This window comes from Echeneis naucrates, chromosome 16, assembly GCF_900963305.1.
Source record: "Echeneis naucrates chromosome 16, fEcheNa1.1, whole genome shotgun sequence".
Classification (NCBI taxonomy): Eukaryota; Metazoa; Chordata; class Actinopteri; order Carangiformes; family Echeneidae; genus Echeneis; species Echeneis naucrates.
Window position 1 is genome coordinate 12,045,140 of NC_042526.1, and position 72,089 is coordinate 12,117,228.

Genomic DNA, 72,089 nt, shown 5'->3' on the forward strand with positions numbered 1-72,089 from the left:
GAAAATAGAAACTATAACAGCCAAATATCAAATCAGCAACAAACTGACTTGGGCAGGTAACAGCACTGGGACTGTGTCATTAGCACAGTGATTGAAACTCACCCTGTGAGACTGGTAGGGCTAGTTTCACCCAGTTTGGCCTCTCCACCAATCACTGCTGTTCAAAGTTGCCTTCAAGCAGGTAAGGCCACTTACTGCCTTGTGCCGCTGCGCGACACTCCTTCTCTTCTATCAGAGTTAAAATGGCTGAGGTGCTTTTTGGGAAACGTACTGCTGTTCTCAGTAGAAACTGAAACACTGTGTGGATTTGACATTTAGCAGAGGCTGACTGAACAGGTATAGCTGAATGTTTTCTCGGGCTAAATTACACTAAAATAATCCAGGATGTCTTGTCATGAACGTTAACTTGGTTGTAAAAAGTTATTCAGAAATGTTTGTCAGATCAGTTTTTAGAACAACAAGACATAGCAGCAGCTTTTGGTTTTGTATGGTGCTGATGTAGTTATTGAAAAATATTATTTATGCTTTTATGAGTTAAGACAGGCAATTTGGATCAGTAGTGACAGTTTGGCGTGGCTCTTATTCCAGAACAATAAAAAAAATATCTTTCCTTTGTAAGTGGTGACAAATCCCAGGTATGTTACATCTTCACCTGCTGTACAGATTTCCCTTCTATGCAGTAATTCTGATGTAATAGATTAAAACTTGCTTGAACTTATTTTTAATATATTTTATATAGTTTTATATTGTTTTAATACAGGAAGATATATATTTCAACATTTTATACTCCTTGACTGAGTCAGAGCAGGATATAGCACACCATTCCTTACTTCTACATTTTCCTTCTCTTCTCAGGATGGAGGCCAAGAAGAAGACTTTCTGGGGGAATCTTCAGCTGAAGACAAAGTTATCCAACCTGAAGAAGCCAGGAAAAAAAGCTCTTGCCAAGCAGGGGAGAAATCTGGCGCATCGGCGCAGTATTTCTGTACCAGACCTGAGAGTGGTGCCAGGTGAAGCATTTTCTTCAGAGACTTCCTTATTGCCCACTGACTTTGATAGCATCTCCTTTGGTATGTCTCCCCGCATAAGTGATACTGATTCCACTGCAAGTGGCTCAGTCATCGACGGGTTGCCTTTCACAGAGAAAGAGAGTGATTTGGTCCCAAAGACTACATTCAAGGCTTCTAAGGATCATCCAGTAGCTTTTCCTCGAACCAGTCTACCATGCGAGTCCACGACCCTTTATGAGGAACCCAGTGATATGATTCATTCAGATTCAGAGAACAAGATGGACTGGACACCAGAAGTCTTGTATGCACAAGTGGATAAAAGAGCTAAGGGGAATGTCCAGAAATTTTCCTTTGACCCTGTTCCTGCACCACAAGTAAGAGACACGCAAGGTCCTTCACCAGGACTAGAGCTTGCAGATGGAGAGAGTCTCTCTGGTGAAGAGAAAGGGATTTCAGCTTCTCTTGCAGCAGCAATGGCCAGAGCAAGTTCACTGGGAGACCAAATGAAGCCACGCACCGAGAAGAAGGCCATCTCCTACGAGCAGCGAAAGCCATCATTTGAAAAGCTCACGCCATTATCAAGCAGAAGAAATGCTCTCCCTGGAACCCTTTTTCTGTCGCTTGATACTCCTGCAGAGAGTGCTGATGGGACCTCAGTGGACTCTGCCTGTGGCAGCCCCAGCGAGGAGCAAGTCAACCTGCCCTGGGCCGCAGATTCGGAAGAACTGGACCGCGAACTCTACCCTCCGTATGTGATCAGACAGTTCTCCGCAGAGGCGACTCTGTTTGAAGGAGCCCAGATGGGGGAGGCCCTGGAAGAACTAGAGGTCAGTTTTATTACAAGAGTTTAAACACAGAGGCTGCAATCGCTATTTGAAGCCTGCATGGGCTGTAGATTTATGTCATTAGAAATTTGTATTCCGATGTCATCCAGTAATTGCTATGACGGTGAAAAGGAGTCTGCACACTCACCAGAGACCTTATACATCTATAAACTGAGATGAAGCTATTAATCTCTTAGGCATTACATCAAAGTATGAGCTAATCTCTAGTGCCATAATAATTGGTCACAAGGAGGTTATATTCATTTTTATAATTTAGTATATTTTGATCAGATTCACTTGAATTTTTGCATGCTTTGATTTCACTTGCAAATAGTGTGGTATGGTTTTTCATATACTTGAGCTGTTGCAGTCTAATTCGCTGACTTATATGAAGTTGGCATTCCCTTTTTAAGTCTGAACATCAACTTTATGACAGTAACTATTTAGGAAACTGGTTGCAACCTTTGAAAATCATCCTTACAAAGTTGGTGTTAAATGTAAAGTGGGACATGACTTTCTTCGGGTCTTTGGTACAGTTAAAGCTCAGGCAGTTGCATTTTGTTTTGAGATGCCTCTTAGATATGGAAACCAATTGAAAACCAGTGTTACTAGTTGCACAAAAAGTGACACAAGGAACTGTATAAACATACAAAGAAGTTGACAACAACTCACTTTGTCAGACACTTGACACTAATTGCTCTTCAAAGTTGACTATTCAACGTTCAAAGTTGATTATTTGTTCATACAAAACTTTATCCATAGTTGTGAAATGGATTAACCCCCTTTTTTGCAATATAGCCATTGGTATCATGTGATGTGGAGCACAGTCTGCATACATAGATATCTCTAGATATGACTGTACCACGCAAAATGCACATAATCAGTTTGATAAAATATCATTTCAACCATTTTTTCTGCAGATGCCCAGTGAAGCGTGTGATTTCTTCGACGAAACTATGCAAGATCCTTTGGATGGCTTTGTGAGTGCTCGCTGGATGACTGTGCCCGTTGAGCTAAAACATGCATTTATCAAAAGAAAATGTATCAATGTGGTTTTTCCACTGCAGGGTATGCCAGGAGGGTCTGAGGTTCAAGTACCTGTCCCGTTCCAGAGATACCTCCTAAACATCACCTTGAAACAGGGGAAGAACCTGGTCATCAGAGACAAGCGCTCTGGTAGGTCAACAACCTGCAGGTCATGTATAAGTTTGAGGCCTTTCACAACCTGAAAGGCTAAGTACCTGCCTCTCTTAGCCCTATCAGCTGAGATCAGTGTTATCTTAACTGCAGGAGCCTTTGAATGAATCAGTACAGATCAAGAGATGCCAAGTTCTGTTACGTGCTAGAAATATGTAGTTCTTTGTATGTTGGCTTTTGGTAATGGTGAGCCCTTGATGAAGCACTGCATGTACACAGTGTGTATACATCTTGTTAATCTTCCTGTGTTTATGAACCAATCAAACAGCAGAATGTTGTGAATGGGAAATGTGCTATTGTGTATAAAGGCGAGATGAGATGTGTTCAGCTAATGCTTCTGTTTACTTGTGAGGATGATGTCCCTTGTCAAGTGGTGTATGTACAAAGAAAAAAATCAGAAGTATGCTGTCAGACCAGTATGACAAAAGACAGACTGGGACAAAGCAATCACTTCTCATTCCATGAAACCACTGGTGCTGTCACCTATTGAAACAGCTAATTATATAATGATAAGATTTAATTTTCTGCTAAATTTAATGGACAGAGCCTTTACCCTCACAGCTGATGAGTTTAAAAAAGCAAACAACAACAAAAAAACCAAAAACGAACCTGGTTTGGATTTATAAGAATAAAGTTTTTATCCATTAGCCCACTAATTCTCTTGTAAGTTAAGCATTTCAGGAAACAACCATTACTCTGTAAAATCATTTTTCTATTGCTTTTGACATGTATATTCTTCTTATTATTATCATTAGCTGACACATCCAGTTGTAAAATCAAGGATGAACTTGGAAAGATTGTTTCGATTTAAATTCATTTTAATGAGCTGATTTCCTTAACCGGAGCACATGTTGAGCAACAGATCAACAGTTGGTGCAAAATATAAATTTCTGTCCTCGTGACCCTTCCCGACACCCTGTGGAGATGACTTTGTGAAAGCAGCGACATCAAGTGGACATGAATTGAACTACACTATGCGACTAAATTATGTGTGGTCTCATTAAGTATGGTCATTTATTTATAAAATCTTTGGACAACAACAATTAGGTTTACTTAAAGTAAATGTTATTTCATTGCAAAAAGATCATTTCAAAGCCACATAAAAGACCTAGTTGAAAATGTAAACCCAAAGGCTGTTGTCGTTCCAAACACTGTTATACTAGCTGGAAAATCACTTCAAAGCAAATTTTTTTTTCTTTTACTAAAATGCTTAACAGTTGTTGTTTTTTTTACAGCATTGTAGTAGGACGCTCTCCAAACCTAGAGGCCTACTCCCTGCTAGTTGAGACCTTACTTTCACTGACAAGATGGCACCATGATGATGCAATCCCCACACGCCCCCTGTCTTTCCACTGTTTGCCCAACAATCAACTCTGTGCCAAAGGCTCACCAATGGCATACATTGTCATTACATATTCTGAAAGGACCCACACCACTGGCCCCCACTCCTTGGTTTTTGTTCTCCCCTTTTTTCCCCATTAATTTCCATCGTCACCGTTCTCAGTCATGCCAGAGCTTTTTTCCTTGCTAGCTGCCACATTCTCCTCCTGTCAAGTTGCCTGGAGGTTTCCCTGTCACAGGCTGGCAGGGTGGAGCTGCTGTGGGTCCTGCCTGCCTTTGCGAGATGTTCATTTGGAGTGGGGAGCTGACAGGCCTGACAGCCCATCCCCACAGGGCCTTTGTCATGTGATTCAAGCCTCCCTGCAGGCTCTCTCAAGCACCCCTTTATTCCCCTATACAAATGAAGGCATGGGACTGGCTTTCATTTTTTGGCCAATCTGCATGCAATTGCAGAAACAAAGAAGTCCCATACCCCCACCACACTCACAAACAGACTTTCTTAACAGGCTTGGGAGATTAACACTGGTTGCTTCTAGATTTTGGTTTCTGGTTGCCTCATGCTGGCGAGTGTTTCTACTCTTTCACAATTAAACAGCTACATCCCTCTGTTTTTGCCATGTGTGCGGTGTGCCGCCTCCTCACATATTTCAGTCTCTCACACAAGCAGCATGGGGGAAGGGTGTGTATGTGTGTGTGTTTATGTAAGTGTACATTTCAGAAGTGATAATATGTTCCACACAATGTAAATATTGTTTGCATCAAATGATAATTTTTAATGGACTGCAATGAAAGCCATGCTTTTACACTTCGATTATACTGTATGTTAACATTGTGTTTCTGATTTGTTCTTTTTTGTGTTGGACTTTAGGGACCAGTGATCCTTATGTGAAGTTCAAAGTTGATGGAAAAGTGTTCTATAAAAGCAAGGTGGTTTATAAAAACCTGAATCCAAAGTGGGCTGAGTCTTTCTCTCATCCTCTGCGAGATCGAGAGCACATTGTGGAAGTTCGAGTAAGAATTTTTTAAAATTGTGAATGCATTATTATCTGATGCAGAAACCCATCATTTCAGTTTACACTCTTTGTGATGTTCCTAATGTTGTTGCAGGTCTATGATAAAAATCGGACTGCTGATGACTTCATGGGTTCCAGTCTTATTCCTCTGAAAGATCTTGATCTGTACAAGTGAGAATATGTGTATATATATATTTTATACTTACAGTTAATCATAATGTTGTTCAGAAATGGCCATTTTGAATCTGTATTGCCTTTCTGCTGTTTAACAGAACCTATGAGCTGGAGTTGCATCTTCAAGATCCAAAAAGTAAAGAACAAGACATGGGAGTGATTAAGGTTGACGTCTGCTTGATGTTTAGAGATGCCACCATCAAACGAAGCCCTGTAAGAGTATTTGTGATATGACAAGTGTTTTTTGACGCAGGTATTTGCTTCGACGCTTTGAATTTTTTGTGCTGATTCTTGGAATCCTTTCCTTTTCCTAGAGATGGCCAGCAAAGAAGAATAAGGTATGGACTGTCCTATCGTTGCATTTACATTTTAATTTGACTTTCCAAATTGTATCCGGGGTGCCATGAGTATTCCTGCATTCGCCTTTGTCATTTACATGTTAGAGCTCATGGTTGCCCTGATGTAAAGCACTAGGGGGCAGTAGCTCACTGTGCAATGCTGCAACAAAGAATGAGGTGTACTCGGGCTTTTGTGTGTAACCTTGGTTTCAGCATAGCCTATTTCTTTTGTGGTTTTATGGTGAACCTTTTTTGCAATGCATATTATTTCCAGAGGTATCATTTGGTGTGAAAAAGTGTGGTACAATATAACATTCTGATCAAAACCAAAATAATAGTATTGACTGAATATGTTGTCATGAAAAAGCTCTTAGATGAGTATTATAGAGCAGTATTTGGTTTTGTAGTAAACAAAGTTCCATCTCTTTCTCAAGTGGCTTTCAATATATTGCAGCTGTAATTAGATTCAGAGTGAAATAGGAGGGTGGCTGTTTGGGACTCACACTGCAGTGAGTGGGTTTATATTCACACCTATGTAGTCACTACATCTGCCACTGTTCAGTCTCTTGATGGTCCAGTAGACAATCTCAATTTGAAATTAGATGACAAAGGAATGAAGCCATTTTCATACACATTGTAGGTTATCCACTACAGATGGTTAAAGATACTCAAAGGGAGACAAAAATGTGTGATGGGACTCTACACAATGTTCTGCTGCGTAAATCACAGTGCTAATTTAACAATGTAACAATGCCATTTTTTCCCATTTCATTTTTGACAAACATACAATATCTTATTGCATTTAACACCTATTCTGGAAGTGCTGAATACCAAGCTCTTGCGGCTCTACTCCCCCTCTTTCAGAACATCGTTTTTTCCCTCTGTGTTACCACCACAGAGACAGGGAATGGCAAGTGCTGAAGTAAAACTCTGCTGTGTGATAGTGTTTCAAACAGGAGGGGGGCGTATGGTAGAAGTGGGAGGGGAGGGGAGGGGGGCTCTGCTGTTCAAGGCATGTTGCCAGTGTGGGATGCCTAAGATCGGCAAGGCTGATAATTCCCAGGCATAGCGGGCAATAACCCAGATGTTAGGATGTAATATCACAGCTGTGGATGGACAGTGCTGAGGTACTAGCCAAATGGTCCTGGGTCTGAGCTCATCGTGCTTGTCCCCATGCTGTCCCACCATATGGAAGCAATCGCACAGCCCTTTTAGGACCAGGAATAGATTCTCTTTAGGGGCCACTTACAGTTAAGTGGAATTGTTTTATTGGCCGCTGAGATAGAAATGTGTCCAAGATAAACACTTGGGATGACTTGGCTGAGGCCTGTTTTATATCGCTCCTCCACTCCCTCTGTTCCTCTTCTTTTGAAGGGGCTGATATTTATAGGGCCGTGCCTGTGGTATTCCATGTTAATTCAGGTCCCTGAAATGTGCTTTGATCCCCTTCGGATTGGGTGGCAATGTGGGTTGTGACCCTTTAGTGAGGAGGAGGGGCCGGAGTGGCAGGGGAGTTGTAGTGGGGCTGTTTGAAGCAGCGTCGCTGGGGCAGCTGAAGGAGCTAGGCAATCAAAGAGGCTACAGCAGATTACGGTCCTGCTCTTTAATTACAGTCAGCCCTACACAACCTCTCTGCTGTTTGTTTTTACAGCCCTGGCCTATCACCGCATGGCCTCACGGGAACTCTTACATGGAAACATATCAAGGCCTCTCTTTCTCACTCCCTCTGTGACACGCGGCAGGAGCAGTGGATTATTTGCTGTGCTTGTCCTTGATTTCCGAAGTTCTTGAATGCACAACATCTTTTTGGTTTCATATCTTTCCATTAGTGCAAAAGATTTGTTATTTTTCTGGTCAAATAAAAATTGAGCAGTGTTTCCAGCATGCGGTAAACTCTGATGCTGGCCATACATACTGCATGTATGCATAATTTGCTGATGAGAGAGCTGTGGGGTTTGCATCATTACTCACTGCTGCCTGCTGTCTCTGGTGCAGTATGCCAAGTGTCCTGCCTCCCCACACTCAGTCTGGGAGCCAGTGATGAGTGGGACTGTCACAGCCAGGGACATCTGGCTGCTTGCTGACGTCCCTCTCTTCCTCTCTCTCCAGGAGCCTCCATGGTGTGGCTTGCCTGTCAGTAGAGATGTGCTAATGTGCTCCAACAGAGATGTGCTATATAGTGTAAACCTTTGTCCTAGTTTCATGCACTCTGTGAACATGATGAGGTGCCAGGCTAAGGCAGGAGCAGGTAAACAGAGGGGAACACACAGAGCCTCCACACACAGTGCTTTGGGGAAAAAAAAAAAACAATGACAAAAATACTGTCAATTGTTTGTATGTATTTTTACCCAGCAGCATAATCAACCTGCAACACCCACATCGCCGAAGAACCAGCTGAAGAACCAGATGTGGACTGGGTTGATCCGTATCACCTTGGTGGAGGGACAAGACCTGCCACAGTATGGCCAAGGCGACATTTATGTCCGCTTTCGCTTCGGTGATCAGAAGTACAAGAGCAAGGTTGGATTTGTTTTATAAAAGCCTTTTCTCTTCCCACTTCTCCTACACTTCCTTCTTCGTGCTGCTCTGTCTCTTTAAACTCTGCTTTTTATACTTCAAGTGTTTCTTCCCAGCCCCTATCTCTTACTTCCCTGCTTCTTTCTCTCAGCAGGTGCCTGTCAGTGACTCACCTCCACCTTGGCTCACCGGGCCATGGCGGAGGCAGCTCATTAGACTGGGCCAGGCTGCCACTCACTCCTCCCTGTGCTTCAGGAGCTGGGCTTCATTGCCTTCATTTGCATACCCAGCATGCCCTGTTCATCTACCTGTACTTGTTGGCCTCCCCCTGATGATTCTATGGTGCACTTGTCTTGTGTTGTCGTGTCATTTCTTTGTAAACCTCTCTGCTTTCCTCTCTGCTTGTTTGTTTGTTGAACAAAGCTGATTCTAATTGGAAGCTGTCAGTGTTTACAATCCCAGAGTGGCTACTGAGGTGTACACATACAAGCACACACAAATAGAGACACATCCACCCAACACACCTCTCTTTCTCCTCTCCTGCCTTGCTCTGGTTGGATTGAATTAAGATTTAATCCACCTGTCATGCAGGTGCGGCTCAGTCTGATCATGCATTAAAGCAGACATTGCATCAAAATGTGTGAGTGTGCGTGTTTCTGCGTTGCTGTATCAATTGAATCAGTGTCTTTACTGCCCTCAGAACCTTTGTATTCAGGCCAATCCCCAGTGGAGAGAGCAGTTTGACTTCAGTCAGTTTGAAGATACCCAGGAACCTCTGCAGGTGGAGGTGTGCTCAAAGAGAGGGAGAAAGGCTGAGGAGTCGTGGGGAATGTGAGTATTTCCTGATGGGCAGTGTTATTTTCGCTCACATTGGCTCCTTCACAGACCGAGTTGGCCTTATGTGATTGAATGGAACAATTTTCCTTTTTTGTCTCAGGTTTGAGATTGACCTATCAGGAATTTCCCCTAATGAGAAGCAGCTCTACACTCATGCGCTGGACCCAGGAAAGGGCAGGCTAGTGTTTCTGGTCACCCTGAGACCCTGCTGGGGAATCTCCATGTCTGACATAGGGGCAGCTCCCTTGGATAAGACTGTTGAGAAAGACACAATAATTGAGAAGTTTGTAAGTCTGTTTTTTGTTATATGGTGCGATCCTACTTCCACTTACGGTTTTAGAGTAAGAGCTACAAATATATGTTTTGTGAACTGCCTGTCAACACACAAATTAATACTATTAAAATCATTCTTTTATACGCCGTGTTTCTTAGCCATGCCGAAAAATTTGCTTTTAATCATATTAATTTTTGCAGAGCTTGAAAAACTCACACAAATGTGTCGGAGAGGTCGGTTTCCTTCAGGTCAAGGTCATAAAGGCAAATGATCTTCCTGCAACAGATCTCAATGGTAATCCTGAACAACAATCCATTACTTTGTTTCCCATTCTCATGATCGTGACCTTTTTTTTAAAATTTATTTTATTTTTTTTTCACTTGCAGGGAAAAGCAACCCGTTATGTGTCATTGAGCTTGGTAACAGCAAACTTCAAACACACACAATCTCCAAGACTGCCAATCCAGAGTGGAACAAAGCCGTTACATTGTAAGTAAGAGAATGAGAGAAAAATCACAACAGCTGTTTGTCCTGTATAGAGTTGTATTAATAATATTTGTATAACTCTTTTGTGGTAGGCCAATTAAAGACATCCATGATGTGCTAGAGCTGACTGTCCTTGATGAAAATGGAGACAAAACCCGAAATTTTTTGGGGAAAGTGGTCATTCCTTTACTGAGTGTAAGATTAGTTCACCTGTGAAGCTCCCACATACCTCTGATATACCAAAGATAAATTGAGTGTCAAGTATGATCGTGGCAATATTTTGTTTTTAAATTATTAAAGGTTCAGAATGGGCAGCAGATATGTCTGTTCTTGAAGAAAGAAAACTTGGGAAGCGCATCCAAAGGAACCATCACACTGGTGTTGGATGTTATCTACAATAAAGTAAGGCTCAAACTGACTGGGGTCAAGTTTATGCTGATAACATGGATCATATAGTATGAACTCAAATCCATTGTGAAATTGCAGTATTGTATTTTCTTTCTTTCGCTTTTCCAGGTCAGAGCTGGTGTCAGAACCTTCCAACCGAAGGAGGCCAAATTAATGGAGCAAAACCTGAAATTCTCCAAAAAGGTTGTCTTTATTGATGTTTTTCAACAGAATTTGGCAGTTAGAGCTAAAATGCTTGCTAGAATGTTCCCCTCACCTTACACTAATAAAGTGGCCACAACAAAGCTACACACGGTCACAGTTTGGATCACTCATAGTCAAGCTAATGAGTCTAATTGGTTTTAAACGTCTAACTTCACAAGTAGCAAATAATGGATTGTAAAGCTGATTCAACCTCATAGCGAAGTCATAAAAATTATGTCCAGTATCAATTGATACTAACCACTGTTTTGTTCCAATTATTTCCCATTAGGTTCTTGCCCGGAATATATATCGGGTTCGAAAAATCAGCACAGCAGTTCTGTACACGTTACAGTACATTAAAAGCTGTTTTCAATGGGAGAGCACGCAACGGAGTCTAATAGCCTTTCTGGTAAGTCATTGCCTCACGTTAATGAACTCTCTTTAAGCCTTGGGGCGAACAAGTTTTGTCCCATTTCACTGGAGCCCAGTTTTAACTCTTTCATTTTATGTGAGTTAGATGTTGAAGAGAATCTTCGGTTTAGCCATTTTCCCCCTCTGTTAGTCTTTTTCCCATGAAAAACAATGACTGCCTTCTGTTTTTATCCCATGTGTATGTGATGGATGTGTTTTATCCTTTAAATCAAACCCCACTTGGCTTTCCTTCAGTTCTGATGACATTAGAGTGTATTTGAAGGAATGGGGTTTAGGCGTTTGTACATCTGACTTCTTAGCAAAGCCTCCTAACCCGGGGGACGGTGTAAGGAGGATCACAGTCTCAGCTTCCTTGGGTGTAGGAGTGACAGTCTGCCTCCGAGAATTTGAACCTTGTTTAAATGTCTCTGTTTAGCTGTTTTTAATGAGGGTATGTGATCTAAGGTCCTAAGCTTAAATAATCTTAAATCACCCTGTGAATCCCCCTCAGTACAGCACATGTAATGTCATGATTAAGAGAGTACACTTGCTATGAAAGCCCTGCCAGCACCGTGTCAGGGTGAGGAAGCGGTCACAGACAGGGTGTGTGAACAACTCTCCTTTCACTGCCTTTCTTCTGTCTCCGCTGTCTCAGGATGACATGCAATTCATACCTGGTGTATTCTATAAGCCCTTCTCAGTGATCCTGAGGTGCAAATCCCCCCAGGCAATGGCCAGGCTCAATGTATCACAGCCTTTAGAACAGCACGGCACACAGACAGGCAGGCGGACACACAGACAGGAAGACAGAGAACAATGCAGGCGATTGTATAAGGATAGAGTGGGAGGCACGCCGCTATCTGGGAAAGAAAGTTGGAGCGCTGAAAGAGGAAGACAGTTGAGTAAGAGCGCAGTCTATGAAGGTAGATAGCAAGAGACTTGGAGGCAGGGATATGGGCAGGAGGACAGGCAGGCTGACAGGGGACAGGTCAGCGGGATGGGGCCATCTTCTTCTACCTATAATTAGATCCTCCGCAGGCGATGGTAGTGTGTGGTGGCACACTCTAATCTTTCATTTCCACTTCTACTCCACCTGCTGTTTAGGGGTGCAGCACACAAATAGAGATTGTAGAATGAAAGACTTGCACACTCACAGTTTTCATCATGATCATCATTGTTACTGTAGTGTAGTGCTTCTCAGTCTTATTTTTGTCAGTTGTGTGTCACCTGCACCCCGACAGTGAAAGGGAAATGCTTGTGACATTTGGCGTAGCCGCTTTGTCCTTTTATTTGAAACAACTGCTCTGTTTTCAGACACTAACACCAACATAGTGGTTGATATTTTTAAAGGCAGACTGTAGCAGAATAGTCAGAGTACGCCTTTGTCTGCAATGGGGTGTGCTTCAAATAGTCTAAGTGTCGAAGGTGCGCGGTGAGGATTGCCCAAACAAAGTGAATCTGCCACTGCGCATTCATCACCCACTCACCAGCAGACTACCGAGTTCAACGAGTGAAAAGTTGTTATTTATTTTTTTTTTTTTCAATGGTTTATTATATTCTCAACGAGCTAGAAGCACAGTGAAACATGCAAATCACATGTAAATATTGCATGTAATTGCTATTAACAGGAAAAACTCTGAACTTAAACTACTGTCTGACAGTCAGTGAGGGCAACAGCGTGGTCTCGACTGGCTGTCATTACAAGCCGAGTGCCATGCCACTTTCCACACTTGTGCCCCTGCCCACTCCAAGGCCAGGCCCTGTACAGTCCCACCTCCTCCTCCAAGTCATCATTTGCAATTAAGTTAGTGTTCGGAGCTGTCTAAAGCAGCATGCCACCATGTGCCTTAATGAAAGCAGCTCCCACTCCTATCTTTATATCTTTAGGCAGTGGTAATAAGGTAACTGATTCAGACATTGACAGATGGCCTCTGCTTGCCTCTCAGATGTGCATAATTATACCACTAGTGTCTGCTCTTTTCCACAGTGGCAGGCAGCGCAGGGCTTCTCAGGGTATGCCGGTAGGAAATGCTGCAGCGGTGGGTCTAGCTTTAATATACATTAAAATACATTATTTATCAAGCAGGCAGACCAGTCTTAGCCTTTTACACCATATACATCCTGTAATGCATTACCGCTGTTGTGGTTTCTACTGGGACTGCGGGATGCTCGTGTAGTGCTTTACCAGGAATGCTTAGCCATTATATCACTCAGTCCCGTAGGCCAATTTTTTGACCTCCACACAGCATGGATTCTACATTTCTATCCTGTTTATGTAGATTCATGTATGTATTATGAAGTGGTTGTTGGTGTGCGGTGTGTAAGGTATTCAAATTTTGCATGAGGGATCACCACTGTGGTTCGCATTAGTGAATGGCAATGTGGGAAAAAAAAAGAGGGTCTTTTTTTGTTGTTGTTGTTGCTGTTCTGAAGAAGCCTTCTTGTTTTGTTCATACTAAAATAACTTTTCCTCCACAAATGGCAATCAGAAAACTGCACGCACAGGAATATATAAATTGAGCATTTGCAGATTGATGGGTGATTTACTTTTTATACTACTGAGCCTTTTTGTGTGAGAGAAAACTGTGGGTAATGGAGAGTCTTGCAGTATTGTAACTTTGCAAGTGCAGGAGGTTGTTTGTTTTGCCTGCGCAACCTCATCAGCATTGTATATACTGTTTGAAGTTGCTTTCGATTTTCCCCCAAATGGTTGCAGTTTTAAAATAGTCTAAATAGGTAATGTAACATAAAAAACAAACAAACAAACAAACAAACAAAAAAGAACGGAAAAGAAAAAAAATTCTCCTGCATTTAAAAAAGTTCTGGCAAATCTTCAGAAACATTTTCATTAGTCAAAACAAATACAAACAAGAAATTTAGATTATTTTTTTTTCTCTTCTGCTTGTTTATGCTACAGTAATGAGTCTAGGATCTGTGCTTTTCAAGAGTTTAACAACAGCATGTTCCTGTCTGAGAGAGAGAAAATGTGACAGCTAAAATCTTCATAAAATAACGGCCTTTAGATGTGTTTTTCACTAAGACTGAGCGAGATGAATGTGCTATACATCAGCAGTGACTGCAAAGGGGGTCACCGAGAGTTCTTAGGTGTACACAAGAATACGACCTGTAGATGGAGCTACAGCACTGCTGGAAATATGAATGAAGGTGCTAAGGAGATCATTTACTTTTCCCAACAGGAGCCATTCGTGGGAACAACTTGGAGTGAAATCCTCAGTTCTGTGCATTAGAAGAGAAACAAGTTTTCTTCCATTAAAAAAAAAAAAAGAAGAGAAGCTAAATGAGCATGTATTATCCAGCCAAATTAATCTGTTTCAGAAGTTTAAAGTTGAGAACAATTTTGATTTAGATGAAATGGATGAAAAAAGAAAAGAAAAAAAGATCATTTACACTTGAAAGCTGATTTTGAGCTTTGCTGTCATTAGTCCGCTTTAAGTATTTAAGTAGAATTAATATTCTAACATATGAGGTACCTCATCTGTCAGGAGTTTAACTAGAAAGAAGCCTGTATACCTTATGTGAGTATTTCTTTTTGACACTGCCAGGCAGCAAACGCTTTAGACATCATTTGACAGCCTGTGAAATGCTGATTGCTCCACATCACACACTGTAAAGATGGCATTTGATGAATGTTTGATGCGGTGCAGCTGTAAACACACTTGGCAGCTGCAATGGGTGCTTTTTTTGGGGGCTGATAGAATCACCATCTCCCCAGATGAGGGCAGGACAGGGTCAGATCGGGCTCCAGAGGTCTCAGGAGACCACCTGTGTAGAGCCACACCAGTCGGGGCCATTAACCAGAACACCAGCCCAGCCGAGATCAAAGCTATAATCAGAGTTGTCATAATTGTTCTTGTTAACACTGTCCCTGAAAATGAGACGCTTTGTGAGTCTTGGATCTGCCCATTTCTGGTTTACTGCATTGCAGTGCGGCCGAGCTTTTGTGAGAACAGCGAGAGGACTGTGCGAGCCTGTGAATTGTCTCCTTGTTTCTGCTTTGCATCTGTTTTCTCTCTGTTTGAAAAAGTTGGAGGCCTTGAAGGAGTGGGTTTCTTCAGTCTCATGGGGGTTACACTCTCCATCGCCATGGCTGTGGGAGTTCTCACAGGCTGTACAGTGGGAAAGTGTCTGGTAGGGAAAAAATGATGGCACTGATGGCGATCTGCGGATTCACGGTTCTGAGTCTGAGATCTATTAATTATTAAATGATAGGCTATGACTACTTGCAAGCTGCTCAGCAGTGCCTCCTGATTTCACACAGTATTATTATTTAGCTGCCCTGAATGGATTTCTGTCAGTTGACAGCTCTTCAAGCTGGCTGAATGCAATGTGTAACCTTGAAACGTGCCTCCTTAATAAGCTTTCACTGTTAATATTCACTTCATTAGGACTGTGAAATTGTTCCCACTTTGATTTGTTTCAGGACATGGATTTGAGTTTTGAGTGCACATTTTATTCAATTTAAACTTAAAAAAAAAAAAATCCTCGTTATTCTTTATGATTATTAAACAGCATAAAGCAACCTTTAAAGTGAACAAGTGACAAGTGTGGTCAGATTAATATTTGCTGGCTGCACTAAATAAACATGTTGACACCTGAGGTGCCACGGCTTTATCTGTGCATCTGTTGTACTTTGTTGTTATATATTATGCGTGGTCCCAGCCTCGATGAAGTGTGCTCTGCGTTTAACCCCATTGTGTGTGCTGTATCATAATGACTGCCTTTAACATACTCACCACCTTCGTAGTCACAGAGGACACCACTCCCCAGGCAGCTGAGGCAGCGACCTGTCCGCCCCTGTGTGTGGCTGTTCCGGGGTCAGTCTCGGCCCCGTTGCTTTAACGTGTGTGTGAGCTGAGCTGACAGGCAGAGAGATACCATGCCACTCCCTCCCCACCTCCTCAGGGGAAAAGGCTCACATGGCAGATCTGTCACCCAGGAGGTCGCTCAGTGTTAACGCCCCCGACACGGATTAAACACTAGTGGCCAGTGCCGGAGTGCAGGGTCAGTGTAGCCACCACTGACAGCACCATAGGGCCCCTGCTGACTGCCCTGCTGACTGCCCTGCTTCAGCTTCGAACTGGTGCTGCTCTGGCCCTGGCATGTAGACAGGCGGGGAGACAACGGCCAGTGCTGGCCCTGCAAGCAAATGCTATTGCTTTGCATTGCACGACTGCTCTTCCTCTGCGCTTTGATAAAGATTTGTTATCACCAGTGCATTGTGTTGAGCAGGTGGACTTATCAGCTAAAGCATTTCCTTGTAAATCTGTGATGGCTACACTTTCATTTCATTTACATTATTTATAAGAAAAATGTGTGTACACTGCATTATTAACATTAACATTATTATTTTTGTGTTTTTTTGTTTTTTTAGTTTCCAATGTTCCAAATAATACACTTGTTTGGGGTTATATTTATGATTAGAGTTTGTCCTTTTACTACTTATTTTGTTTTTAATCATAAAGCAGAATAATAGCAATAATTTTTAGTAAATGGGTAAACTAACCTCTTAACTTGAGTTGCTGAAGTGCAGCAAATATCAAAGTTAGTATTTCTGTGTTTGATCTGAAAAACTGAATTGTGAATTGTGTCACACTCCAGAACTGTTGCAACTGATTTTGACCGGCTGAAAAGGGACATGAAATTCCCCATGTTTTTTGCTCTCTCTCGTTCTGCCCCTCTTCCTCTCTCACCCTCTCCAAAGTCGATAAGAGTTGAGCTGAGCGTATGTGAAATATTTATTCAGCATTAGCTCAGAGCACCATGGCTGCCCACACACTCTACCTGCCCTGAAGAGAAATCTTATCTGTGCTTCCTCTGCCTCCGAAACCCCCTGAAAGCCTGTCCCCACACTGGCCCAAGCTCAACACAAATTACATGTCTCATTGCTCTGCGTTTACAGCTACTTTAAAGCCTGCCGCTCCTGTCCCCTACATAAGCCCTCAGCCAGACTCCGTTTCAGTTTGGCTGAAAAAAAAAAAAAAAATTATAAAAAAGCATGAGCTGAGCTGCTACTTGTGTTTTTGATTCATTATTAATATCTTTTTTGTGTTTTAATTGAGGAAGTAATGCAGATTAATTTCACTGAACTTGATTTCACCCAGAAAAAGAACAGCTCCATCAGTGTAAAGACTAGCAAAGGTTTTGCAAAGGCACTCATCTATAGAAGAAAAAAAACATCATTGTGATTCATCATCTTAATATTTGTATAGCCCACGCTTGTGCACAGTCAAACGTATGAAACATGTTGGATTTCTGTGTTGTGCACAATGACATGAATTCATTTATTCATCTTCTCCCGCTTATCTTGTTTCTGGGTCGTGGGGATGCTGGAGCCAATCGCAGCTCACATTAGGTGAGGGCGGGCTCACCCTGGACAGGTCAGCAGTCCATTGCAGAGCCAACACACAGAGACAGGCAGAGACCAACAACCACTCACACTACGGACAATTTAGAGTCACCAGTTAACCTAAACATGATGTCTTTGGACAGTGGGAGGAAACCCACGCAGGCACGGGGAGAACATGAAAACTCCAACCAGAAAGGCCCCAGGCTCAGGAATCGAACCCACGACCTTCTTATTGTGGGGCAACAGCGCTAACCACAGTGCCGCCGTGCTGCCCCTGCACAAAGATAGTTGCATGGAAATGCACACACACACAAACCCTGCAGCCTAGAGTCAGTTAAATTCTTTCAGTATATGTTCACGTAATCTGGCATCCGTCCACAGCCCCCTTGACTGACCCTCTTAATGCTGGCTGGCGCTCTTCTCGCTTTGTTTAGCTTTCCAAGTGGAGTGCAACTGAAGAGAAGTAGTGAAGATACAGCCAAGATTAAATCTTTCGTGTTTTTGGATGCTACATAAAACTTAAAAATAAGGGTATTTTTGAAATGCACCAAGTAAAAAAAAAAAAAAGAAAAACAACAGTTGAAATGGTGTTTTCACTTTGCTGGGATTTTTTATTTTTTTTAACAGCAACAGTAATTATATTGTACGGTCCCATGTGCTGCGACATTACACTAATTTGGCTCATCAACTGTATTATCTGTGTTATACTGATGTGACGCCTGTATTTATAGCCTGTTGTCTGCTGTGGTGTATAAGAAGAGCATTTGGCAGTCCTGCAGTCTGGTGGTACGTCTGCCAGTCAGTAGTTTGGGTTGGTAGACTGGGCCAACCCCTCCTCTGTTAATCAATTTACAGGATGGTAGAAACTCTTATAGAGGGTGTCTTTGTCCCTTTGTTCCTGCTACGATCCCTTCTCCATCTCCTGGGAGAGTGTGGGTGGCGAGAGCTGCCATGCTTGCTCAGCTTTAAGTTATTTTATTCACACTTTTAATCGCTGAGTGCTTTATTATTAGGTGCTGGATTCTGCTGGCCAGGGGATCTGCATGAGAAGGCGCAGAATGCATTTAGTGGAATCATATTAATGGCACTATAAAACAAATCTGTCAGGCTGTTCTTAACCCTGCTGGCAGAATTGCTGTGCCCGGGGTTGCCCCCTTCTCTGAGCGCTTACAGGTGGCTAAGGAGAGTGCATCTCCATCATCTACTCCACCATGTGCTAATAGTTTTATTAATTCATTCTTTTTTTTCTCCCCAGGCACCCTGTGCATAATCATACAGGCATTTTTCAGCTAAAGGGTGTTTGTCAAGGGAGGTTTTACGCATAGAGACACTGCTCTCAGACATAAATACTCTCACTTGTTCAATTACATCGTTTGTTATCGACTTCTGTTGTGTGCAAAGCTAAATACTCGGGTATATCATTAATTTGTTACCCTCATTGCTTTTGTTTGTTGCTATACATCCTTTTTGTTCAATCAATGACTGTTGCACAGCTTGAGCAACATATTAGCATTGCCATTTTGAAAAAGTTCATTTTACTTGTCATGAATAATTCGTTGATGGATGAACAAATATTTAGTCAGGCTCTTTTAAATGAAATGGAGTCGATCTTTGATAGCATTTAAAATGTGTGTGTTCTGCTTTTTCTTTTTTTTAAATCAAATTTACACTTAAACCTGAAAGGTTGCACTTTGTCCAACATGTCCTTTAATCACTCAACTACTTACTAATAAAACATAAACCATTTAGTGAGGGAATTAGTCCTGTCTCCATTTCACAGAAACTGTAGTGGATGTGAGGAGACGGGGGAAGGTATAGGCCTGCCTCTGCTCATTACTGTGGGATATCTGACGGCAAGGACTCAGTTTGTGAAGGAATCTGAGAGGTTTTCCTAGTTTAAAAAAAGCATGTAAATCCTGAACACATGGGCTGACATACCGTGAGGGAGGAATCGAGAAGATATTTCTGACAGTTTTGGTTTATATCCTCATTTAAGCACTCAGTTTAGACACAAGGCATTGTATTTCTGTAGGCTTTTATCTTGTCCACTGAGCCAGAACGTGGTGAGCAGAAATTTGCATTAGTGGGCGATTATGAATACCTGTGACAGATTCTCTCTGCTGGCTCCCTGGGCGGAAATGAATTGGCTCCCTCTGTTGACTTGCACAGGAAGACAGAGACCAAGCAATTAGACTTTAGTGGTTAATGCAGCAGCTTTTGCAGGGAGGGCAAGGAGGTTCAACATTCCTGCTGGGCTCATGTCAGTTTCCAGGCCCATTTCCCCCCACCTTTCTTTTTGCTTTTTTATGAGAATGCTGGGAATATGACAAGCTACCTGTCCGACAGCCAGCTGAATTCCTCTGGGGTGAAGGGAGCATCGCTTTAGAATCGCCTCATGGGAACTGAGGTGACAACACATGACGCAGGTTATTCATAACAGAGAGGAGATATACTGCAGCTACCTCTGCACATCATGCATATTCATTGTTTACCTTTTTTTTTTTTTATCCCCCACCAGTTCTAGTTTGTTGTCCAATGCGTAATTCAAATGAGCTCTCATAAAAAACATATTGTTCACGTTGCTCATTTCCTCACATTCTGGTCTTCCCTGCTGTTTTTCTGTATGATGCGTCAGGTCGCTCATCATCTTCAGGGTTGAATGTGAGCATACTACGCTGTACAGTGGTAAAGCCCAGGGCCACAGTGGTGTCTGCATTACTCACGGTTCACATTTCTCTGGTGGCTGTTTTAACCTAGGCCTGGTGTGGCAATAGGTAGACTGGCCCCCAGAGCACAGACTCTGCGTGGTTGCTATGACAGAAGCAGTCTGCTGTTTACAGGCCAGCTATTGAGGCCTGAAGGCCTCAGTGCTTCACATCCTGTCTCGGGCTTAACTCGAACATATTGTTCGTACTCCAACCAGCCTCCAGCTCTCTAAGCCTAGACTGCACAGTGCTACCATTGTGTGGGGTCAGCATAGCATTAGATTCAGCATTTGTTTTGAAATAAATAATAAAAAAAAGAAACTTGCTATGAAAGTACCACATATCTAACAATTGCGAAGGATGCATTAATTCTAGGAAATATTCTATAGAAAGGAGGAAAAATGTATATTTTGAAATATGTGGTGGATAAAAGTAGACCATATGCTGTGTGTATTGGCTCATAATCAAAATATAATAGATTTTAAGATTCTAAAGAACTTGTTGTCGAAGACATTTTATTTCATCCCTGTCAGCTTGCTGGTGTGATCCTCCTCACACATTCCCGATAATTTCAGTTGGAAACAGACTCATTAGGCTGTCACTAAATGGGTTTAAATGCAGTGGTCCAATTAGTGCTCTGCTGTGAAATGCAGTGGGTGTTGTGCAACGTGCTTAGCACCACTCCTTTACAGAATTATGAGGGATTACTCATTCAGTGTGATCCATCTTATTTCTACCAGGGGTCTTGGCTTTTCTCAGTATCATCGCCACGGAGGGGGTAAATGTTGCAAATGCTTCTACAGTTGCCATATGTCCTCGTCAGAGAGGCTCACTGCCTCCGAATCTAAGAGGATTTAATGTGCTAGTTAAAAGACAGCATACCATGCCTATCCATGTCATACTTTCTTTTGAGCAGCAAGGCGCTCTGCCAGCACAGTATTATTGGTATATATAAATAGGATTTCAAGATATTAAAAGTTGTCCCTGAATGTCTGTTACTTTCAAACCACTGAGAGTAAAATCTGTTGCTATTGGCTATAAATCTCAGCGGCTTTACATGCTTGCTTTTCCTGAGATTTAGGAGGTGGTTAAGTCTGTCATATATTTTGTTTTTGGGAACAGGCCTGCTGAGATTTGAAAGTTGGGTGATGGTGCTATGGTGTGATATGCTGTCATGTCCTGTCTACTCAGATCTTCCTTGTGACGGTGTGGCACTGGGAGCTCTTCATGCTGCCCCTCTTCCTGCTTCTGCTTGTCGGCTGGAACTACTTCCAGCTCACAATGGGGAAGGCAAACTCCAACCAGGACCTGGTGAGTGACGAGGACTCTGAACCCTTCAGGCTTCATCTATGCAGATCTGTAGATGTGTTTTGTTAGTGCCAATTCAATCTATATGTGAACCCACCTATGGTCATATCCTGGTGAACTCCAGTTCTTTTGGTAGACATTGTTACAGTAAGGTCAATTAGCAACTCCTATGCTTATGGATAACACAGCCGAGAGTTGTGGTAGCATTCCCCACGTTTTATAGCTGGCCCGACTAGTTTCTATGTTGTCTCCAGAGGCCCAATAAACACAAAGAAAAAAGAAGCTGCTGAAATCAAATTACTGAAAATGTATATCTACCCTGTAGTCTGTTGATATACTGTAGTCTCACTGCATCTGAAAAGGTAACACTGTAGTGTATATCACTATCCTCTCTGTATCTACTGTTATGGAAATGATGTTTGCCCTACACATGTCTGTGAAGGTTAATGCTGTTCACACTTCTGACTGCCCCCCAATTTCACTGTGTTGTAAGCCTTCTCACTGGCCAGCCGGGGGCCTGGCCTGTTCACACCCCCCCCCACAAACACACACACATCCACCCAAAGTAACATCCCCAGCCCGGTGATTGTGTTTATAGCTGCTGGAAAAGATGCCGTCCCTAGGCAATGTTAAAGCCCAGACTCACCCTCATATCCAGTGTGGAGACTCTGTCACCCCACTGTGACCCTCTAGCTGGCAATGACACAGCTCTGTTCCCAGGCAATGTCACAGTGTGCACCACAGCGGGGTCAGGGATGACTTGATATAAAGTGATCTAGGCAACAGCATCCAAATTAAATGTGTTTTTTCCTTTCCTCTTTCTGTTTTTCTGTGTGCTTATGTTGTGGAGAAATGAGATTGCTTTGGTGTGACAGTGCTCTTGTGAAGAAGGCCCTCTTTCACCTCTGCTTTTGTGTGAGGTCACCCCTGTGATGCAGTCTCTATGGAAACAAGCCTCTCCCAATAGGGGTGAATGTACTCAAAGAAAATTTCATTACTAGGTGTTTGTTAAAAATGCTCCACTGCCCACATGTCCCGTTCGTTTGAAATCACCCTCTACCCTTTATTTTCTCTTAGGTGAACATGAGCATGGGTGACGACGAAGAGGAAGACGAGAAGGTATTTTATCTTGTCTCTTTCTAGCATTTTAAGGGATAATATGCTCGGGTGGAACCTTATCACTTCTCCATTTTAACTGTAAATATGAATAGATCTTTTAAGCCTCACTATACACAATGACTGTTTTAACATTTCACTGTAACATTACTCAGTGGTTTTGGGACTTGTCAGAGGTGCAGGCCCCGTTAATATTCCTCTCTGAATAACCAAGGTCACATAAAATAAATAATAATGTCTGAATGCTGCTGTATATTACAAATCCAGTTCAGCAAATAGTTGCAATTCTCTAACGCATGCTTCTTTGAAAACAGAACAGAGCCATACAAGTTTCAGTCAATATTTTAGCATAGAGACAGTGACAGCTACTTCTCACAAGCTCTCTTCTAACTAAGAATAGAAATATTTTTCATGCATCCCAAATGAGGGCAACATCTTTGAAACAGCTGTAGCATGTAGCTCTTTATTCTGATCCTCTGGGTATTCAGTGTCATTCTACAAATGCTCTCCGCTGAGATACCGGGGCCCTTTGAAAATCTATAAATCCAATTTAAACAACATCATCTATTAGATTTTGCACAGCTGTTGGGGGATAGAATTGGGAGAGTTTTTTCTTTTTGTGTGTCTGTCGTCATTGTCTAAATGGGATATTTATGTTGAGAATGACCTTTTACTACCAAAACAAATGAACAAAGTACAACAATACAACAGTAAACTAATACTCTGCCCCAAAGGTTATCAGCCATTTTCACTTGTACTTGTTCGAGATATCACAAATGATAATGTTTATTAATACATCTCTCCGGTGTCTCTTGAAAAACAAAAACAACAGGAAATCTTTAAGTAGCCTGAAAATTATACTTCCCCACAGCAAATAATATTCAATTACACTAATCCCACTGTTTTCTGTAAAAAACGAAGAGTTTACAGGGATGTGTATTATTGCTTTATGGCAATGAAGTGTGGAACTAACACAAAGCCTCCGAGCAATGACCCCTGTGCTGCGTGTCTAGGCCCAGGATTCATATCCATAATGCGCTCAATATATTCTGTTGTGGTGACCTGGGGCTATGAGAAAAAGCCAGCTTCTTTTAAAAACACAGGCACATCCACCAAATCCTGTCTGAAAGGATGGGCTAATTCAAAGATGAAACTCGCATGATATGTCTGCACACACAAAGTGGGAAGCAGCACTTGCTATCATTGCAAGGAGCAGCCAAAATGGTGCTCAAACAAACAGTGATACAGAAAATTTCAAATTCACAGTCACATCAAATTGAGTGTCAGAGAGTTAGCCTTTTTCCGTAAAGTCCCAATGTATAACACCAGGAAGGCTTACTCTCTCCGTTAAAGTGAGGCCAGTTTGAGCTTTAAGATTCTCTCTATGTGCTGCATGTGTTTCTGAACTCTGCCTTCGCCACTTTAAGCTATCTGAAAGGTTTTCCATGAGGCTCCTAAGCCCTTTCACAAGCAGAGGAAATGAAATATCTCCTTTCATTTACTAATTAAGCACTCACCCATGTTTGTTTTAAGCTGTCAGCTTTAATTTAAAGTGGCTTATTTGAAAGTCTTGTTATGGTCTTGCTGTCACTTGAATGTGATATCATGCAGTTAGATCAAGCAGTGTAGCTTTACACCTCCTATCAAAGTCTTCTTTAAAAATATTTGGGGTTAAAGAGTGATCAGTGTTAAATTTGATGGCTTCAAAGCCTTTGCTTTTCCCCCTTGTCTCTCCTCTAACATGTGAATAAAGGCTTTTCCCTCTGAGAAGGTTATGATTACCACTCAAAAATGTTTTTATCCCCCTTTTTTCCCCCTTGAGGAAGGAAATATGTAAACCTCAGACAGAGCTGCAAGAATGTGAAGGCATGACGTTAAAGAGAGACGAAAGGCAAGACAGTGTTACAGCAGGATAATACAGAACAGATTCTCTGCCTGTGAACAAATCTGTCCTCAGGGAAGGAGACAGCTTACAAATTATGTGTGGGCAAAGTGACTTCCCTTTGGCCTGAGGTATCAATTGTGCAGATAGACAATATTTAATCATAACATAAAGAAACAGAGAGGCAAAACAAGTCCATAGATCTCCAATAGAAATGAACATGGAAGATGAAACAGCTCTCTCGTTGCCCCCTGGCTGGCAGTGCTGGTCTGGGGTTGGTTTGCTTCTAGAGACCAACCTAAGGGAGTTGGGGAGAGGCTGAGGAGGGGCTTGTGGGGGTGCTAGACCAAGCTGGGGGGTGTGGGATACTCCATCTCTCACCCGATAGTCCACAGTCACTGCTGGGTCTGCTTGAGCACACCATCCAGGCAAACTGCCCATCTCATGATCTGAGATGCACTTTGTGGGAGCCACCACATGCAGACCCATCAACCCATTAAAGCCTAAGGAGAGGGGATTTTTTTGCACATTTTATCCCTGCAAATTGGTTCTTAGCTCCATATGAGATCATTTGCCAAGAACACAGGTGTTTTTCATTTAGATGCACTTCTTATCTTTGTCAGAAAAGTCAGTACAAAAATATTCAGTCTGAGAATTCAAATTTGGCACCGTTTATTCTAATTAAAATGATGCTAAATGAGCTTTTTCCAGTCTTTGATAACGCCCCACATGTCTGGGAGAGTATGTTTACCTTTGTGCGGAAGATCAAATTGGTTCTCCATTACTGCACCTTAAAAGGAAGCTTTTACAATTTTATCTGAAATGAGAATATGATTTCACACAGGTTTTCTAATCAGTAGACATTTAGGATTCATTTAGCCTGTCCCTAGTTTACCCATCCTTTTCCATTTCAGAAGGAGATCTTTTATTTATTTTTGTTTTCTCTGTGCTCATGTACACGCTGAAACGAGAAATGAACAAAGATAAAGAATATCATCAAATGATTAATGTAGTGAGGACTTCAGTTTTGGTCGCTAAGGAGATGGGGGATTTCAAGAATCTTAAAGCAGATGAATAATGATAATCACGAGAACTCTGTCTCTTGATGCATACTTCAGAGTACATCTATTTGTCTGTTCTTCCTTTTAGAAATAAAAGCCAATATAGCTGCTCTTTTTTCGTGCTGGAACCATATTTCTAGCTAAATTCACCTTGCATGTGTATAAGCTACAGTTAGATAATGCATCATGTCTCGTATTAGGTTTGAAATCTAAGTCATGTAATTGGGCCGCTTCAACAAATTTAAATGGAAATATGAAAAGGAATATGAGCGTGATGCGCCTGGGCTTACTGCGTGCACCAGGAGATCATGGATGCGGATTGTAATGGCTTTTAGCAGGCTCCAGCAGTTTTCCGTCCTTTCAAAATAAACTTAGGCTGAAGAGCTCAATTAACACCTGATGTGGTGTAAAAACACACATGAAGGTTTGAGCTGTCATCCAGTGCAGTGTGGCAGGTCAGGATGATGCACACACACACACACTGACAGTGCTCTTTCCCCATGATGAGACCATGAGATGTTAATCTCAAAGAAGGCATATTTTTGATAGTTCTTCCTTTTTTGGACAGTGCTGAGCCTCCAGTGTCTGTCCAGATCCAAGCCCAGTGGGGGAGGCTCTGCTAGTGTGGGAATTGCTCTCTTCCTGCGCCTTTTGTGGAGGAGAGCAGGCCTGACAGTGGGGAGTCTCTCTGTGCTGGCAGACAGTGTGTTCCCAGGGGCTGCCTCATGAAGCTCTGATAAAGGCATTCTGTCTGGACCCTGTCAATGCAGCCAGGCTGCAGCTTTGGATGACTTTTAACACAAACATATAGACATCCTCAGGCCTCCTGTTAGGGTCTGTCAGAGTGCCCCCCCCCCCAACACTCTCATTCGTCCTCTCCCGTCCTCCTCTCTGTCATCATTCTGTCATTATTTCCTCCTTTTGATGTGCGGCTTCTCAACCCTCTATAGCTTGTGTTACTTCTGTTATCTCCCGTCACTCCTCTGCCTTCCCACTCATTATTTGTAGTCTTGATGCAAGCTTTTTTTTTTTTTTTTTTTTTCGACAAACAAACCCCAACTCACCTTGGCTGTTTTGTTATGGCTTTATCAGACTTAGTCATTACTATCATAGCGGATGAATATGCCACGTTCATCGATGGCTTTGACAAGAACTATATGAATGAGAGAACATCATGCACCAACACGAACATATCGGACTGTCTGAAGTGTAGACTAGGTTAGAAAGCTAAACCTCACAGATTTGTAAAAACATGCTCCAACTTGTCCAGTGTGGGCTGCTGGGATGGAAGTTGTGAGGCCCCTGCACTTCTTGTCTGGGTCGTCTAGTCTGCTTGATTACAGATGGCCATTTTGTGTACTTTTCATCTACCAGAGAGTCTTGATTGTGCTGCACTTGTGCAACAGCTCTATTGTGTGTGGCAGACAAAAGCTGAAATCTCTCCCCCATCCACATAACAGCTTCTGAGCACCAAGTCTGTCTCATCCTCAAAAGCAGAGTCTGAAGATGTACAGTGTTTGCTCATTATGGGCCATTCAATAGATGAACCACACATAATAGCACAGGAGACATAAACTTGTCTTTGTCTACCATGCCTAACAATCCATGTACAGTCTACCTCATCAGTGTCTGTGCATTTTTCATTTTTTTAGGAGGCTGGAAAAAAGGGTTTGATGGATAAGATATATATGGTGCAGGAAGTGGTGCTGGTTGTCCAGAATGTTTTGGAGGAACTCGCAAACATCGGAGAGCGAGTCAAGAAGTAATTCAACCATTTTTGTAATTTTTTATAAATTATTATCTGTTTATTTGACATTAAAATGTGTTAATTTTTTTCGAATAGAATTTAACATAACTTTTGCCTTACAGCATAGTCAACTGGTCTGTCCCCTTCCTGTCATGCCTGGCCTGCTTGGTGCTCTTTGTATCCACAGTGCTATTGTATTTCATCCCACTGCGGTACATTGTGCTGTTATGGGGTAAGTTTTGCACGTGAAAACACCGTTCACCATTCAACACCTTTGTTAAATTGTGAAAAGAAGAAAAAAAAATCAGTTTTGAATATTAAGTGTTTTGAGAAAACACTGAAAGCTTTCTGTGTTTCCTTTACTAGTCTTTATTATCATGAAAACATTGTAACGAATGGGATAAAAATCAATGTGCATACTGTTGTAAGACACAACTCCGTGAGACACAACTCTTATTCACTCTTTCTAACTGCATATCCAGGATTTAATGAAGGACAGCAATTTAAGAACTCTGCCATCCCTACACCTCTGCAGATGCACAGAGATCAGACAGCTGCAGAGGTTTGCTTTTCTCAGTGTGGGCTGATATAGCAGAGGCAAGGCCTAGGGTTTGTATGAAAACAAAGCAGAGGTAGAGTAGCAAGCTGTATATAATACATGATGTCCTTGGGCAGTGTGTAGGCTCCTGGTCTAGCCTCTCATTATCTGCTGTAGTCATACAGAATAGACAGTCATCTCAGTGGTCAGGGAGATATGCTGCCCTTAACAGGCTCTCCTCCTCCAGCTGTAAACCCACAACCAATGTACTTCCACACTGCCTTCAACACAATCAATACCAAAAAACCATCATATCAAACAAAAACACCCAGTCTGAGACACTCCTCTGCCTCCCCAGTTAACCCCCATCTCTGTGGTTGCAAGGCAGGCCTTTCAAGTTGCTTGCACATATTTAAGTCCTTAGGTTCTTTGTCTGCATGTTGAGGCACAGCCAGTACCAAGCTGTGAGTATAATGGTCCCATTACAAGACCCCAGAGATATTTCATTCTCTGTGCTACGTGGCCATGTGAAAGGTAAATATAGATGTGCTAGAAATGATCAGATCGAAGCAAATAGAAGTAAATAGTGTGTCCGGTGTTCAAACTATGGTCAAAAAGTTGATCAAGTTTTGCTTTATCCATATTGTCAACAGTGTATTAGATCATGCTTGAATTCACTGAAAGGCATGAATATAAACAGAATCATGCACATATTGGTGGGCATCCATTCTGTACACACAGTAATTGTGTTTGGACATTATTATCACCATTATTTTTATTATTGGGTTTGCTGTTGGTGTTGTTGTTCTTCTTATTCCTATTTCTTTACAATGTTAACAGTTTAAAAAATATGCCAGTTGGTATGACACCTCTATTTATTAATGTGCTCTTGTTTTCACAGGCGTTAACAAATTTACCAAGAAGCTGCGCAACCCATATACTATTGACAGTAATGAAATACTGGATTTCCTCAAGAGGGTGCCTTCTGATGTTGAGAAGGTAAGGGTCCAGTTTTACATACAGATAGGGAGGGAATTCCCTGAAGATGTCTGCATTATTTGCTGTAACAGAATTCCCAAGTGTTGCAGAAATATATCCTCTGGCTTTGTTTGATTATTAATGAACTCTCAGCTTTAAAGCGGCCCCGGCCCAATTATTCCTCAGTGCGGCTCCATGTAGTCGCCACGGTGCATGAGTGAGGAGATGTTCAGATCTGTCCTCAGCCATATTGCTGCAGCCTCATCCGTTATTAGCAATTTCGTCCTGTCTGACTGAAGCGCTGTGACATTAAAGCTGGTGATTGGCCGAGGGCTGGCAGAGGGCTCCTGACATCTCTGGCTGTTGTGTCAGCGCAGAAACTCTGATGTGGCCTCAGTCACTTCAGGGTGGTAGAGTCAATTAATGTAGTCGTGAGCCCCAGTCGTCTTGCTGGGTGCCATATGTGATTACATATTAGCCATGGCTGATATGTCATTTGCATTTACATCACAGAGCTGAGGAGAGCTGTCAGGGATTTGTAAGTGGTGCTGGGTGCTCGCAGTTCTCTCGCTGAGATTTTTGCTCGGCCAGGAAATGAAGTGCCACGGAGTGCCTTCATCTCGCAGGTAGCTCGCCAGACAGAATTCAGTGAGAAATCCTGACAGTCTGGATCTGGAAAGACACTCTCACCCCAGTCTGTTTCTCTGCTGCACCCTTGATGTCCTCCTGCAGTAAGCCATTGCTGACTTCTCTGTGATGTTGGAGGGAGCCTGTGTTGTTTGAGATTTGGCTGACTGAGTTGGCAAAACAAGGTGGTGAATACATTTTGATTCAGAATCCTTTGTATGTCTTCTTCCCCATTGGGATACAATGTTTGAGCTTTGAAAACGACTCACTTTCAAATCCCATGAAAACAATACTTTTTAGCCCGGTTTAAAAGAAAAACTACATCTTGAAAATAGCGCCAATCATAAAAAAACAAAACACCCTTAAGATTTATCCTAAGTATGTTTCATTATGTACTGTGAAAAATAACCCTAACATCGTATACACCAGAGACCCAAAACAATAGACCACATATTTTGTTTTTGTTGACTTAGAACTTCAATCCTCAGATAGGTGTGGACACAAAAACACCACAAAGGCTGAAAATTGACTCCTGTCTTTCTTGCAAATGTGACTTGGCAATTAGTGCCTGCGCACATCTACAAAGTCTGCCTCAAACGGGGACTTCTGACAACGTTGTGTCTGTCCCGGAATAAGAAGCATCTGTCAGTTCTGAGGACAGTTTCATGTTCTGATGCAGGAGGCAGTCACTTTGTTCCCACATTCCATCTCCCATTCTAATAATGGAGACCAGCTAATTAGCATAGAGTTCTTACCTTTATTCAACACATTTACCGTATTGTTTGAGCTCAGCAAGCGTGCTTCAAAAGCAAGTTTTCACATTCCAGCTCTTCTCCTTTTCAGTTTACTCTATGATCAGTCTTCTTTAGATTATGGTGGCAATTTTTGGGGGAGGGAAAGGCCACTGAAATCTTTAATGTCAAAGAAAATGCGATTTTACAGCATGAATATATTTCTATAAATTCTTTTGAACATCTTATAAAATAAAGACTGAAACATGAGGAAATCAATTTTTGAGCTGAATTCTACATATGTAACTGGCAGAAAAGAACAAACAAACAAACAAACAAAAAAAAAACAAGGTTGCAAGATCAAGTGTCACATTTCGGGTCTTGTTTTTGCCGGAAGATATCAGTCACACAAAAGGTCTGGAAAGCCACAAAGAAAGTTAGACATGAGCTGATGTTGGTAACTTCTCAGCTTGAACAACACTACTACTACTATTTACAGGCTTTAACAAAGTTTTCTTCGAGGGACATTACTTATACTGAGTGATTATGCAGTTTGTATCTCCCTCACCGGCCTGGCAGGTCATCCCAACAGTTGACGTCTGTTTCTAATTTTGTGATTGTGGTGCAGAATGAGGGGGGCGTACACTGGTACGAAACCCTTGACTCTTCAAATCCTTCCTCCCTGTGATTAATCCCCTCTGCTCCTGTGTTTAAAAAAATGATTCATTACAGGCGAGCCCGCCTTGCTTTCCCCTGCACCAGCTCTCCTCAGGGGAGCCATTACCGCGCGCTCCACTGAGCTCGGATTACCTGCCTCTGACCAAACTCGTGTTTGTTTTTACAGGTGCAGTACAGCGTGCTGAGAGCGCCCACCAGCCAGAGCCAGCCGCGGAAGAAAAGGTAGGCTCTGCTGACACACTGGATGAAAGACTGGTCTCCTTTTGAATGTGGTACAACGCAGTCTACCTGACAACAATGCTCCGGCTCTAGGAGAGCCCATAACCCCGTGCACCCCACCACACCACCCTAACGCTGCTCCCTGCTGCAAAGGGGCAACCAGCCGCGCTCTGGCTTGTGTGTTTGCCACTCCCCTGACAGGGGCTGTGAACTGCAGCAGCTAGGAGGGCAGCACATGGTGCTGTCAATCACAAGCCAGGAGGTAAAGAAAAGAGACCGCTGCAATACTCAGCCTTCATCTTTGGATATAATTTAGAGAAAGAATGAAAAGTGTCGAGTTCAGTTTACCTTAGTTTTGCCTTTTTCTGACTTAGGTGAGACTGATAAAGTTGCCTGGAGGTAAGGTTAATACAAGAGTAACAGTTTATGGAAAAACAAATAAAGCCCATGGTTTTTCTTTCTTCATTTATGTTCATATATTTGAAGGTGAAAAGGTCACACGTGTTAAAGATATTGAAATAATCAGGGAGAATTTACGTTTTATCGCAGCGGCTGAATTTTACTGTCCTTGTTGTGCTGAGGATTAATTGTACATAACAGATGCTGTCAGCTTTTTTCCTGTTATCACAGCAGTAATAATACTATATTTATATTCTGTATATTACTCATGGCAGACTATTTTTTTAAGTAAGTTTCTATGTTTTTATGCTATGTTAGTCTGATTAATTTGAGAGTTTATTTTTACTCAGTATCATGTCTGCATCATGTGGAGCATTTGCGAGAATCCTGAATAAAGAATCTTGATCGGTTTGAGCTCTTGTTTTTGCCTGTGTTTTTGCAATAACTGCACTCTAGTGAGGATGGATTACACCACTTCTTTACTTGAATACACAGTAAACACATCTGATTACACAACAGAGCCATTGGAACAGAGCTCACACACCGGCCACCGCTGCGCCTTGGTTACCGAGCTCACATCAAAGCTGTGTGCTTCCTCCAGTGTGCTTCCTAATGCATTGCTTTGTTGCATTCTCACAATAACAGGGTCCAGATGAGAGAGAAAGAGCTCATCTCACAGAGAGCGTTCACGCCATCCTCGCCACTTTGTGCTTTACATTTACACTAAATTCACCTGGCTCGCCTAATTGCCACGCACACATACTGTAGTTTCTCCATCTGTCTCTCCACAGTAGTTTTTCCAGGCTGGGGGATGGAGCAACATCTCCAGTATGTCATCGGTTTTCTCAGACATCAGTTTGACATGACATCATATTTACCTTACATATCAAAAATGTCTTGGTTGTTACCAAATATTATTTACCAAATAAAGCAATTTCTGGTCACACGACATCTGCTCATGTAGTCTCCTCCTTCACCTCATAAAAACGGTGAGTAGGCCGCAGCTTTTAAAATACATATAGTTAGAAAAAGTTGGGCTGAACTGGCTTGGACCCCAGCAATGGGAGTTTGTTCTAGCTGACTGGGGGACTGAGCATCACGGCAGGGTGCACCCCCCCTTCCTCAGCAGCAGCACGCTGGTGAAAGAGCATCCATCTGTGCTTTGTGAAGAGTTTGATTGGCTCAGGGGGACCTGGTGGAGCCCCGGGCTATCTCTTTTGACAGGCTGATAGAGACATCACTGGGCTCTCCCAGGAGCTGCCACCAGGGGTCTATTTCAAAGTGAGAGGGTGTGGAGGTGACCCTGAGCTTCTGACGAGCTAAATCCCACACACTGGCTGAGACCCTCCTACATTCTTGGCCCCATTGGAGCTGGGGGTCGGGGGGTGGTGGGGGTGGCTGGTTTTGGCTGTGCTGGGAGGAGGGCAGAGCTGAGGAAGGAGGGGCGTGGAGGGTACAAGTAGATCACTGGCAAGACCCGATGAAATGTCCCTAAGAGGCGAGACCAATTAAGCAATCCTCCCAGGGTACTTTTAATCGACATTTTAGCAAACAACCAAACAGCCACGCCAACACGTCCAAATCTCTGACAGAATGTCCAAGACTTCATCAATTAGTGGCCATACAGAGCACAGCGAAACCAAAATACTCACTTCTTCAGCAGTTATAAATGATATTGCGTTATTATATATTATTGAGGAAGACGCTGGCTATGACACTGAGAGGTCATGTGGGATACGGTTGCTTGCCTCTAAACTGTCAAATCTTTAAATCTGTGGCACTGAGGCCGTGGGCTGGGATGTTTCCTGTATCATTCATAGTCAATGGATCACTGAGAGGAGTCTGACAGGGTTACAACAATAGTTGATTTGGCGCTGCATGCACCACTGCACACACAAAAACAGAAATAATCCCCATTTCAAGGAGGTGAGCTCATATTTAAGGAAATGTTTGTTAGTGTATTTTCTCCTGGGAAGTTGTGAATCTCAGTAGAGGAAGTCACTGTGCAGTACGGGCCCTGAATGCAGCGGGGAAAATCCCTGGATGTTTTACAAGCTTGCTAATGAACATTTGAGCCACACAGCAGTTAACATTGTCTGATCACATTTTTTTTTTTTTTCTCCAGTAGTTGTTGTTGTTGTGCATGGTGTGGCAGTGATGTCTTCATCAGGCTGTCAAAAAGGAAGTGCCTGCAGCTGTGGTGGATCCCCCCAGAGCCTGTCACACTCCTTGTTTCCATGGCAGTCCTTCAGGCGGCACCACAGGCAGGCTGTGTGCAAGGACCCATACAACCTGTTTTTTCAGCAGCCGCTCCTCTGATGTTCAGCCCCGGAGCGGGCGTCAAACTACCAAGTGCAGAGAGAGAGAACAGTGCACCCTTTCTCTGTCGCACTTCTGTGCTGCTTTACAAGGAGATGCATGGCAAAAAAAAAATGTAAAAAAAGGAAAAAAGCCTCCTAATTTGAATAAGCCACTATTCTCTACACCTCCTTAGTAATTGTTACATGTGCAGCGGCATTAAGGTCCGCTGCCCTCCTCTCAGAGACATAATGTGCACAGTAGGACAAAGTAACAAAGGCACTACTCGGAGTTGACTTACATGTGTTTAAGTGCTTATGCACGTGTTATTTGGTCTGCTTGTACCACCTGAGAAGCAGGTCGTGGAGATCAGTGGCTGTGCTCCAAGTCCCAACTGGCTTAAATTAAAGGTGCAGAGGTTATGGTCTGCCTCCAGACACAACCCTGACACCAATAAAGAGCAGGATCTGCCGGGCATCAGCTCTGTGGAAACACCATCCAAATGGGAGACCAAGCTGAGTTTGTTTTGCCTATATGAACACAGGTTGTGTTAACGTGGTAGTCTGTTTTTGTTTTTCGTTCTAAATTGTGACTTAACCAGTCGGCACAATGTTTTAGTCTCGCCCAGTGATAGGAGATATTAAATCACAGTCGTGAGGATTGATGTTGTCTCTGGGAAAAGGCATGGGAATAAAACCGAGATAATAACAGAGAGAAAAATGGTCGCTAATAGCGGCTGTTTTCAGTAGCTCCAGTTTACTAATAATTCATTTTGCAGCCTGCATTACACGCTGGTGTTAAGACATGGCAAAAGCCATAATTCTTTATAGCATCAAGAATAGAAGATGGCCTTTAAGAGCTGAAATTAAATCATTGGCCTTTAAAAGCATCTCTCTAAGGGGCAAGCTGCATTAATAAATTCAACTGATTCAGCTTTAATATTATTCAGAGTGTATTAAAATGAAGACAACAGCTGGGATCATGCCCAGTCTCAGGAGTATTGCTTGAGCCAATGAGAGGTGGCGAGATGCAAAGCATGTCTGAGTACAACCCTGCGATGTGGATGAGGTGGGGGACACAAGGTCCCAGTGTTACAGGTGCAGGCCTGACAGGTGCTGTTCCAGGATCAGAGGTTGTTGGGTTCTGACACTGGCCACAGGACGGCTACTGCCTGCCTCAAAAACAATCTCACATGGGAACAGACAGCCAGCCAATCAGGCCAGCTCCTGCCAGACTCATGACAGCACTGCTTATGAGAACAAGAACCTTCAAATTCTTTGTTTTTATTGCCACTGTGGGGAATAGATATGGGCTTACTTTGTTGGAAAATGGATAAACAGTAGGAGAGAAAATAGTGCACTGTGTCGTCGGGGGCGGGTGGGGGGGGATTAAATGTTAAGCTTTCTAACATTTGGTGTTACGTCGGTGCTCTATAGTTAGGACGAGCACACGCGTTAAGAAACAATACAAAGAATAATTGAACTGCATATTTCATTCTAATTAACAGTGATATAAGGCAATGTGACTCTCAGCCTCCTGAGGGAAGAGCACCATATTTTGTTTGATGAATCTGCTGAAGCCACAGCAAGTCCCGCCACTTACCCCTTGGGAATCAGGTATCATTAGAGATATGAACAGATCTGCTTTTTGTCTCGCTGAAAGAAAGGGAAAACACATTTCCTCTGTGCTGGCACATGGGTGAATGTGAAAGTGTTCAATATTAATAGCCTTTCATCAAGGACACAATTAGGACACCTCTATTTGACACATTCTATAGGTTCTGAATAAATATGAATATATGGTCCCAAGGAAGGAGCCTCTGGCTGAATAATGAAGTATAATCTTCAGCAAAGCCAGCCGGATGAAGAATGTGCAACATGACAATCGGCTAGCTGATGGATTTTGATCCAATGTGAATTTAAAAGTAGCAAGAGACTCTAAGTGTATTATTATTAGCCTGTTTTATAATTCACGGCCCAGGGCAAGTTGTATATTTATCCAAATTAGCATACGTGCTGCTATACAAACAATCAAATGTGGCGCAGATGATAAAGAGGGCGCATTACTTTTATCTGGCGCTCTTTAAGTATAACTGCACACACTTTGGGAACCGGCAGGAGCTCTTTGCTTGTTCCGGTATTTCTCTTCCTTTCAAGAGAATTAACAACAAAGATTAAATCCTAACACTGGTCAGGGATCAGTCAGAGGTTCACAAAGAGCAAACTTGATTAGTGAGAGTTTTGTGCCACTGACTATGAAACCCCAAGGTGTGAAGAGGGCTGTGGTGAAGTGAGGAGACTAATCACATGTGTATCACCCCTGAGCACTATCTCCTCCAAGCTCTGCCACATTATGACACCAGAGAGTCATGTAGCACACGAAACACAGTCAGGCCCATTAACTGGAGCGGCTAATTATCGGCTCCTACAAGGTCTTAGCGAGCTCTCAGGCAACGCATGCTCTCATTTCTGATTAAAAACATAAATGCATACACACAGAAAAAGGATCAATTACAGCAAGGCAAAAAAGATAACAGCCCCGTACCAGAGTAATTAGGCTGGGTGTTTCATTGGAACCGCTTGCTCTGTGATGAAGGTTTAAAGAGTCCAGTGGCAGAAACACCACAACTGTTTGTTTTATTTATGATGCTGCAGTGTCACCCACCGGGGCCCAATTAGCCTGCGAATCATGCCTCGGAAAGCATCTCTCTTTGACAGGAAATGAAAGCTCCACTTGCTTATGTCCTTCTGGTGACCTGTGGGCTTCAACCTGTTAAGGGGAGACCAGCCAACAGCAGTGACTTGAACTCCTCCCTCCTCCTCCTTCCTCCCTCCGTCCTCCTCCTCCCTGCTTGTTTTTGGCCATTAGCCAGCACATTTCATATCATTTAACTGTGTCATCAGAGGATGCTGTGGGGATAATGCCTCAGTTTTGGAAGTATTTAGGCACAGAGATTCACTTTGACACCACTTTCTCCTGGCTGATTTGATTGTGATCGTCTGTGATGTATGGAACAGGCTTCTCAGCGTCCCTTACCCACATGAGGGAGCACCACCATAAGCAATGAGCCTGATTGCAGTGTTGGCTTGAGCTCTTATACCGGCTTCAAACCGTTTGTCAAAGTAATTTTCTTAATTACCTGGGAAATGCTCTGATTAAAATAGTATTTACCAATTTACATCATATCAGGCAGCAGTAGGCTTAAATTGCCTTTCATGGACGTTGTACTACAAGAGAGAGGAACAACACAGTAAATGATCTCGTCAGGCTTTGATATGGTATTAGAAATGCTCTTAGACTTCTGAAAGGACATGCTTATTTTAGTGAGCAGCTTTTCCTTTTATTCTTAATAACATCTTAAAAACTGTTCTGAAAACTACTGTAATAGCAGTCTTTCACACCTTCCTCTTCTTTACATTACAACTACACAGCGCTTCACGTAATCCTTGAAACCACACTCACACACACACACACACACACACACACACACACACACAAACACATAGTTTATTAGTTTCAATGAAAAAGAATGTCTATGGTCCTTTAAGCAAGCAGCAAGAGACCAATTAGTAAGTATCTCTATTCAATTTCTCCATATCTCTACTTAGTGAGTGTGAAGGAGAGAGAGAGAGGTCTGGGAGGAGGAGTTTGAGCGGCACAGACAGGAAGAGAGAAAACAAAGCCATCATCTCCCAGTGCTTGCCCTCCTCTCCCCTCTCCTCTGCAGCTCCAATTACTGGCTTCTCTCCCTGCCATCAGTATGCAGCAGGGCCGCTCCTCTCATCCACTCGCCCCAGGCCATTGAATACGTTACCTCCGCTATGGGGCTCGGGGCTCAGGGGCACTGCGCCCCCTAACCCCCTGGATAATTTGGGATTCCTGTTCCTGCCTTGGAGAGCTGAAAACAAATAAAACACCCAGATAAATAAAGAAATAAGGTTGCCTCACAAATATCCAAAGCTCTACTGATTTATTGATTTGTTCATTCCTCTATTTATTATTTGTAAATCATTACTGATCCTCAGCCACCCACACCTCACACCCAAAGCTAGGCAGGATGATGGGAAAGCAAGGAAAATTATTGGGCCGCTGAATCTGATGAAATATAACTTTTAAAACTTCAATTTTTTCAACAGCTAAAAAAATAGCATGAGCAAATATTAAGCATTAATAGTTATAGACAGAATAATATATACTTTTTTGCTGCAATTTTTGGGGCATTAAAGTGTATAATATGAATCTGAGTTAAATCTAAATATAAATTTAGCTTTTTCTGTTAATTTCCTTCATTTTTAAATTAGGTTTTTAAACCCAACAAAACCTCTTAATGTTGATTTCATGCTTTTTTCCAATGTGACTTTGTTCTTTCTTCATGAAACCCCCTCAAATCTGTTATTTTTCGTAATTCTTTACAAGAACAGAACATCTTTGGTATATGACAAACCATTTCAAGGTGAAAATAACCATCTCCGTTTTTCTACAGAGCAAAAATTTGCACAATGCACTTGAGGCAACTCTGTGAAGCTGTTCAAACTGGACTGCTTTTGGCTTCAATCCCTCTCTTTGTCCGAGGTTCAACATTTAAGACAACTCTCAGCTTCAGACCATACAATCCCTGTCAAAGCACCGAAGGCTTCACGCACCATACAGGTTGGGGTGTTATAAGATGCTTCATTTAAAAACAGGCAAATTATGTTATGGGGATCTTGTCAAACTCTAACAGCCCATTAGTCTCATCCCTACATCACTGCTTGTATCAGCACCATAATGAGATGGAATTAAGTGGAGCTGAATGTGCTGAAAATACATCTAACCGTGAGGTGGAATGAGTAACTGCGCAGCACTTCACTGCAGACCTAAAATGGTGAAAGACTATCTCTCTGTCCAGAGCCTTTTATGTTGACAAACACCTACACTGTAGTTCTCATGCAGTGGTCTGTGTCCACAGCTGCTCTTCCCACTCGCCTGTGAGCAGATGCATTCTTCGCTCTTTTGGGCTGCGCCTCACGACTGACAGAATTGTTCTGGAGATAGGGATAACAGTGCAATGCAAAGAAATGGGGTGGAAATGGTGGCGTGAAAAAGGAGATCTTCCACTCCATTGTACAGCTCGAGGAGGTAACTGAGAGCAAAACCTCGGCGTGGGTTGTCCAGATCGGACAATGCTCCCATCACAACCAATCTGCTCACTTTTCCTCATAGCAACATTAATGCCGCCTTAATATGCTTCACCACAAACAGTTGGTGTAAATGATTTCTAGATTATTTAATGTAGCGTTATTCTAAATTCAATTCTCAAATGCCATGCAGAACAGAAGGGTTGAAACAGCAGAGAGGGACAGGGAGCATGAAACAGCCATAGGCTGCTATGAAGACATTATTGTTAGTCTTGGCTTCTTACAGAATTTTCTCAGTGGAAATTTCTCAGTTTTAACAGTTGGCGGCAACTGGTCAGGCAATCTTAAATCTGCTGGCTGCAGGATTTTAAAATCCTAGATTGTCAAATAAGTGTTAACAAATTCAACCGTAAAGTGAGGTAATGCACTAACAGTGATTAAGAGGCCCGGTTTTCTCATTTCTTTCATCAGAGTGCAGCGACAGATTCCAGTCTCAACTTCAAGGCATGCAACAAAGCACTCCTCCATAATAGTCCCACTGCCACAAGAGAAGTCTAACTTTAAAACAAACCACATACGAGGTGGAATTTGACATGCTCATAAAGTATCATCTGCTTAAATGCCTTATGACAATGTAAGATTAATGACAGTCCATTCAGTGCAAGGCAGCAGAGCTCGAAGAGGCACCTGCTCCTCAAAGGCCAGCTCTAATCATTCTCATCTGGACTCCCTGCTGACACACTAACCTGCTGTTCCTAGGGAAAGGAGATCTGCCTCCCAGATCCTCAAACACTTTCCTGGGCCCACTGTATTACCTTCCTAATTCAGCCCAGATGTGATGTCCCCACTCTGCCATCCTGTTTTTCCCCCCACTCTGCCTCATCTCATTCCCACCTGCTAGGTGACCCGTGGACCCGCGGCCCAGACTCTCATTTGGTTTGCCTCTCTCAAAGTAAAGTCTTGTTCTTTGAATTGCAGCAATCTGCCCCCCCCTTTTTTTTGCCCCAGCCTGTAGGGCCTGTGGTAAAGGCAGTGTAGCGGACAGAGCATAGGAATTTTCCTGCTGTCACACTCTCACATGCTTTTTGTTGTCTTAAGGAGAATCGCCTTGCGTATTGCAGAGTGGTCAGCCTTCAAAGCTGATGGGTAACAACTGGTAACAGTACTACTGGCTCCACGCACACTGTCATAAACATCACTCCTTCATCATCACTTTATCTCGTGAATGCTCCTCTAACTGATGTGCCGGGGTCAGTTTTACCCTTCATCTTGTTTTCATACCAACAGTTGCTAACCATCTCTTCTAATGAAAATGTGTATTTTGCCCTGAAAAGACTCTGGATTGAAGTGAAATTATTAAAGCAATGTTATCGTTGGGTGATGAACACCATCGGGTAGCGCTGACCGCCTGAAAGATCTCTACGTTAATTGGATTGCTCAGCCTCCCCAAGCTGATGGACATGCTTGTCTCTCAGGACCACTGAGTGTCTGTCTCCACTGGATGGGCCCCAGTAAATAATCTCTCTCCCCTAAACGCTTACCATTAATTGTGTTTTTTTTTTTTTTTTTCCTTCTCTTGTTGAGATGTAGTTGCGAGGGGGTGGTGTGGGGGCTGGGTAGGGGGATAATTAAGACAATGCCTCTCTGCGCTTCACTTTGGAGCGAGGATCCCACCAGGGCTGAGGCAGGTGCCTCTTACTGGAAGACACTTACTGACAAAGCCTGTCAATCAAGCCAGTAGAGCTCTCCATTTCGCCAGCTCTTAGGTACTCTATTCCCTTTAGTCCGTTTATTCCAAACACAGTTTTAAAATGCTGGGGATTAAGCAGGTAGAAAACAGGCCCAGTCTGTCAGAGGAAATCAGTGTTCCCCAGACTACGTGCACGTCTGTCTGTCTCAGTCTGCCTGCAGCTGCATTCATAGTGTAAGGTTTTATCCCACAACTGATTAGAGTTTAGACTTTAATGAATTGTTGCAGCAAAATTAAAGCAGTGCAGCCGAGTCTCTGTGCTTCTTTATATGCTCTCGGGATTACTAAAGTCATATTCCAATAAAATAAAAATATATTTTCAGTGCCTTGGCCCATTACCAGGATGAGTACCAAACAGACTTGGGGCTCGTCCTTGTACTCACTTACATTCATCTAATGGCAAACATCATTTATCTAGTTTTTTTCCATTTCTTAATTCCAAGTGAACATTAGCAGGAAAAGTAGAACAATACAGGACTATACAGATTTAGGAACCCAGAAGAAGCTCCTTTGTGTTACTCTCATATGTGACCCAGAGGGCATTGTCAAACTGTGAAAAACTGTACAGACAAAGCATAAACTATAATAACATAATCAAGCCAAAAATTTTATGCTGTTGGGAAAAAAAAAAGAAGAAAAACAAACAAACAAAAAAACCCAACTCTTTAAATCTCTTTAAACTTACTCTTCATCTGGCAGACAGGCTGGAGAGAAGTGCCGGCAGCTATTCACGATGCAGCGGGAAAGCAGGTCATAGAGTCACGGCCACTAAGAGCTGCTGTGCTATAGACTGCCACTGACAGGCTCATACAAGGCCAGGGCCTCATCTGGCTGCAGTGCCAAAATTTAGGAGCTGAATATGGTCTACTGTTGAGACAAAGAAAAGATATCCTTGCACAAATATAAAAAAAAAAAAAAAGAATGTCCATATCTATCCAGAATATTCACACTTAGCCTGAAATAAATAAATAACAGCTTCATAAAAGAAAGAAAACAGCCCGTTGAATTCCGTTTTCAAATCAGAAATACTTGACTCTCATACATTTGGGTGGATTCTCATACGTCTTTTTTTTTTTTTTTTTTCAACTTCAGTTTTGAAAAATAGACAGGCACACACTTTGTGCTAAATGTGATATGGGAGTTAAGTGAATGTGAGAGTGAGTCCGAATTCCCCAGCAACCATAGCCACTCGTCACACACACACACAAGCAGGAAATGGACAGCCACTTTGAGGAAATTCAATTCAGTCGTCGTCCACTGTGAAAAAGATTGAATCATGTAGACATTTGAGGTGATTTAATGGTGTTAACATACACACAGTGGAGCTCCATGACTGAAGCTTTGCAGGCTTTGGATTATTGAGTTCAGTGTAAAATCAGTCACTTCTCCAGAGTCCATTTGACTGGGAGAAATGGATGAACATTAGCAGGAATTCTGAAAGTGATCCATTTTTTTTTTTTGTTGATAAACCAGTGATGGATTTTGCTTCAGGCATCGCTGTAACAGTCCCATGAAAATGACTGAAAATGTTGAAGAGGAGTCAGAAAGACATGCTTTTGTCTTTTTTTTTAATTTGAAGAGCCCAGAGGTCTGCTGCATCACTGATTCTGGCCAAAGAACTGGCCATTGTTAGCTTTGTAATAAATATTGTCTTTATGTCTGTCTGTGAAAGATGGCGATAAAGTATAGCTTTATAATCTTATAGGTTCTAAATGAATACTCATATGGGACTGTGTATCATTTCATGTAATATAAATAATATACACCTTAATATTGTTGATATAGATGCAATGATACACACAACTCCTAACTTTTTTGTGCTATGCTAGCTCGCACACTACAGAGTGGAACGGTCCGAAAACAAATTTTGGTATACGTGGCACTGATGGTGACACTATACAATCTGTATTTTTCTCTACCAACCTTTTTCAATTTACTGCAGCTATGCATCTTTGGTAGAAAAATATTGCCCAAGGTTCATTGGCTTAAACACAAAAGATACATTATCCTCTGATCTTTTCACATTCTAGCAATACTTGAATATGTATGTTACAAACAGTTGCTGTGACTAAAAAGAATATATCCCCTTGGCTCTACTGACCAGATAAAGTCTTTCAAATAATGGAAATATTTACTTGGCCGTGTAATTTCTAACAAGATGGCCTCAAGGGGCAGCTAGCAGGGATTTTCCTCTTGTCCAAAACTGTTTTCTCATTCGCCATTTATTCTCCGTGGTGTGTAGCTGGTATCAGGAAATACTCAGATTATTCAGATATCCAGTCCTTATCACATCATATATGTAGATTTATATCTAAAGCATTATCTTAAGTTAGTTGGTATTAGTTTTGTGGCCATTACATGTCCATTACTTTTTATGTAGTCAAGTAAAGTTTTCTTTATATAACTCTTGAGAGCCTTGTTAAGAAGCCTTGCTTCCTCTGCCCCAGTGAATGAAAAGAAGAAGACAAACAATGAAACAAATAAAGTGTCTCTGGTGGAACGATTTGATTCGGCTGATAAGGTTAGTAGTTATTGAAAAATAAACAATTCAGACATCATGAAACCGGCAGTGTCTTTTCATCATCATATAATAGTTAAAGTTCAAAGTTTTCTCTCGCTCACATAAATCAAACAAATATAAATGTATATTTTTTCTCCTTAACTTGAATTTTATTTTGTTAATGAAAGATGTGAACTACTCAAAGATTAAAAAGTCCTTCTGAGATCAGAAGCTCTCACAAAACCCGAATGAAGAGCAACATGAATTCCTTAAACTTTATGTACTGTAAACATTACACGTCATTAAGACTCCCACTGAATTTTATTGAAGGACAAATTGTGTTTTGCAGTGTACAAGTGGCCAGGAGGCTTGACCTTGAGTTTCACTTTGTGCTCTCGCACTAAATAAATATTATCAGAAGAGAAATGAATTCATCCTCTCCTGTCTCTGCTTGTTATTGTCTTTTTAAGTTTGTAAAGTGATGAACATTCGCTGTTTTGTCCTCCTCACCAGCAGAGATATGAACAATGTCCGCTTCTTAAGACTTCCTCATCAGCTTCAGAGAGCGTGGGAGTGCTGGTATCTGGAAACAAGCTTTAGCTGACTTTTTTTTCAGACTACAACAACATCCTCCTCCCTATGCTCCATGCACATGTCCTCTCACTCCATGCATTATAACCCTGATGAGCTGACCACATCCTTGGAACACTTCACAAGATAAATAATTGAACTCTCAATAGCCCTTGATGGAAAAAAATTGCTCCTCCAGCTGCCACTTCTTCTTTTGCTTTGTTCTCAAGAGCAACAACAACAAATGGGCCTTTGCAGAATCCCACACTAAGAAAACACATTTCACAATGATAACACATAAGAGCTGGGGTTGCATTACTCTCCTGCTCAGATGATTTGTGCCATTAGAGGTACCCTATGTGTTGTACAAATAGTAATAAAGAAGCCTTCAAAAGAGATATGTGATCTTAAAAGAGTGTTTTATCCCGGCACATGACTGATGCCACTATCATCAGTTATCTGTTACCAGCTAACTTGTCTTTTCAGCAATCAAGAGAGAAGGTAGACAAAGGTTTCAGAGGCAAAGAGGAGGACTTTGAACAATAGGTGGCAGTGTGCTACCACAGAAGGCACCCGCCGTATCTGCAAGATGTCTGGATCCTGTCTTGGCAGAGGAAGGCTTGAGGCTGTTCTGTGGATTTAATTAGACAGAAACAGATACTCACATGTTCATTTCTCAGCTGCCTCCCATCCATTTCTTTACAGTCTGTTGGGGAAAAACGCTTTATGGTCCAATTGTAACTTTAACTGTGAGCACAGAAAGAACCACACATTCATAGTGAAAAGCCAAGTGTTAAGACCTTGTTTCACACCTCCTAGAGGCAACCATTACAGCAGGTAGAGCTGTCAGAATCACAGGCCATCTGCTAAAATACACAAAAGAGAGGGCAGAGACTTTTTTCCATGGATAAAGTAAGTATTTTTCAAAAGTCTGGAGGTATCCTCTTGGCTGAAGACCACACCCTATATGCTCAAACAAAGACATATAGAAACCTTTGTATTTGCAAAGACAGATATACAAAATCTATGATGAATTACTGATTGTCTTTCTTTTATCATATGATGTATTTTAACTCTTGATTTATACATTACTTATACTTTTATCACTTACTAGCCTTAACCTTTTGGTTATCCAACATGGTTTTCAGATTCAAACAAAACAATGCAGTCCTCATTCATGTGAATCAAAGTTTTATTCCATGAAGCACTCGGGTCTGCTAACATCATGTATGCTAACGTACATGACGAATACCAGCAGAGGAACAAAGCATGAAGAAGGAAAAAAAAGAAAAGAAAAGGAAGGGCACATAATTGAACCAGAGGGAAAACATTGCGGTGTTTGTGGCAGTGGGAGGGGGGCAAGGAGCTGGAAGAACAATATTTAGACCAATGCTAGTTGAGAAAGTGGCTTGGCCTATCCACTAACCTTCACATCCATATTAAAAGCAAGGTGTCACTGCATGCAAATTAGAAGTAGCCGGGTAAAGCACTGTTAATGAACCCGGCCATTGAACTCCATACAGCAGGCATGTCATTAGATAGGTGCACCATAAATAGTCCATTTGGCCAAGAGCCAGAGGGAGAGGCTAAGGCAGAGTTACTAGCAGTAGGATAGGGCCTTTATTGTGTTATGACAGACAGAGGGGACGATCAGACAGGATAGAGATATGGGCTTTCCTTTCCAGATTAATTAAAGAAAGGATCAATTAACAGTGATGAAAACCATGGCGGCATACTGACTAGCTGATAGGCCAATCAAACCTTGAAATGCAGAGTAGTTGGCATGTTTTATCTCTCCAAACTTAATTGCAATTTTCCAGAGGGAATGACGTGATCAAAATGGCAGGGTGAAATTAGCGCCACATGAATAAAGTATTTATTTGATGCATTTGTTTCTGCGATTTCAGGGCTAAGTCTGTATTGTGTTTTATATAGAGAACAATGTGGGTTTTTATTTTTTATTTATTTATTTATTTTTTTTTTTTTTTTTACCCTGCACACAGAATTTATAATTTCCCAATTTATTCTCCCCCGGCTCACCTTTTATCACTGTAATTGTGAACACAGCTCCATTTCTCAATGTTAGCTTTTGCTGAGTAGCAAAATGCCTTGGCTGAGGACAGTTCGTCCCACACTGCCCAGTCATGCCAGATGCATGTGGTTATACAATATGGATCATTCATGAATTAATTTGCATATTAGGACGTGAATTTCTTACCCTCCTTACCCCTGATGCTGTTTACCAGATTCGAGGTAATAATGACCTTACAGCAGATGAAAAGGACGAAGATGTGATGGCTCACTTGTGACAGTAAAAATAATTAAAGAAGGGAAACATACAGGAACTTAAACAGAGGACCAGCAGTTTTTAAAAGTAATGGAGCAATGATATTTAAACCAAGAAATGTGTAATGTATATACATATATATGTACTGTATATATATGTATAGTGTTTGATGTTGACCACGACTGACTTTTCACTGTCCTGTTTAAAAGCTCCAAAATACTGAAACAAAGTCATGTTGCGTTGGTGGTCTTCAGAATGTTACCATTTGCTTGTTTTTAATCATTTATCCAGTTATTATAACAATATTAGCTGAGATTAAACACACACACACACACACACATTGCTCATTACCTTGGGAACACAGCCCACCAAAAGCTCATTTCCTGTTGAGGAAGACTGCCTAACCCCGATTGACCCTGAGATATTCCCATTACCATGAGCCAATGTTTAAGGGAAAGCTTATTGAGCTACCTCAGCTGGAACACCCACCACTGATTTATGAGCAGGAGACCACTCTTCTTTTAATGATTATCTGTTTATTTCTTTCCCTTGCTAATCATATCAGAAACAAGGAAATGATAATTATTATTCAAATGTGCAAGAAAATAAAGGAATCAAAGGGATGGCGTCATTTGAGTCTTCTGCGAGTCGAGACAAAATTGTAAAAACAAAAAGTGTAAAAGTAAATGTGAGAAAGGAGAATATTTTGAAATTCTCCTGGGGAGGGGAGCATTTAGTTGGCCTCTTTTGAAGTGAACTTCTCATTTGGTTGAATCTATATTTCAAATTTATGTATTTAAAAAGCTGCTAATTTGCATGAAGACATAAAAAAGAAATGTCAATATGCTTGACTCACCCATAAAGCCCACAACTAATTAATCTAATCCCTGTCAGTCTTTAAACGGGATCCCAGTGGAGTGAATTCAGTCCACCTATGTTCCTCTGACACCTTTCATTACAAGAACAGGGTCTAAACTGTAGACGGTGTAACCTCGCTGCTTTTTCTGCCAGTGTATGACCATTATGCACAACAAGAATTGGGAGATCTATCCATGTCAGTAATGCTGCGAGATGGAGGAGAAGCTTAAGTGAGTCTGTCATGGTAATTATGGTGGATAGTTGAGGACTATCAGGTCCTCAGCTCGCTCACTGCCAGTCTGATCTATTCTGGACGTATAAAGACTCTCCTGTGAGCTTAGGGGAAATTGAAAAGATGCACTTATCTACCTCGTGGCAATATAGCTGAGGCAAATCACATGCATTATATGGCAGGGAATAACTGTATTTGAGGTATAGTATCTGTGCGCCCTGTGGCCGTATTCGGCTGCTATGTTTGATTATCCATGAGTCTTATGTCAGAATTTGAGCAGTTGACTGGTTGAGACGAATACAATGTTGGAGATTTGTCATTCATTTTAGAATTTGCTTACTGACAATGCAGCCAGTGTTTGACAGGCAGAGTGTCTGAAAGCAGCAGCCAGCACCTCACAGTTCCTGTATGAAGCAGCCAGAGCTATTTTTTTTTTTCTTGTTGTTGTTTTTGTTGTTTTCTAATTTCAACACGTCTGGCGACAGCTTTAAGACCAGTATGTTGCCTTCTAACAGAAAACTTACTTTTGCCTATAGAAAATCAGGGATTTTAAATGATCCCCCCCTCCAAAAAAAAAAAAGACAGAAATGTTTGCTACCATGCCTGAGTGCGTTGTGTATTGTGAGATGCTTTATAATCCATGGTGGCGGTGTTGAGGGACATTATCTCAATATATGAGTTACTTAAATGAGACAGTGGGACTATGAAACCAGAGTAAGGCAGTAAATGTAATGTGTTCGTAAATGGACATCAGTTGTGAGGCAGAGCTGTTTTACAGTCATTTATCTGAAAATGGCAACATAATGTAATAACATTTGGGAAGCAACTGTTTTGATTGGGATGGGATAGTCTGCCGAGCTGCAGTTACATGCTGAAAACACAATATTAGTGTCCATCATTTGAGGTAACTAGCAGGGTTTCAGTTTCAGGGTTTTTGGGAAATCAAATTAGTCTGCCAGACATCCAATTTGTGTTTTGGTTTAGTCAAATGTGGCTGCTGCATAATATGCTGGAGGCCACAAGATGAGAGGAAAGTGGCTCATTTGTATTACATAACACAAAAAATGTGCTGCTGTTGATGTGAAATGGAAACTTTTATTTTGCTAAGCAAAGAAATGACCTGCGCTTGATGTACTGAGGACCTAGTAATCAAAAGGTTCACGCACAGCAAGCTGCTCAGCAAATCCAATGTGAATAATACATTTCCATTAAAAAGGCTCATTAAAATAATTGTTGGTCAATAAACTAGTGAGAGTAAAAGTTAGCCTCCAAACAGTCGTCCGGGATTGTCAAGCTTCTGTGGTGAGCACATAGTTCTTCCACAGCTAAATCATATCAGATGGACTATTGACAACATCCTGTCAATAGCTGAGCCCTTGGAGGGTTAGCTATTTGCACATTGACTGATTGACTGTTTCTTAATAGACACATAATTGGTGACAAAGACCTTCCAATGAAGTGTCATTTGCCAGAGCATTTGTGATAATTCACAGCCTGTCCCATTTTCTGTTGGACACAGTCCCAAAGTAGGGGCTGTGATGAGAAACATGAACCACTAGACAGAGTCACACTGACAAGAGAAAATGTACAGTATTTGTGGCTTGCTGAAATAGCTCTGCAGTAATCACAAGAAATACAAGACAACAAACCAGATAGCTGGTATGGAATCTATAGATGGAAACATGGAGGATCCAATATAGAGCATCCTAAACTTTGACCTGATCTAACATTATTCATTGGCTGTAATATCACAAGCTATTTCCTCTCATTCCCGGCTGTGGACAATGTTGATGGATTGTAATTTTCACATGACACTTTTGTTTACCTTATTTATCTGCTGTCCCAGTCTGACATCACCATCAACGCCTTCATCAGTGAGACTGAGCATTTACAGCTGGCTGTAAAAAAAAAAAAAAAAAAAAACACACCCCATGATCCTGGAACATTTCATGAAGGCACTGCTTTTCAAACCAGCTGCTTGGAGGATTTTTAACATCTATTAATGCAGAATTACTCCAATTACAAGCCTTCTTTGTACCAAGGCCCCCTTCCGCTGCTTGCGTTAGATAGTGCACACCTCTGGGAGCCAATCACAGCCTTCACAGCCACTGGCAGCAGATGTAAGCAATTTACTTCTGATTTCTTCATATTCAGTGTGAGACGAGCTCCTGGTGACCCACGACCCTGGAGCCTGCAGGATTCTAACCCTATCAAATTAAAGCTCTCTGCTCACTTATTCCCTAGCGCTCCTCTGGTGCTAAGCAGCCATCTCGCTGCATAGCAACGCCAGTCGGGCGTGCTCGCTCATACGCCCTGCCTCATCAGCTGCTATTAGGGAAAATATACAGTGCTCTAATTGGATGAGATTCAGCTAAGGAAGTGCAGTTAAAGGTCATTTTCCACCGTGTGCCTCCTGCTCTTCAGAATAATTTCTGTGTCCTCCGTCTTTGGGAGCTGTTAAACAATAGGGCCAAAGTTACAATCCTTTCTCTCTTTTCCTGACAGACTGCCACGGGCCGTGATGAGCTGTGAGTCCTGTGAATCATGTAAACAACATGGCCAGGCTCTGACTGATATGCTCTGTGTCAACTGCACACCTCCTCCACTTTCTTCCCTCAAACTGTCCTGGTGCCTCTGTCGTAACCTTATCATTAACCAATTTCGTAAAAGGTTAGAAAACACCACCTACTATTGGAATTAGTAGTCATTTAGCTTTTTTTTTTTTTTTTAATAATTTCAGTTGTGATGTCAGTTTTAAAGGCTGCTTTGCCGTTAAATACATCTGACATTAGACATTCAAAGTAATCAACAAACACCCACAATAAGTTTCCTCTGCACCAATATAATCCTTAAAGGTAAATTATAACAATTGGTAACTACCATGATGTTTTTAAGCCTATAAGAAGTATTCAGCTGCAATAATGGAATTAGACCAATTATGATGTGGATTTTTTAAATAAATTGTTAATGGACAGAAGGCATGCACAGAAAATGGCTGCTCACCAAAAATACTAAATGACATTAAAGCATCCCATTATAAAGGTAGATGTTGGTCAGTGAATAACAGTGGCATTCCTGGTTATGGCCTAAAATAACATTTAAATCAATATTGTTAAGACTTGTTAAAGTGTCAGAATGTGAAAGCACTATGGGCCACATGAGTCTGAAATTGGTTCACTGTTAGTGCTGCTTAGTATCAGATGAGATCATCGGACCCTGAAGGATTCCTGAGGCTGTTAGCTTTGTAATGATCACCTGTTGCGTTGTTTAAATGCACATCAGCTCGTTTATGCCACAGTTCGTGTTGTAAATCCCACTAAGATTCATGATGCTCTCAAGTCACGGGCCACTTCATAAATAAATGATTTCCTCCACTAAGGAGCTTGTGGCTTCAGTTTAGCTCAGTTCTCTGCCTTGCGATGCAATAATGGATGCAGAATTTATAGAGACGTAGGCCATGAGGATCACTAAACTGAGGCAGTGTTCAAGCAGCAAATGATGCGTAAACCCCATTCCTAAGAAACAGAAATGATTATATTAGGTATCATAAAATCATACATGCATACAGCTTTTTCATTGGGCAACCAGAACTTTAACTGGGGAATACTAAAAGATAAGTCGATTCTTAATTTAACTTATGAGAAGTAAGCAATGCAATATAAACAGAATATAAACATGTTTCAATTTTTTTTTTCATCTGATAAGGAATCAAGGAATCATACAAGTTGCTGTGTTTTTGTGGCGTTCTCATAATCTACACTGCATACATACATCAAATTACTTCAAAACACAAAAGGATTCTTGTAAAATTTAACTAAGACTTCTATAAACTACAAACTATAAACACTACAGTGTTTTATTATTGTACATATAGGTTTTTGCTCGGCATAGTCTCATTTTAAACATCTATTTTCTCAAACCTCTTGCCCATCACTTCTCCTTGTGACTAAAATATGCTACACGTAATGTTTTCAGTGCCTACCACTGTCTGGTTTGGGCTGTGCTAAAGCCTGGCCAGCTTCTTTAGAGTAAACGCTGCAGTTTTGTGTGGACTCACAGTAGTAGGGGATTTCAGAGGCTCCCTGTCTGCCAATTTTACAGCTGGAAGGGCAAAGGCCTTTTGAGCTCCACTGGAAAACTGAGAGACATTCACCGAATGAGAGGGCTGGGCCCAGAGTCCCACAGCTTCTCCCACCTTTTGTCCCGCCTGAAAGGCCTCACTGCCTGAAACGCATCACTTGATGCCCAGTGTTTGCTGTTGGGAAACCTGATTAAAGGAGGCGAGACGTACACATACACAGCCTAAGCCTATCAATGACTCTCACAACCCCCCAAGATACTGTATTTGTCCTTGCAGCTTGGGTGCTCAGAGTGAATGCTGCCGTCCATTGATCTTTGTCTGATAAAGCCGCTGTCGTGGTGTGCATGGTGCCTTATGGGTTTCATTCCACTCAGGCGAGTCCATTTCAGTGAGCTGTGGTTGAGCTAATGTGGGACACACTGCGCCAGTCACGGCCTTTGGGATTTGGTCTAAGTGCTATGCGTTGTGATGCTTTGCTCTGAAATTCTCAAGCAATGGCAGCCTTGAAGGTCTTTTGCACTTCTTTAACAATCCCTCTGAGTTTCTGTCAAACATGTAGGTGAGGGAAAACCAGGCTAAGTCAATAGAGGATTGATTACAGTATATAGCGTATTTGGCAACAGTTTTACGACTCTTTAAATAATTTACCTCACAATAAATAGCTTTTAAATATTCCACAGTATCATACCATTTAAAAATATCTGTCCATCCACACAGTACTTGTGTCTCTTTAAAAGAATGGCATCTGATTGCTGAGCAAACACTCCTGTCGAAGACGTCTGACAGATGCTCTTTGAGTTCTATTGGCTTAGATCCTGCTGGCTGTCACCTTTCACATCTCAATGGGCCCAGAGGTGACCTCTCTGTTGCCTCGGAGCGCCATACGTTATTGGTCCTAACACAATCAAATGCACGTTCAGCATTTGGGGGTCGAAGCTGTGGCAGCCACTAAGGTGCCCTTGTGCACAGAGAGGGGCAGCTCCTGTGACCTCTAGCACCTGAACCATGACCCTCATTTACAAGCAGGTCACCTCTGCAACAACTGCATTTACACAGGGTCAGCTAGGATCTCTGTACACTAAACAGCCCTAAAAAAACAGACAGATCTTAATCATATAGTGTTCCCCAAGCGTGGAGACATGACAACACATCGGCAGCTTATGAGAAGGTTCACAGCTGGGCCTGGTGTTGACAGAAATACAACACTGCAAGTGGAAAGACAACACTTCTTACTCCCAGAAAAAAAAAAAAAAATAAAAAAAAAAAAAAATAAATCGAAAATTAAAAAAAATAATCAGGCTGGCATCATACACATTCACGCTCACACACATGGGCCTAAGATCATTTGTCAGGTTTGTGACGAGCCTTTTGTTTTCAGTCTTATATTTTAGGTCACAGATGTACATAAAGTTTGCAGAAGTAACAACTACTGGATTGTATTTAAGGAAGAATGAACAACATCACCTGTCTATATTACACTACCACTACCAGAGAGGCTGGTTTTATTCTTCTTTCCAACACACAGGTTTTTAGGTACAGACTAATCCTCAAATCTTGATATAAACAAATCTTGTTCTAATGACGGCGTGGCTAAAAAAACAAAAAAACTAAAAACATACATTACTGCCACTTAGTACAACACCAACCTGAGGAGTATGAATATATTTCAGAAAACAGCATTTAAATCTTGTTTGGTCAGTAACATGATCCAACCGTACTTCAGCTGTGAACCAGAGGCTTTTGCTCTGGATGTGGTGAAGTCTGAAATGTGATGGCACAGAGACATTCATTGTTGATGACTGATCTGCCTTGGCATACAGCTGTGCTGAAACAGTACACTTATTGCTGAGACGTCCCAATAAAAGTAGAAAAAGGGGTCCTTCAGCTTTGACCTTTTTGCAGCTCTAAATGGCATAAATATGAATGACATAATGCACCGTTTTATGGTAAATCAAATTCCCACAGAACAGAGAATCAGGAGAGCAGCTTTACAGTTGACAGATGTAGTTGGGTATTGTTCTTCTGTCTCATATGAAGCCTTTGCTGATGAAATTTAAATTCTGCATTCTGGATGAAAACTCTTCATTACCACCACCGGACTGCTGTGTTACAGTTATGCCTTAATGCTTCGTGAATGAGAATGTATTTCTAGGCTTTGGTAAATCAGAGTGAATAGAGAAGGAATTTCATTTGATTCATATTCTATTAATACTCCACACACCAAGAGCTTCACCTGTCATCTGCTACTCTCTCATAACACTTTTATAGAGAGACAGACAAAAGGGGAGCAAAAAAAAAAAAGAAAAAAAAAAGGAGGAGGATATGGAGTGAGAGAGAAAGGAAATAAATTGAGTGACAGGGAGAGAGAGGGAGAGGGAGGTCATAGCGACCGTGTGATGGTCGCTGACACAGGAGTTCAGCCCACGGTCAAGGGAAGCAGTTGAAGATGAAGCAGACACACAGGCAAGGCTCTGTGTGCAGGTGCCCCCTCGCTGCCCCGCTCGCTTTCATCCCCCATCCACTCCCACATTGCCCCGCCAGCCCCGCCTGCTATCCACCAATCAGGGCACAGGGGGGTGGCGGCACAGTGGGGACACATCAAAGCGTTCTCTTGGTGAGAGGCTCAGGGCTGATGCTGGCACAACACAGAGGAGCACAGAAGAAAGCAGGGACGGCCAGTTAGAAAAAAGGAGTCCAAATGGAATGGAAAAAAGGACTCCAACCAGAACAAAACATTTCATTCTCTTCACAAACCAGCATTATGCCAGCCGTGCATCCAAAAACCCAGACACATTTTTCTCACTGCCTTGAGCCAATGGCCCCCTTGAGTATGTGAACAAGGGGGATAATTTAATTAAGAAAATCCAATCTTCCAGTTTGAGGGAACAAAGTTTGATTTGAATGAGCGCAATATGTTCCCTCCTTTCTTTTTTCAAATTAAAATTTCATAGCTGAAATCAAAGAGTTGCTGAGGTGCCCCCATTTCTATTGAATGTATGCTGTCAGAAAAGACGTGATGATGAGAAAAACTGGTAGTTTTTCTGTGTCCTCGAATCTAATTAAAAATATTTATAATGTTTTGCTCTTCTAAGAAGAATGTGGTGCTCTGTAGGTAAATGAAATACCAAAAATGTCTTTTCAGTTCAGGACAGAGGGAATGCAAGGTTATACCTTATATCTGTGGATTAAAAAACTGATAAACACCAAATATGAATAAAATTAACATTGTCCAGGCTCCAATCTTATTAAGCCATTAAAGTGCAGAATTTTCAGCATGCTCAAACTCATACCAAGATATAATAATGTCTTCTCTCTGATGTATGACCCTTCATGTTTGCTCAAAACTTATAATGACTTTCTTTGTGAAAGCCCTCAGAGCGAGGAGAGCTTTCTAAATGAGAGGCACCCCTACAATAATGCTGAGCAGCCTGCACAGAACTTGACACACTCATAATACGAGTGTGTCAAGTCCCTAAGTGAGTATGATGCACAATCCAGCAAGCTTTTGCATATGTTAAGAAGGATAATAGGCTCCTATGGGAGAAGAGGCTAAGGCCCAAAAGTGAGCATGACTATAAAAGTACTGTGAAGGGGACGCAGACTACATGGAAAAATGGAGAGGGAGGCGCAATGAACAAACAGCACTTTGAATTATGAACTACATCGAGGAAATAAAGCAGCACTTGTACATACAATGCTAACAGTTTAAAGGTTCGGCATCACTTTCCCTGAGGCACTGTGGGTAATTTGAACAGAATGTCACTCAAAATACAAAGAAAGGGAAAAAGAGAAGAAAGCACACAGTACCCTTGCTTAAAAGAAGATCTTTTGAGTTGCTAAATGCTCCCTTTACTCATCTTTCCCCAATGGAAGCCGAACATGAAGAGCAACATTAAGATCAATACTTAACAAAAACAACAGCAACAAAACAACACCCCTGTGACTTTGCTGGATCGAGCTGCAAGGGAGCGCTGCTGTTGTTACAATCCTCGCCTCACTCATGTTTTTAAGCGTGTCAATAGGACGAGCAATATCTCAAATTCCGAAACGTTTGAATCAAGGCTTTGTCTGGTGAACCAAAAATAAAAAGGTAAATGCATAAAAAATGGATTCATCAGCTCATACACAGCACCTTGATGACTGGAGGTGTAAGATGAAGTGATTCCTTTCATCATCTCCTACCCTGGGAAGAAACTATCATGCTATATTGACTGATGGCAACCCCTTGTTGATCATTACAGGAGTGAGGACATACAGGTGTGGAAACATGAAGTCTTATTGATGGAAATATCAAAACCACAGACAGACGCCGTTGACCCCTTCAAGATGTCAATGCTCAGCTCTTGCTGCTGGGCACTGTTTAAGTGAAAATATAGACATGGCATCTCAACATAATGAAAACGTATTGATGCTCTGCACAGTTGTAATGATGAAATTGACTGAATGCACCAAGCTATTATTTGTACTATTGCACATGTTTGACATGTGTCGGTGTCCCAGAATAAAAGGGACGCTTTTATCTGACTGGTGTCAATCACTTTAAAGCACATTATTAACAGTTTGTAGACGGCAGTTGCATACGAGTCTGAACAATGAAAAATGTGGCAGTTGTGACAAATCTCAGGATTTATCACTGAACAATAAAACAGAGCTACTCAGCAGGAAATGGGACACATTGAACACATGTTCCATGGTGTGTGCAATCTCATGTAAAGACCCAGCTGACATTCTGGCAGCATCCTCCTTTCTGTTTTCACTTGCCGCTCTCTGCTCCTGTGCCAGCTTATCCTGTGTGTGGTCTTTGCTGTGACTTGGCACCGTACCTCAGTGGCTCAGATTACCACATTCACATTCGTTTCTTTGAACAACACTCCGCAGTAGCTTTTTGGGTGGGGAGAGGGCAAATGCATCGACATGGACAACATGGGCAAGGTCGGATTCGAAAGTGCAGATTTTAGTAAAGTGAGAAGTGTCACCGTGGTGCTGTGGGCCACGTGGCTTGCCAGCATGTATTTGGGATGACCTTCCCATTGTTCGTGTGCAGAGGCTGCTCTGCCCCTGGTCTGGGTTGGGTCTGTGCCCACGGCCAACCTCATCAGACACTCAGCTACTACCTATCCATCTTCCCTCATTGTGCACAGAGGTGACAGCTGGCATTCAGCTGTTTGTAAAAGGCCTTTAAAAAACACGCAGGGCCTCCATACTCGGCTACATTAAAGTAATTAGCTGCCAAGCTAGTAGAAAGCACCCCCCACCAAGTGCCAGCAAGACTGCGGATTGAAGTCGGCATCCTGTTTGACACATCTGGGCAAGGGAGAGTAATGAAAACAGCTGCTTCTGCCCATATGGCATCCAAAGGCTGGCAGCGTGGTGGTGTGCTGTGCCAACCTTAGGCAAATTATCCATCATTAATCCCGGGATCTGACCAGCATACGAGTTGCTGCTAATCAAAACATCTGGGGATGGTGGCAGAAGAAGGGGGGAGGTCTCACTTGAAAGGGACATATTTTGTGAGTAGAGTCAATGCAAAACGACTATGCAACAAAGGGCCCTCGGCAGATTACAGGTGTCTATGCAGACAAATTGTGAATAAACAAACCAGAGGAGATCTTAAGGAATTTTAAATATCTAGTTATCCATCTATCCATCTATCAATTTCCTTAGCCTTTTCAATTAAAAGGTAAAACCACCAATGTGTGGATTTAACAGGGACCTAATGTGACTTCTAAATGTTGCTGTATTATAAAAGCTTTGCACCATAAACATTCACCAAGAAAAATCAATTCCCTGCTATTCTTTGATTAGCTGCAATTTGCCCTCACATTTGTTTCTGCATTTGTCTATTGTGTGTCCTTTCTGTTCATAGGCTGGCCTGTTCAAAACCCGGCTTCAAATTCCCTCAGAAAGTCAGTGACATTAAAATGTCCTTTGATGTGCCTTCCCCAAGCAGAGAGCACTAAGAGTAATAGTGATTCTGTCACTTAATGCTTTTCCGGGGATCAATAGCTCTTAAATGCTAAAGTGGGACAATTAAAAATAAATAGGAGGTTGCTCTAGTCTAAATCAGATTATACATTGCTGCCCCTAGCAGGTCCTCAAAAGCACAGTATGCCTCCTCAGTGAGTCATCTGCACAGCACCCTGATTTGTGACTGATGCATATGTAAGTGAGGATGGATTGGAAACACACAGCTCATTTTTTCTTTTCCTGGTAGAAGCTCCGTCAGACAGTCAGTACAATAATTGGAGAGGCAAACAAACCACCTCATTTAAAGTGGCTCACACTGTATACTGAATATAACCAGCACCCAATAAATATTAATAAAACACAATTAAAATCAGAGAAACCTCCCAAATGACAAAATTACAACATGAATGAGATTTTTATTGGCTTTTGAGGATCCGTCCGCCTGAGCCATGGCAGCAAGGTCGCAGGTTGGCTCTAGTTCCCCTGTGGCTGCTGCTGTAATGTCAACTCCGGCAGTAATACAGCTGTAACTGGAGGCAGAGCATGATGGGAACCCGCTCCTGACAGACATGACCAAACCCAACACAATTAGCTAGCGACAGCAGGTGCTGCCTAACTCGGGTGCGTTAACACGTCTCAGGTTTCCTTATAATGGCCACAAAGTGATCCTAACTTTCAATTAACACATCCCCTGCCTCCACCACCCTGGCCAGCCACTCATTTCCACATCCCCGCCATTAGCTGCGTGGGAAGCACGGCTTTGGCACAAAGCTCTGTGCATGCTGACTGTGAGAAGCAACAGTTTTAACAAACAAAGACACTCATCTCCTCACAGTTTCTTCTTTTCTTCCTCTCTCTTCCTCTCTCTCTCACACACACACAGAAGTACCCAAACATCATTATTCAAAGCGTAAAACAAACACCATTCTTGAGCGTTTTACACCACAGATTTGTAGGGAAAAAAAAAAAAACAAAGCAAAACAAAACAAAGCCCACTAAGGATTTAAGAGGGTGAATATCAGTCTCTGTCCGGCACAAAGGGGAAGTACTGATGTTGCCACTCCAGACTAAATCAGGATAAATGGCCGGACCCTCCGGGAGAAGACAAAGAGGAGGGCGACACTGCTGGGTGCACAAACACACATAGTGTAGACACCTTCTCACATGGAGTAAGAGGTTCATCTTCATTCAGTAGTGCACCATCCATCATATCATGTGACTCTACAACAAAAAGGCTGAAAACCACACAGCTGTCTTAGAAGCATCTCCATGACACAGTGCCAGGGGTATTACACAGCACAAGTGATTGCTCAGGTAAAGAGCGAGTTGCTGTCAAACACCAGTCTTGTCTTAAAGTTGCTCTCTGCTCTCCGTCAGAGCAGAATGAAGAAGTGCTCAGCGCTGTCATTTGAGTCTATTGACCTTTACTAATTCTCCGGCAGGCTGTACCAAAGACAACAGACAAGAGGTGAAGGGTTTAGGCATAACCTACACACCAGCACACATGGCCAGCCTGATGAGTGACACAGCTCTATAAAGTGTCATTTACCTTGTCAGGCAGCAGATACACCATCCATATGGATGGACACACATCCTCTCTAGGTCACACATGCTCTGCTTGCAGACAGAATTGCAAATGGACCTGGTACGTGAGTTCTCTTTCTCTGACAGTCTGTCATCTTCCATAACAATATCTTTATCCATATGACCTGTGTTGTAATTAAATGGTCAAATGATGTAATTTGATAGCTTAAACTTATAAGAGATGGATTGCTGTTAAAATCATGTTAGCTCATGTTCAGAGAGGACATTAACAGAATAAATCACCATACTAATATTAAAAAAGGATTTTATCACATACTTAAACTGATGCACACATACACTTTAGTGGCTGTATGGTGTATAACGCAATGAGCCCAGTCTGGTCTCAGAGGTACACTACCCAGCAGCACTTGTCATGCTGGCTCTATCCCAGTTATGACCTTGTTTGAGGGGCAATGAGAGTCGTCAGGAGCTCCCTTAACTTCCCAGGGACTCAGTAAAAATGACAGGTCCCTGCAGAGACTAAATAAACACGTGTTTTAGTGAAAGTTGTGTGTAATTTGCTCTTTGCCATCTTAACTGTAGTTATTACTATTTTAAATGGATACATCTGTCTATGTGAAGTCTTTCATTACCTCCACTCATTACCAGCACATCACAGTGCTCCCCAAGGACACGCCTTTTACGTGCTCATCCGCTGAAATCCACTTTAATGTTCTGTATGTGACGCTAGTCTCAAAACAAATTTGTCTGAAGCAATTAAAAAGTATCACCTTGCAAACAGCCCATCCTAAATGGTATGTTTTGCATCAGCTTCTCTCCCACAGTCGGGAAAACCTGTGCAGCTCCACATGTTTGACCTCACTTTAAACTGCATATGTAACAGGCTTACTTTTGACTTCACATGGAAAGTGTGTAAAGCTCAAAACCAGGGTTTGATTCATATACATGTATTGTTTGGGTATTATTGTGTATGTTCTCACTGTGAGTGGACATACTGGACTCTGAAATAGAATAAAAAAACTATCCTAACTTTTAATTCACCAACTCAAAGCCAAATCCAAATAAGCGGGTTAACAACAACGCTACAACTGATGATATATTTAAAATAACATCTAAGGTACTTGCCTTGACTGCCATTGCAAGTTTTGCCATTTGCCATTGTAATTTAAGTACTTTTACCCAGATCCTGTCCTTAATCTAACAAAGCAGCTTTTGTGGCTAAACTTAAACTTGTGCTGGTTGTGCACACCAGCAGCAACAGATCTCTTAAGGCCATAGTTTCCCAAAACTGTATAGACCCTGAAGATATATTGTTAGTTAAGATCAGGGGGCTTAGAAATATAGACGCATGAGAACACGGTGTATAAAGCTAAAAGATGGGCCACATTTGGGTTGGGTTGGGTCACATTGGGTTACATTCACAGACACTGAGTAGGTGTGAATCTTAAAGTTGCCTTTTGCACAACTATCCACACTTTTTGGAATTGCAGCTCAAGGTCCTAACCTCAATGCTATATCCAACCATGACATCAGACATCTAAATGCTTGTAAGCAGCGTGCCTCAGACACACTGCCATACTCAATAAAACTCTGGCCAACATGATACTAGTTGAAACTAAAAGTAGAGAGAAAGGTCTTGACTTGTACGAGTGGACAGAAATATGAGCCAGTCCGGAATTTATTTTGGAAGTCGTGAAAAATGCAGCTGTTGCTGATGAAATCAGTTGGTTCCAGACCTCATTTAAAGGTCAGAGTTGACTGAAATGACAATTGCATAGCATGGGCTTTTGATTCAACATATGCCTGCACTTAAAATAATTACATTTTAAAGGTGGCTTTTGGCCCATATTTACTTTTTAGCGTGTCACTTGAGTACCACCCAAAGCACCTAATAGCTGCATTTAAAACTATGACTGTGAGTTGGAAATGATCTGGGTCGCAGGGTTTGAGGTTAAGTTGCAAGCGATTCAGTCTTTGTATCTTCATCCCCACCTTGCCCTTGATTTTCAGGTGGATTACTTGCTTCCTTTCGAAAACATTTTCACAGTTTGGTTACTGTTGTTTGTACAGCTGTAATACTCAGCTGCACATACCTGCTGGCGAACTGGTTTCCCTGTCTCATCAAATCCAGTGACTCCTGGAAGTCATTGGCAGTGACACAGCTTTGATCCAAAAGGCAGGACTGACACACGCACACGCTTGCTGTGGTTTATGGGTGGGTGTGTGCTGAGTGCTTGCAATGTTAAGGTTTGTTGCAGCAAAATTAAATGAGTTATGTGGTGAGAATGTACCATAAAACCAAACATTTAACAGTTAGTATATCGTCTATATACCCTAAAGAACAATAGCAATTAATTAAAACAAAAGCTTATTTTGGTTTTATAGCTAGTTTTAGCTAGCTTAAACAGTTTTGATGACAGTGTAAGTGTACATGAAAAATTTGATGGTATTTTCAACCAGGGTGGATGGCCAAGGTGGCTATTTACACCAAGATACTCAGGTGTATAGAAAAGCAGAGAAAAGCACCCAGGTGTCTGGCACCAACAATTTTATTTGTACCTGGTCTGGACAACCAGGTGGCTTTAAGCATTCCTGGAGCACAAGCAAGAAATTCTGGCAGAAATGTTGTCTAACATATTGTCATAAGTGTGAAAAGATAGATTTTAACCAAAACACCAAACTGTTCCTTCAGGCTGAAAAAGTAGTCTAAACCTAAACAAAGACTGTATAGTAAATTATGAAAGCAAAGTATAAGCAAATACAAACTTTTGATATACTGGGATGAGTTCATGTAAATTCAAATGCAAAAAACCTTTACTTCACTTTACTCAGAATGAGAAAGAACGCATTAGCAAGTAACATGGCTTAACTAATAAGCAGAAATAATGTTACCCTACATTATTTGATAAGGGTTTGGCAAAATTTTCTTTCATGGAGTCCATGTCTTTCTTTCAAGCAGATTTAATTTAGTCAAAGGTCCATGTCTCTAGTAAGATTAAGCAGTGACATGGTCTTATTGTTCATACACCAGCACTGCTGAAACAAGAAATCTGATTTTTCAGAAAAGTTCAAGATAAGGAGTCATGGGTAATATTCCCCTGCCACCTTTTGTCTGTTTGGAGTATATTTTCATTAGAAACACATATCTATGCAGAGTGGGTTTGTGGCTGTTCTGACATATTCAACCATAACCTTACACTGTTAGGCAGTCGCACCTCACTGGAAAAAGTCTGATGAAATAAATGCTGGCTGCAGACTCCTCCAATTTCAAGGCACTCATCATTGTCACCCCTAGTGCTTTTCATCAGATTGAGATATTTGCAAACTGTCATCTCCCATAAATAGCTGTCTGGTCTGATGGAGTCTGTGCCCCTCTAACTCCTATTCTGAAAAGCTTTGGTTCACCATATCCTCCTCCTTGCCAGTTTGTCTATTAAAAGTAAAAAAAAAAAAAAACAAACAAAAAAATCATACAAACAAACAAACAAAAAACACAGTGACATTGGCTGATGAGTGATGGAGCAAAAACCTTTTTAAGAAACACATAAGCACTCACGTAACTATGCACATACCCTTTCTCACTTCATACCCGGTGCTGTCACTCACTTCCCATGACTCCTTATCTGACATGCTGCAATCTTTGAACTCCATTAGTGGAAGCAAATCCCTCTTGCTGTCTTTGGGATAAATTGGGCTTTGGCATAGTTCCATGCTGAGATTAAAAGTTGTCATGTCTTGTGTGGCCACAGAAGTAAAATAAGTCTCCACAGCTCTTTAGGATGATATCTGGCAGCTCATCATTTCATGCACATTTTCATCCGCGTCATAGAAAACTGATAAGAATGAACCATTTTCATATTTTTATTCCCAAATAACTATGTCGTTGAAACTTAAATAAAATCGCGCATGTTTAACTGATTTTCCATTACCTTATCACATCAGTAGTTTTTACTTGCATGCTCTGTCCTGTTCTGGGAATTCCACAGCTGAGGTTTAATGACTCTATCAAAGAATATAGACTGCATAGGTTTAACAGCATGATTTGCAATCATATGCCTGAACAAATGCCATGTTATATTGTACTGTTTATCCTCTAATAGTAACACCTCAGTTTATTGGCAACTGTTCTGGAAACACAATAGCCCACATGGAACTAATGAGAAGACGTGGTAAGGTAAATATATAGCCAATAACAAATGGCCTCAATTTACAAAACCAATCCATATGCACAAACAGTATGAGGCTAATTGAACATTACAAAAGGCCATAAGACTGTAAACTTTAAAAGACATTAATTTGGGAATATACTTTTCCCTCATTAGTTACAGTATGGTACTACTGAAGCTGAGCAGAAATACTGTATCAAATATGGGTAAGGAAGTTAAGAATGAGTTTAATGAGCAGTTTAACAAAGCGCCATAGAGCTATGAAAAACAAACAGTAAAAATCTGCTTTTGCAACCATTAAAATGGTTGGTCTTTCCTGCTTTTCCTGCCAATATCTCAATGTTACAACAGGAAATGCAGGCAGGCTGTTAGGCAGAAACACAGGCATTTATGATCTTAGTTATTACCACTGCTGGCTCACTTTTAATAGCCATATGATCCACCCAGCTCACAATGGGCTGTGTCTGATAATATCATAACCAAGTATTTACCATGGTGCCGTTTAAGATTTCCCAGATAAAGCTGAAACACTAGAGCTGCAAATTTGTTAATATCATTAAAAGATGTTACCAGTAACTGAAGCTGAGAGAATATGATCCCTCAAGGCCTCAGTGTGTGGAAATAATTTATAATGTAACAGCTATAAAACATGTACAAGTTATCAGGTTCAAGACCTGTCCCAGTATCTGAGTTCTCCTGTTACACATGGCACTGGCTTTAGTACAAGTGGTAAAACAATTAAGGGAAATGGATTTTCCACTGTCTGCATGTCAGAAATCTACCTCCCAGGTCTGTCATAAAAGCTCCAATCAGAGTAAGTACATTTAGTGGTAGCTGTAGAACAACTCATAAAAAGTTACTTTATGTTTTTGCATCTCATATCACGGTATATTCTGCGCACTGTATGCACAGTTTTATTTCAAAAATGCCAGTGCAAACTCCTGCCATCAGAACAGTATCCGTTAAATCTGAAAAAGAACAGTTAAGATAAGACGTAAAATATACCCAATGTGATGCAATATTTAACTATCCTCTTGTACGACAAGATGGCTTTGTCACAGTACAAATGGCAAAAACGCTGCCATAAATGATCTAATCTACAGTATCTCCATGTATATAATACCTATAATATCTATCTGTTGCATCTAAGCTGACAGCTCTGTGTAACAAATTAGCTATAGCAAATGGGACATAATGCCCCGGCAGAAGAAGGAAGAAATGGACGGTCATTGAAGCTGCCACAGCGTTTAGTATCTCCTTTATTGTATTCACAGTGGTAATGTGATATGTCACACTGTTGCTAATACACTTCAGTACGCTGTCATCTGGCTGTAATGCTTATCAAGCCAGTGTTGATGATTTGCCCCCTTGTCAGGGCCAATTATGCATCAGTGTGTCATGGTGGCAGCCTGTGCAACTGTTATTACCAGTGCAAAGGGATGACGTGAGGCAGGCAGAAGCTGCTTGGCCTCTCCACCCAACCCCAGGTTAGCAGGTGCTGCGCTCAATCTTCCATACTCAAGGTCAATGTAGAGTGAGAATCCATTTTCAGGTTAAAGTTAGCATGGATTGTTGAAAAAGGAAAGATGCTTCAATGGTTGTTCGTGACCTTGCCTTCAATCTAAAGATGTACAGGGAAAAGGAAAAAGAAATTAAAAGACAGAATGAAAAAAAAAAAAAAAAACCCTGTAATTAAAGTTTGCGAATAATCTTCATTGGAATTTCCACTACACTTAAAATACAAATTTATGCTGTATATGCACATTCTCCTTCACCTATTTGTGACCTTGAAAAGCTGGATAAAACATGGATAAAGCCATATCAGACATGATTGAATTTTTTTTCCTTCTCTTTTTGTTTCATGCTTCATTGAAGTTACACTTGTACGCAACATTTGCCCTTGGCTTGGCTTTGGTCAGTCACTTCAAAAATATACACACAGGGTAATGCATACATTTCACAAAGGTGCTGTACTTTATGAAAATGCTTTTTCCAAATAATATTACCAGCTTTAAGAGTTCTTGCCATCAGGACAGGGATCTAGAACGTAAGCTGTCAAACTCCACCATGTTGAATTGCCTTTAGACCACGATAGTCAATTCCTCGACTAGGACTTTGTAGTGTTTCCCTTTAAGCTTTGTTTGGTTCAGAAACAAGACAGTTTCCCAAAATAAAACTCTTCTCAGTGACCTTCCCTTTCCACTGAGTACTGCAAATCCCCATTCTCGCTGCCAACAAGGACTCATTACTCCCTGTTTTAAAGAGAGCTTTCTGGTCCAGGAGGCCTCATTACAGCTGAAAAAGACACCCATGGGACATGCAAGGGAAACAGTGAAGACCCCCCCTTGAGTAATAAGCCGGCAAACTTCTACATAAGACTCAGGGAAGAACTTAGTAACTGTAAAGTGAGCAGCCCCCCCACTGTTCCATAGGAAAGGTGTCTTTGAGGTGTGCAGATTGTATGGCTCAGTAGTCAGACGGAGTTCCAAATGCTCACTAACTGATTAGTGCTGCACAACGGTTCAAGACAGCAAAGCATATACTTTGACACAACTGACGCCTTCACTGTCAAAAGCTGGTAAGAATTTACTTTGAAGCTTTCCTTTCAGCAAAAGGTAACAAGTGATGCTTTCTTTCTGTCCTATCTAATTGTCAGAATAAATTCTGAATTTGCTCATTAAATTAGCCATTACTACAATAATCTCCCCAGTGACAACAAAAACTAATATCTTTGATAATAAATAACTGCGCCGTATGTGAAATAAGCACTGTCTCTGCATCTGAAAATACAACAATTGTTCCAACTAGAAATTTTAGAAGGACTTATTTTTAGCTGGTGTCTATTGAGTGACCCTGTGGGCAGGACTGAAAACACAGCTGCTCATTTCTTTGGACAAAAAATGTTATCTGAACTAATAAACTTTGGAAAGAAGTTTACTTTAAGAGAAACATTAAGGGACCAAAAAACTCACAATTGAATTTTTCCCACAAAGTCTTACAGACGTTTTTGTTTCACTATTGCTGCAAGCTGTGATTCCCACGTGAAAGGCATCAGTGAGCTGCCTCCGCCTGTCACTCACTGCTAAGGACAGAGAGCCTGGTACGTCAGTGTCATGACCCTATGCTCCAGGCAAGTGTATCCACCCACAACCAACGCCATGGTGTCAGTTACGCAGTCTGGACTTCATCACCATATTCAGCCGAACACTTTGGGCCTCAGAGGAAAATAAACAAATTAAATGGAAATGCATTGCAAAGAAGGAAGTTGAGAGCTCTTTTCCTCTCTGTTCCTTGCAAATAACTTTCGTTTTTTTACTCCACAGAGGCAAACCCCCCGCCACAAAACAAACAAACAAACAAACAAACAAAAAAAAAACTTTACGGGTATGCACAGACATGCACTATAATGTAGTAACAATATGTTTTGCACCACTTTGTCTCTACAGAAAAATAACCATTTCTGTCATTTTCATTTCGCTTATAGCTGCAAGTGAGTGAGTGTTTCTGCTCAGTTTTGGATGACTTCAGTGTCTACAGAGGTCAGCATTCCCAACAGTTAACACAGTGGCAGATGGCATCTCCATAAGATTTAGTAACACATGTCAACTGAGGCTCCCTTAAGGGAGTTACCCGGCCCATTTATAGCTTCAACTTCAATCTCATCTGTAACAACAGAGAGGTGACTTCAGCTTGCGGTCTTCATGCAAATGCATTTTTTTCTCCTTTTTTCTTAACACTAATGCAATTTTTGTTTTGAGACTTTTTATATTCTATGTCATTCATTTGGTGCCGACTCCTTTGTACAATACCATATTGTATGTATGTATGGATATAAAGATTATGATATTATATGCAACCTATACATCATATTTTGTTGTATATTCCAGGAATAGACAAAGCCTTCAACATGCAACCCTTCCTTTGGAAAAGAGGAGACATCAGTACAGAAAAGCAGAGGCATTGACTTAGAGTGTATGTTGATACATATATTATACATGTGTGTACCAACTTGTGAGCGTGATCCCTTACATTGTTACATCACTATGTCCTTGAACTAAGATATACCATTAGTTCATCTACTTCCCATTTTTTATTTATTTATTTATTTTGCAGGGATGAATAAACTATAACAGATTCCAACAAAAACAAAACAGAAACAAAAACATTTATTTATTTGTGGATGACATATGTAAATTATCTAAATTGCCCATACACTGATTTTCACAAATATATCTATAAAACAACAGTATTACATTTTACACTTTAACCAATCTCTGACTACAGTATGAATGTCTTCGGTTGGCGCTGTCTAATAATTAGTTGTGTTTATGACAGTGAAGTGCATTGACTGGAAACAATTGCCTCTGTGCATGAGACAAATCCACACACTTCAGCAAGTAGTGTTGAGTCATAGGGGACTATTTATTGACAGGGCTTTAAATGTTCAAGTCGTTTTAATTGATCATCACCAGAGCTTGCAGGCTGTGAGCCAGGGGGTGCATTGGAGCTGTAGGGCAGGGGAACTTCAGAGCCATTAGGCAGTAGTGAGCAGATTATTGTGGCTGGTCAAGCCTTAAAGAACACTGATCACAGTGATTATCTTTTCAACAGGAGCACTCAAAGTGCACTAACATTGCCAAAGCATTTAAGAGATGTCCAGGATGAAGTGCAACTGGAGAGGGTGTCTCTCACCACCCTGGATCAATGTGCCATAGCCTACCATGGTAAGTTGCTTCCTGTTGACAGGAGGTCATCTTAATTTTCCTAATCTTATTAACCCATGGCTTGTGATGCCTACTGTAGGCCAATGGCATTACAACAGGTGCAACCACCAAGAGTCACTATAATTATCAGCTTTTTCTGCCATCAGATGAGCTTCACGTGTTAAAATAATCCATCCTGCAAAGCAAGGCTCTCCACTTAAATCCCTGTAGCTTATAATATAATGATATGATAATGTAATTTGATCATCGGCCATCTAATATGCTGCACCCATAGACTGTGGTTGCACCTTGTCTTCTTGACAGAAGAGGAGCCTGTCACCTAAAGGCAAAAAGTAAAGTATTTCTGTACTTGGGTATCCTCAAAGTAAATTCATTTTTATTAGGTGCCACAGTCAAAAAGCACACTATTGCAAGGTGAAAGTAAAATACTATATTTTGATGCATATATAACATATTCATTTTACTATCCCTATCTAGGCCAGCTGCTCAGAGAGATCACACTGTACATTATTTCTGTAATAAACCCCAGCTTTTTGTTTGCTGTGCTGTCAGAGTTCTGTTTATCGATACCCATAGTAAATTCTGTTTGAGTGACAGAACATTGCAAAATGCCAAAGTTGGAGAGAGCTTTCAAGTGGAGGGAAATTGAGTATGCAAGACTGACACTGACTGATTTAGCAAATGTCAAGCAGTTATCTTGAGCAACAAGAGCCACAATCATAATCGGAGAGGCTCACTTTCAAGTAGCTGTTGAAAGAGGAGATATTTAAAAAAAAAAAAAAAAAATGTTTCATCTACTTTCCTGTTCTGCTCGAGTCCATAATTCTGAAGATTTCTGCACTTCTGTTTTCATAATGATAGATATAACCTTGATATTCCAGATTCCGTGAATCACATGACTGGGAAAAATATCTGCACAAACTTTGGATGCTACCAAAAGAAATGTGCACAACAACATTCTTGGTGCATTTGAGCTGTCACCGAGTTGTCAGAGTACAGTGATGCTGACAATTGATTCATGTGCAAATGTCTCCGCTCCCCGGATGGCAGTCAGAGTATATAAAACTCACTTTTCCCTCTGTGAGAATGACAGGATGCAGTGAGTCAAGACAACAAAGCTGTCACAAACAGCTGTCTGCACTGACAATTATCAGATTTATTTATTGACAATGATCGGGCAGAGCCACTTCATGAAAAGCATCGTCTGAAGACAGGGACATCCTCTCCTGTTAGACAGGATGGACAACTATGATAATACACCGCACACTTACACTGATAGGATGTTGTCAATCACGTCCTCTTTGAAAGGCTAAAGACTGACGGCTGAAAAAAATTCTTTGAGGCACTCCTTCATTACCTTTCAGCGTCCTTACAGAGTAAAGAGCTACCAGTCAAGTCAATGTGAAGTACCAGATATTGAACTGGGTCATGGAAAAATAATGTTCGACTAAGTGAATTTAGTGAGAAATAGCCTCAATAATAAAGATCTACTGTGTTGAGCACATAATGATCAAAAGGCTAACACCATTACAGACCCAGGCTCACCCCGGTGTCGTACTGGCTCTCTGAGGACAGCTATACATGCATCTCAAGAAACACAGAGTGCAGGCCACCACCCTCGAGTGGCTTATGTACTTCTGGTCACAAATGCAGCGCCCTGCGGTTAATTTAATGATCTCTCTATCCAAAACCCCCTCTGAAAGGTGAGAGTAATAGCACTTGTAACCCTACTTGTTTGGCAGCGAGCGGGGAACGTATGTGACTTGGCCGTGGGGGACATGTGTTAATCCTAGTGGCCCGAAAGCGCTCGCCTCTATCTGGAGGCAATGGCCCTTCATGTCTCATCATTTCTTTGCTGTGCCCCACTGCTACCCATTACATAAAGAGGCTGCACTGTTTGTTCACCGCTGTAAGTGTCAGACCTATCTGAAGAAGTTCATTTGTATTAGTGGATGCACACAGCATGCTCTGGCACTCACTCCTTATGGGATGGATGTCCACTGAGGGCCACCAGCTGATTTGGGTAACAAGGTTTTCCGACGAGCAAATATTTGGCTTGAGGTAGATACCAATTGGTGCTGAATGAAAAGTATGTAATGAGTAGCATGGTATTGAATTTTGGCTTTGTGTCATGATACTCCTCGTGGCAAATCCTACTTGTCCAGATAATGTCAAACAGTGTAATACGTCCAGTGACACAGAATGTTTGGAGCTGAAGATGAGATGTGAAACTACTGACTGAGAACATCTCAAATCATCGTCTCCCTGCTCTTTTCTTAAGTCATAATATAGAGTCAGTGTATAATATAAATAGGTTAATGGCATTCTTGCTGATCGAGGTACCACTCCCTTGATGATTTATTCTCATTTTCCATCTGTTCCGTTGAAATGTCGGACAAAGACTTTCTAAAATTAGAGGTCGTATTTTCAAATGATGATCATCTTATACTGTCCCGCACTGAATGCTAGTCAAACAATGATGAAATTAAGACAGAAAGGGATTTAATAAAAAACTGCAGCATGGCTCTTCTGTCCCTTCTGTCAAGGACTAATCTTTCAATGCCAGGAAAAACAAAACAGGGTGGAAATATGAGACATCTAAACTTTTAAAAACAGTTGTGTTGAATTGTAGTAATTAGTGATAATAATAAAAAAAAACAACTGTAAATTTACTGTACTTATTTACTGAGAGAAGACTGCATTGCGCGAGACAATGTGAAGAATATATTGTAGGAAATCCAAAGCCCTCTGGAAAAGCTTATATACAGTATCTCATATGTTACATTGCCACTCGTGTCTTGAGGGAATTACTCTCGCGTGCAGTGGCAGATAAGTTACCGCAGAGAAAATTTCGCGAATGTTTTGCTGTATCTCCTGCTCAGCTGAAGTGCACAAGTGAAGGCTAAGAGGGCTGAGAGGATACAGTAATGCTTTGAAGCCCGCATATGAGCAGGAATTAGCCATGCGGTCTGTATATGGACCATTTTGCGTCCACATCATCTTGGATGCTTGGAATGTTAATATGCAGTTGCAGAAAGTCTGACTGACATTTTTAATGCATATTCCTAGATAACAAGCAGCTGATCCATCCTTACTGTCAGCCACATATTCATCTCCACACTACTGTTAGAAATCGCTTTATAATTTTTTTTTCTAACATTCACATCAAAAGAGGAAAAGAGTTTTTCTCCAACTTTTTAATTCTCATCTCTCCCATGTTGTGGCTGAATTTGCAATTTGGACTTTCATTGTGTGGCTCTTTCCATTCTTTAAAAATTGTGGGTTTAAAAGAATCAACATAAAAAAATAAAATAAAAAAAGTATTATTGATTTTCATACTGAAATCACGTGATGTAATAATGTTTCAGATTCAAGGTTTCAGAAATGAATGGGCCCATTGCTGTTAGTACAAAAGAATTTCTTCTTGCCGTAATACTTTTTTGGCTCTTTCTTTGACCTTTTTTTGTGTTATACTATTTTTCAAAGATCTCATTTGAGACTGTTTTTCTAAAAAGTTCTATCAAAAATTATGGTCACATAAATCACAGGAAGCACACTGAACACATTTTATACACATAAAGCTTCGGACTAAGAAAAAGTTTTAAAGTGGAAGGATGATGGTCTAAATGGCATTACCTAAGCTAGTCTCTATTACTACTGTGCTCCCCTATATTTTAGGATGTCTTGTGCAGCATGTTTTGTTTTGATGCATCTCTTGAATCAGGTTTCTGGATGAGTGACAATATCGACAGAAACAGTAATACTTTGATTCAAGTAAATGTGAGTCAGAATAATCAACACTGGGACTATGAAACTACACAGGTAAATACCCTTCAAATATATTTTAAAGTTCTATTAAAACTTGTATTATTATTATTTTTTTGCTTTTGACATCATTGCATGTTTTCTAAAACATGCATCTCTTTAAACTTGAGGCCATTGAGTCTGCTAAAGAGCGCACCATCTTTCTGATGATGGTGATTTTTACCAATAGGTGTAAAAAAATACCACAAAAAGAAGACATCTACTGGACGCACAATGAGGACAATTAGAGTGCACCTTTTTACTCCAGATTCTGGTTTAACCTTATTCAAATATACAGCAGTCCAGACATTATACTTAGAAAAGTTTATCAGGACAAAGAAAGGACTTTGTACATTTAATACATTGCACTTCAGTGACTTTCGTCTACAGCTATATGGATTGGTAAACAAATCATTCTCAAATTATGCCGGGATGGCTCATTTTCTTATTGAGTCCCAGGTGCCGCTATTTTAATCATTACCTAATTGTCTGGCTGCTCTATCGACAGCATAGAGGCCTCCCACTCTGATTCTGCTGACACTGGCAGGGCCTCCAAGATCTGGGTTAACCTTTCGATGTCCATTGACGCTCCACAGGCTGATGATGATTGATCGAGTTGGCCCTTGCTGTTAGATAATACCTAATCAGCGTTCAGAGTAATTTGTGTAAATGAGACCTCATTATTGATGGTAGGCAACTTTAGGAGCTTTCATGCACGCTGAATCTAAACAGGGATTGGATCAGCAATAAAACTTTGCTTTGTGCTTTGTGCATCTCCTGTTGGAGATTGAGGGCAAGCAGGCTGGTTGAACTGTTGAATG

General features: G+C 41.5%; 1 protein-coding gene across 2 annotated transcripts; it reads left to right on the forward strand.

Annotated features, from left to right (window-relative positions):
• The first annotated feature begins 212 nt into the window (after window positions 1–212).
• mctp2a (multiple C2 domains, transmembrane 2a) lies at window positions 213–31,783 on the forward strand. Of its 2 annotated transcripts, XM_029522133.1 has the most exons (23): window positions 213–336; window positions 856–1,837; window positions 2,755–2,814; window positions 2,902–3,010; window positions 5,241–5,383; window positions 5,480–5,556; window positions 5,658–5,772; window positions 5,874–5,897; window positions 8,253–8,417; window positions 9,115–9,245; window positions 9,352–9,538; window positions 9,726–9,819; window positions 9,912–10,014; window positions 10,104–10,206; window positions 10,312–10,413; window positions 10,528–10,602; window positions 10,892–11,011; window positions 21,277–21,396; window positions 22,471–22,512; window positions 27,105–27,214; window positions 27,322–27,431; window positions 28,639–28,736; window positions 30,918–31,783. In XM_029522133.1, the coding sequence occupies exons 2-23, from the start codon at window positions 857–859 to the stop codon at window positions 30,975–30,977; spliced, it is 3,129 nt and encodes a 1,042-aa protein (XP_029377993.1). In that variant the 5' UTR covers window positions 213–336; window position 856; the 3' UTR covers window positions 30,978–31,783. The 2 variants fall into 2 exon arrangements, with proteins under 2 accessions (XP_029377993.1, XP_029377994.1); XM_029522134.1 differs by lacking the exon at window positions 213–336 and having other exon boundaries at window positions 8,250–8,417.
• Window positions 31,784–72,089: the final 40,306 nt, after the last annotated feature.

What these genes read in the sequence shown, in the direction of transcription:
- mctp2a (XM_029522134.1), top strand. Translation starts at nt 857, where the DNA reads ATGGAGGCCAAGAAGAAGACTTTCTGGGGGAATCTTCAGCTGAAGACA. An exon ending in AAGATCCTTTGGATGGCTTT is followed by an intron (nt 2,815 to 2,901) that starts GTGAGTGCTCGC and finishes TTTCCACTGCAG; the next exon opens with GGTATGCCAGGAGGGTCTGA. An exon ending in ATCAGAAGTACAAGAGCAAG is followed by an intron (nt 8,418 to 9,114) that starts GTTGGATTTGTT and finishes TACTGCCCTCAG; the next exon opens with AACCTTTGTATTCAGGCCAA.